Source organism: Sorex fumeus, unplaced genomic scaffold (genome assembly GCF_029834395.1).
Source record: "Sorex fumeus unplaced genomic scaffold, SorFum_2.1 ptg000055l, whole genome shotgun sequence".
Classification (NCBI taxonomy): domain Eukaryota; kingdom Metazoa; phylum Chordata; class Mammalia; order Eulipotyphla; family Soricidae; genus Sorex; species Sorex fumeus.
Window position 1 is genome coordinate 5140639 of NW_026606112.1, and position 72089 is coordinate 5212727.

A 72089-nucleotide genomic window follows, 5' to 3' on the forward strand; every position below is an offset into this window, starting at 1 on the left:
TTTGGGAGTAGCCCCTGAGCACTGCCAAACGTGGTCCCAAAGCAAAAATTTTAAAAAGCTGACACAATTTCAAGTGCTACATGAACAACCCCCTCTGGGGCGCCAGGTCTTGAACCCAGGTCAGCCACACTACTGTACTATCTCTCTACCCTTACTAGAACTTTATTTATTTTCAAGGGCCACGACCAGAAATGTTCAGGGGTTACTCCTGGTTCTGCACTCACACATTACCCCGGTGGTTCTCAACGGTTCACAGGGGATGCTGCGGATCACACCCGGGCTGCATGCAAGGCAAGTGTCCTACCTGTTGTACAACGGCTCTGGAATTTTAAAAGTATACAAAGAAAATAAGCGGGATACTTCAATCCTCAGCAGCCCATATAGCCCCCAAGCTCTGCCAGGAGTGATCCCTGAGCTATGTTATTGTGCTCCCCTCACAATTTTCTAGATTCCAAAACGAACCCAGGATATAGCTGAATGGTAGAGCACCTGCCTTGCCTTGCTGCAGGAGACCTGAATTCTGATCCTGCCCCCACCGCCCACATGATTATTTAATTATTTAATTTTTTTTTTTTTGCTTTTTGGGTCACAGCCAGCGATATTCAGGGGTTACTCCTGGTTCATGCACTCAGGAATTAGTCCTGGAGGTGCTCAGGGGACCATATGAGATGCTGGGAATCGAACCCAGGTCAGCTGTGTGCAAGGCAAATGCCCTTCCCACTGTGCTATCGCTCCAGCCCCTACACACATGATTATTTTAAAAGAAAAAAAGCAGGTCCAGGGGACACTGGGAAGCCACTGAGGGGCCCGGGCAGATGTTTGGCTGGTGCAGGGGAGGCTGAAGTGAGGAAGGCTGGGGAAGAGCATGAGGACAGAGGATTGGGGGCCTCTTGGCCCTTAATATCACTTGAATGGTGGTTTCTGTGGCCAGCTACAGGATGGGTGGGGCCCACAGGACTCTTCCAGAATACACAGCACGTCTGGGTTATGCAGCAGACACCTTCTACCTGGAGCGATAGCACAGTGTGTAGGGCGTTTGCCTGGCACACAGCCAACATGGCTGACCCGAGCTCGATTCCTCCGCCCCTCTCGGAGAGCCTGGCAAGCTACCGAGAGTATCTCGCCCGCACGGCAGGGCCTGGCAAGCTCCCCATGACGTATTTGATATGCCAAACACAGTAACAACAAGTCTCAAAATGGAGATGTTACTGGGCCCGCTCGAGCAAATCGATGAACAATGGGAGGACAGTGACAGTGATATATATATATATATATATATATATATATATATATATATATATATTACTTTTTGGATCACACCTGGCAATGCTCAGGGCTTACTCCTGGCTCTGCACTCAGGCATTACTCCTGGCAGTGCTCGGGGGACCATATGGGATGCTGGGAATCAAACCTGGGTTGGCCACATGCAAGGCAAACGTTCTACCCGCTGGGCTATAACCCCAGCTCCCCTAGACAAATATTCTCGTAGCAAGAATGGATAAAGGGGTGGCGTGGGAAACATTAGCCTGCAAACAGCCTCCCAGAGTCACTGCTTTGAACAAAGCTTGGAAATCTGAAACTTTGTCTTAAAAAAAGATGAGAGGTGGAAGAGAGAATAGAAAGGTTAAAGCTTTGGCTTAGCATGTGGCTGTGGCCATGACCCCGGTTAGAATCCCAGCATTGCTCAGGGTTCACTAGCCAGGTGTGGCCCTGGAGTCCTGCCAGTGTGAACAACAATGACAAGAGGACAAGTCTGAAGGGGCCATTACGGGGTTGCTGCCCAGCTCCAACCCTTCACGGTGATCATCTGCATGTGTGCATGTCTCCTGTGAGGCTGAGATCAGGGCTGTGTTTACAGTCAGTACCCAGCAAAGGACGTGATTCATACCAGGACTCAAATACGACTCCATCGATGAACATAGAAATGACTGCATACTTGTACGCAACCAACCTGGGTTTGATTCCCGGCATCCCATATGCTCCCCTGAGCACTGCTAGTAGTAATTCTAGAGCCAGGGGTATCCCCTGAGTATCACCAAGTGTGATCAAAAAGCCAAAAAAAAAAAAAAAAAAGAAAAAAAGAGAAAGAAATGAATGAATGTACAGTAGCTGTGAGTATTCTGGTTGTTAGGATGTAGCAATCACACATACCCCATTCAGATATCATCCTTCAAAATGCCTTCGAAAGTTAAGACATCCACATTTGTTTTGTCAAGCCATTTATTTAAAAAAACAAACAAACAAACAAACCCGAGTTTCTGATGTCATCAAAGAAAACTTTTCCTCAATAACATGATGACTGAGTAAGTGAATGAGACACTCCCAGCATATCATAAAGGAGATAGGTACACCTTCTATTTCATAGAAAGGCACCAAGAAAAAACAGACAACCGCGCACCAGATCCAAAGGGCTTCCATTAAACGTTAATGGAATGCTGCATGGAGCAGAACAGGACCGAGCTCTGCTCACCACCTCACTCCCTTGCAGACCACACACCTGCCATCTGCGGGTCTGTGGTTTCACTTGGCTCATCCAGGTTCAGTCTCCAGGAGCCGTGAGGCTGCAAAGCTCAGCAGTGGGGGAATGTTCAGCTGCCCCTCTCCGCTCACAGACCCTCAGCTCTGGGTCTGAGCTTGGGCGAGCCTTCTGCGTAGGACAGCTGCCATAATTTATCGCTGTTGATGGGGCCCACAATGAATTGCCATGTAATCTAATGACCCGAAGCATAAACTATCTCCAGAGGCCATGATGTCATTTGAAATCCCTTCATTTCAGAATGACAAAGCAGTCACCCAAAGTCTATTGATTATATTAGGATTCATTCCTAGGGCAGGACAGTTGATGGATTTGCACAAGTGTCTCACAATATATACTTCCTGTGCTACAGCATCCCAAAGAGGTAGTTTTTACTGCTCGAGAAATTCTGTGTTTGTCCATTTATCAATCTCTCCCTGCACTCCCCTGGCACCAGACAGGTGCACATGCTGATTGCAATGTTGGCAACAGAGAAGGCCATGGGGCAGGGGTGGGGGGGGCAATGGGATAGAGCTATACCTTCCCCTCAATTTCCTGTGAACCTACAATAGCCCAGAAACAATAAAACAAACAAAAAACCTATTTAAAATAACAACAAAACTGAGACTGAGAAGCTACCTGATTCGACCAAGGTCACTGAGCTGATTTGGTAGAAAACCAAGAATCAGACCCGAGTTGTTTTCAGTGCCAGAGATGGAATCCAGGGACAGAATTCCCTAACACTCGAACATATAAAATACATGTTCCACTGCTGAACTGCCACCCCAGACCCTCTAGAGTCCAGGGCCCGCATGCTGCAAGCTTTATGCACCATATATCATGCTACCTTGCATCCCTTCCTAGTAAGGAGAGGTCAGGAAATATTTAGTAAGCACCTGTAGCAAACTACTTCCTAGAATTCCGAATAGGAAGAAGCTAGGGTAGAGATCTCTAAGTTTACATTTAGGGTTTTTTAATTGCAGGGGTGTGGGCAGTGAGAGCCACACCTGCTAGTGCTCAGGGGCCCTTCCTAACTCTGCGTCTCAGGAGTGATCCCTGGCCCTGCTGGAGGGACCATGTGTGGTGCCATAGATTCAAACTGGAGTTTGCCATATGCAAGGCAGGTGCATTTATTCGAGGATTATCTCTCTGGTCCTGGGTTCTATGGGTGCTGTTTTTTAATCTCTTCCCCAACACAAACACACACACACACACACACACTGCTGCGACACCTCTGTTAATGCCAAGCTCTCTCTCCAGTATCAGCTGCCCCTCACCCTGCAGGTATAGTGGCTCATCACTGCTCCCTTTAGGGGGGCAGAATGCACTATCCGTCACTCTCCTGAACTCCGAGTATTTGTGCATGGCCCTGCTGCAAAATTTGCAGGTGCAGAGACTCATTAACTATCTTGTTAGATTGTGACTTCCAGTGATGGACATCATCTGAGTGGCCAGGGGATGTCCTGGAAACACACGTGCGGGGGCCAGTGTGTGGGCTCAGGACCTTTGGAGCAAGTGTTTGGTTCTCACGGTTTCCCCAGATTAGTCTGAGACTAGGAAACACTGAAAAAAAAAATAAATAAATCTAGCTAATAGCATGACATAACTGGAAGAATACAAAAAACACCATAGACTTAAATATGAGACCTGAAAATGTTTCTTTTTTTACAAAACTATTTCAATAGCGTTGCAAGTTTCATTGTTTGGAACTGTTTTAAAAAACCATTTAGGTCACAAAAATAATTTCTTTTTAAAATAGAAAATGATATAGATATATAAAGCATATCAAAAACAGCTTGGGATCTGCAGAGATAGTACAATGGTTAAGGCACTTGCCTTGCATGTTGCTGACCTGATTCAATTCCTGGTACCATATATGGTCTCCCAAGCCTTGCCTGGAGTGATCCTTGAATGCAGATCCAGGAATAAGCCCTGAGCATTGCTGAGTGTGGGCCAAAACCAAAACCAAACAAGAAAAGGAAAAATAGAAATATAATCATAAGCCTTATAGGCGGGTGCTCTTACACAATAATCTAGTAATCCAGATTTTCTATTTCAACTACTATATCTGCATAAAAGGAATTAGAAAGTCTATGCCTGTGACTCATCCTAATCAATTCACATACATTACATATTTAAACTTAGTTATTTTTTTAAATCTTCATTTTTGCATTTGGATGGTGCCCAGGCTCAACTTTTTCAGAGAAATGTTTGTTAGTTTAGCCATCATTTTATTTGTCTTTAGGATCAAACAATGAGCAATGTAGGTCTATTTTAAAAATATAAATACTTGTGGAAATCGTTTAAATCATTTGGTCCTTAAACATATTGCTTGAACGAATCAGGTTCAGCTAATGTGAACTTCATTACACCAGAAGACGGGATATTTCACTCTGCCTTTGGCTGCAGGTTGTATTTCTGTGGCTGGAAAAAGTGTTCTTCAATAGCACTGACTAGTTCATTGAGCTCTTTCTTCAGCTGCTCGGGATCACTAAAAAGTAAAGGGACGAAATTCCAGATCAGTGGTCTATTGCAAAGCATGTTTTCAATTCATCCTACATCAATCAAGAAGTATGCATCTGTTGACCTGGACAAAAATAACCCAACAAAACCCAAGAGACAACATCCCTAATTTTCCCCCAAGAACTTCCTGGAGTCTCCACTCTTTAAACAAAACCAGCCCTCTGCGCTTCTTCTAAGAATTTCAAAGCACCCCGACGTGTCTGGCCTAGCCTAGTGTGCGATCTGCAGCATTTATTCCTTCATTATTGAGAGAAAAGGCTCCGGACTCCAGTTGTTATTAAACCCGCTGCACTTTGATGAGCGACATCAATGGCATCCCTGTAAGTCTTTGATCTCCAGGATACAAAGGTTCCTGATCCTGTGTGTTCTCAAACCAGTGCGTAGTCTGTCTGGAAGACCTTTAGAGATGGAGATGGGGAGCCCCCTAGTGGGCGTCCCACCCCAGAAATGCAGCATCCCCTGGGGTTTATCTTCAGTTATTGATAAACAACTAAAGCAGTCAACTAGAACCATCCCAGGGAAGAAATGGAGTGCACCCATTCACATGCAAACGAGTGGACAGGCGGCACTGAGGGGTGGTGGCCGTGGGACTCGGAGAAGCTCCGGCAAAGCCAGGGCTGTAAACCGGCCTTCCCCAGAGGGGGGCGCTGCACCTGGAGGGCACTGGAGAGAGGCACAGTACTAGTATGGCGCTACTGGGGGTAGACTTTCTGTTTGCCTGCTTAAAGAAGGTAAATTTCCCAGAAGTGCTGAGCAATTTTGTTGTTGTTATGAAAAGACGCAGGCTGGCCAAGCAAGTGTGGAAAACTTTGAACCAAAATGTCAAATATAAAACACCGAATTCTTTTTTTTTATTTGTTTTTTGTTTGTTTGTTTTTGCTTTTTGGGTCACACCCGGCGGTGCTCAGGGGTTACTCCTGGCTCATGCACTCAGCAATTACTCCTGGCGGTGCTCAGGGGACCATATGGGATGCTGGGAATCAAACCTGGCTTGGCCATGTTGGCTGCGTGCAAGGCAAACGCTCTACCCGCTGTGCTATCGCTCCAGCCCCAGCCCCCTATTTGGTTTTTTATTTTTGGGTCACACCCAGCATTGAACAGGGGTTACTCCTGGTTCTGCACTCAGGAATTTCTCCTGGCGGTGCTCAGGGGACCATATGGGATGCTGGGAATCGAACCCGGGTCAGCTGCGTATAAGGCAAATGCCCTACCCACTGTGCTATCGCTCCAGCCCCAAGACACCAAATTCTTAAGTTCAGAACTCTCAAGGCTTCATTCCACCAACAGCAGCAAGCAAATTGAATTGTTGAATTGTGAAAGAAATGGCAGGCCTTGTAATTAGCTGAGATAGTTTTTTTTTTTAACATTGTAACGGTGAAACAGTGTAACTAAAGCCATCCATTTTATGATGGGCATTAATTCTTGCCCCCCTCCCTCCCCACTAACCCGCTGTGTGCCCCTAGGCCAAGAGGCTTAGCCTCCCCAAAGCCCAGATTCCTCATCTGTCAAATTGGGATAACTCTTTTACCTTCTCCAGAGAGTTACTGTTTAGATTAGGGCAAATTATATAAAGCAATTAGCACAGAACCTGGCCCACAAACCTGAATTAATGTAGCTATAATGATAATTATTTTTATACTCTTTGGTAACACATAAAGTAATTATGCTTCATTGCTCATATGAATCACAGGTCTTTGTTTTTTTTCCCCCTTCTCCACAAAACGTGACAAAGAAAATAACAGTTATCAGAAGGCACATCACTAGTAACTTTTTTTTTAACACACTTAAATCTAAACTCACATATATGTGTATGTGCATATAACTATTTAGAGATATTTTACATCTATTATTTATCACATACATATGTAAAATACACATATATTATATCTATATTTAAACCAGCTGATTTTTCTCTATTAAAACTCTCGCTCCTGGGTAAGATAATTATATATGTATTTAAATTTGAGACAGTAAGGGAGTGTCCTTGTTCTTAAGAGAGGAAAAATAAATCTGTGACTTACTTTCAAATAGTTCAGGGTGGGGACGGAATACCCCATCGTTAACAGATACAGAGAGAGGGAACACTTCTTACAAAATCTCTCAAGGGCTGTGTTTTGGTGGGGGTAGGTGACCCAGCTCCCTGAGGCCTGGGTTTAGGAGCAAAATTCCAGTGGATATGGCCAGACTGTTTCTTTGTGTCTGTGCCTGCTTTTCTGCTGCCGCAGCAAAGCAGAATAGAGGTGACAGGGATCACATAACCCCACAAACACTCCAGCCCACACTCGTGAGCTCTTGAGGGAAATGGCAAGCCAACCCTGGGTCTAGGTGAAGAACACGTGGGTAGTCCTCCCTCGCTTTATTGTTCAACCAATCTCTGGTTTGACATTTTCCAAAATCCACAGTTGGGCAACCCTAAAGACATCTATGTTTGGGTGGGAACGTGGCTCGGTGGAAGGGCACAGTATGTGCTTTGTAGGTATAATCTCTGGATTCTATCCCAGCACCACCAAAACAGAACCTCAAAACCTAGAAACATTTACCCCAACCAAAGTGATTTGATGAGCAGGGTTGTATGCAAGTGAAGTGCTAATACTATTTCTCTGGCCTGAAAAAGATTCTTTCTTTCTTTCTTTCTTTCTTTCTTTCTTTCTTTCTTTCTTTCTTTCTTTCCTTCCTTTCTTTCTCTCTCTCTCTCTTTCTTTTCCTTCCTTCCTTCCTTCCTTCCTTCCTTCCTTCCTTCCTTCCTTCCTTCCTTCCTTCCTTCCTTCCCTCCTTCCTTAACTATCCCTGAAATTAACAATGAAATTTTCCCACTGAAAGTTAAGAAACAATTATGAAATTAATTAGGATCTCTACATTCTTGCCCCTGGATGCTTTAAGCAACCATTCACATCACAATATTTCTTTAAGTTCTGAAACAATATTCCCAATTAAAGTATCTATATGATCTCATTCTCCCATTTGTTTTTTGGGCACACCCTGTGATGCTTCAGAGCCACACTTGGCAGTGTCAGGGGACCTCTGCAGTGCTGGGATTTGAACCAGGGTTACAGCTGTATGCTGGGCAAGTGCCTTAATCTCTGTACAATCTCTCCGTTTCTTCTGGATCTCTTTTTGGGAGGATGGTGCTGAATCCAGGGCTTCATTCACAAGTCATGTACTCTCTAGCTAAGCCTCACTCCCAGTTCTGCTAAACTAGGTATCTGGACAGATGATATATGTTACTCAGCGAATGTGTCACCACAGTACTAACTAGGGAGTTAGGGAACAAATGTTGGGCCCACGGTGTCCGTACCTGTTTCCAGGGGGTGCACACAGCTCCGAATAGTACTTGATTTTGGGCTCTGTTCCACTGGTCCGAATGGTAGCCACACCTCCATTGGCAAAGGTGAAGGTGATCATTTGGCTGCTCTTACTAGTTGGAAGGATCTAGGAAGGAATTTACACATGACACTTTTAAATAGTAGTAAGATATTTCCCCCAAACTAACATTTCCCCTGGATAAGAAAGATTAAAAAAAAATTCAAAAACCAGTATTTAATATAGAAAAGGAAAATTAAAAAATTAATTGGAGGCCACACCACCTAGTTTAGGGCTTCCTCCTGGCTCTGTGCTCAGGGATCACTCCTGGTTGGCTTGGGGGACAATATGCAGTGTGGGGATAAACTAGGGTCAGCTGAAAGCAAGGTAAGTGCTCTACTGTCTCATACTATAGCTCCAGTTCCATACTAGTTGTCTTTTAAAAACATACGTGTACTGACAAAAGTAAAAAAATATAATGAGATAAAGGTCAAAGAACATGTCTAACATCTCTTACTCTCTTTCCCTTACCAGTGGTCTTAGCCATAATCTTCTGTCATCTTGGAGCCTTCTTGGATTCCAAGAGTGGGGGGGGGGGGGGAGTACAGGATGCAAATGGGGGTCTTACAGCATCAGTGCTTTCAGAGCAGAGGTAAGCAAACACGGTTCTAAGAGTCAGACCTTAACATCGGTATCCACTGGAAACTTGCTAGAACTGTAAGCTTTTGGTCTCCACTCAGATCTACCTAGTCATAAATATTACAGCCAGGCATCAGTTCCTGGTGTTTGTGTCAGGCTTTCAATGATTCTGAAGCTTGGACAAGTCTGAGAACAGCTGCCGAGAAAAAGCTACAGCCTGAGTCAGAAAATGCAGATTACACCGCACTATCAGCACTGTGTGACCTTCGGGAGATCCTGCACTTCGGGGATTTTCTGATTTGCTTTTTGTTTTCAGGACACACTTGGTTATACTTAGGGCTTACTCCTGGCTCTGTGCTCAGTGATCATATCTGGCAGGGCTTGGGGGAACCTAATGGGATGCCAGGGATAGAACCGAGATGAGCCACAAGCAAGGCAAGTGCCTTAACCGCTGTACCACCTCTGCAGTCCCCAGATCCTGCCCTTTGGAGCACTGGTTTCCTTATGCACTCAATAATGCTACTGGCTCTGGTGAATATAGTGAGAACTCTTGGTGCTGGATCAGGACCGTGAGCTTCTCTACTCCTCTGCCATCAGCTTCAACAAAGGGCATGCTTAATATGTCAAAGTACAACTGAAGTCAAATAGAAAACTTCATTCCAAGTAGATGGTACTTACTGCCTTCTTATTAGGTTGGCTATCATCATAGCCAGTTGTAAGGTCCCGAATGCCAGAAATTTTAAATTTTCCACAAGTTTTCGGATAATTATTCTTCCCATCATAATTTCTAAGGTTTTCAAACAACTTTTTAATGATGCTTTGATCGTGACAGATAAAATATGAAGCTTTGGTTATATGGTAGCCATACCTATCAATACAAATACATGCATAATAAGGCACAAAGAATTCTGTCTTTTGAACACAGCACATCAATTGGCCGTTATATTCTAAGCAAGTGAAGCAAATAACCATAACTCGCTTCAAAGGAATCATTTAGTATGAAAAAAGAGGAACAAGGAGGGAAAGTGGGGACATTGGTGGTGGGAAATGTACACTGGTGAAGGGACGGATGTTGGTACATTGTATGACTGAAATCCAATCACGAACAACTTTGTAACTGTGTATCTCACTGTGATTCAATTAAAAAATTAATAATTTTTTTAAAAGGTAGATGTCTAGGGGGCAAAAAATTTAAAAAAAAAGAGGAACAATAACCTATCCTGGGAATTGCTAAAGTAAACTGCTATCTGGCCTTAAGTATATATTGATGAGCAGTCATTTATAAGTCTAAGTTATAAGTTGGTTTTCTTGGTTTGTTTTGGGGCCACACCTGGCAGTGGTGGGTGTGGGGGGAGCAGGGTCAGGGCTTGAGAACTCTGTGGCACGAAGACTGAATCTGGGCCTCCGGCGTGCAATGCGTTTGCTCCAATCTGCTATCAGCTCAGCCCACACATGGGAGCTTTCCTGGGCCATAGTAAATTCACACCACCCATCACCTTGTGTATTGTGCTTGGTTGTTTTGCACTACTAAAGCTGAGTTGAATAATTGATAAAAAATGACTGACTAGATGTTTCATGAACACATTTCTTTTTTTTTGACACTACATATTTAAATTCACACTTTTAACTAACCATTTCTGTGATTAGGTCTCATTCATTAAGGAGTACGGCAATCATAAATATTATTAAGTAGTTAAGCATGAAAAGGTGATTTCTATCTCTAATTTATTTATTTTGGGGCCACACTAATGGTGCTCAGGGCTTATTCCTGGCAGGACTTAGGGGGCCATAGGGCGTGCCAGGGATTGAAGCTGGGTGACCCATGAAAAACACAAGTTCCCTACCTGTTGTTGCACCATCTCTCCGACCCCCAAAAGGTGGTTTTTAACTTTGTGTTTTTAAGAAATAGGCTTTATAGCTGAAGTAGGGGTATTAGAGAGAATATCAGTATCACACATACAAGTACATAATAAACCATTAAAAATGGATTAGAAAAAAAGGGGTCATTTCAATGAAGTCCACGGGGAACTTACTCCACATAGATGGCCTTTAGCTGCTGAGACAAACTCAGGTTCTTGGTGGAAAGAAAGCTGGCCAGCTCTGCGCTAATGACAGCCGCGCTGACTCCATCCTTGTCCAGAACAAAAGGGCAGCACATATATCCTGCAGAACAAGCCATCCCCTTAGGCTGGGCGCTCACAGCACACACCAGAGGCTCCCTTGTGTCTGGGTGGGGCCGCCTCCCTCCCATCACCCATGTCTGGGCAGAGCAGATCTTCCAGCAGCAGATGTTGAATAATGTGTAAGATTCTTCCTCTCCACACATCATGCCCATTCTCCAGGAACAGCCCAAATCCCACTTAATAACCCAAATCTTTTTTTTTTTCATTTTTCGCTTTTTGGGTCATACCCAACAATGCTCAGGGGTTACTCCTGGCTCTGCACTCAGGAATAACTCCTGGTGGTGCTCGGGGGACCATATGGGACGTTGGGATGCAGGGGCCAGACTCAGCAATGCTCAGGGCTTACTCCTGGCTTGGTGCTCAGGGATCACTCTCGGGAGGCTCAGGGAACCATATGGGATGCTAGGGATGTAACCCGGGTTGTCTGCGTGCAAGGGAGAGTCTATCATTCTGGTTCCTATTGTTATTATTGTTTTAAATTTTAGTCACCTTGATTTATAGTTCTACATTAAGGGTGTGGATTCATACATACAACATTCTAACACCAGACTCACCACTACGGCACCCATTTCCTATCACACACACACACACACACACACACACACACACACACACACCACACACACACCCCATACCCCTCATCATCCTACACCACTCCCCTCCCACCCTACTGTTCCCATGCCACCCCCTCCTTCTCACTGCTCTGATGAGCTGTTCTATAGACTGGCTCTTAGATTTTGGTGCTTTGGAATCTTTGAAGATTCTTCTGCTGTTCCCTTGCTAGGACTCCTCATATCCCACCCATGAGAGATCACTCTGCCTGTCCCTCTCCTGGCTGACTCCAGTTCTATCCACATGGCTGCAAAATGCCTCCATGTCTAGCCAAATAGTATTCTACCATGTCTAGGTACAAGAGTCTCTTTATTCAGCCACTTGTTCTTGGACATTCGGGTTGTTTCTAGATTTTGAATACCGTGGGGGGATTCCCTTTCCTGCATTCATGACCTGGCTATCAAGGCACTGTAGCACTGTACCACTGTCCTCCCATTGTTCATCGATTTGCTCGAGTGGGCCCAGTAACGTCTCCATTGTGAGACTTTGTTGTTACTGTGTTTGGCATATCGTATACGTCACGGGAACCTTGCCAGGCTTTGCCATGTGGGCGAGATACTCTCGGTAGCTTGCCGGGATCTCTGAGAGGGGTGGAGGAATTGAACCCGGGTCACCTGGGTTGGCCGCGTGCAAGGCAAACACTATCCACTGTGCTATCGCTCTAGCCCAGCTATCAAGGCAGGTTTTTTTATTTCTGAAACGAATCTGAGAGACTGGTTTGGGGGGACTTGGGGCTCTCTTTGTGCCAAGGAAGCCAGCAAGCCACATGGGGCTGTTTCACTGCTGATCCTTTGGGTTTGTGTTTCATGGCCACTCCCTGCTCAGAAAGTGCTCCTCTGGTCACTCCCAAAGGTGTTTAGAGCACCATAGGGTGCTAGGGATGGAACCAGGGCCTCCAACACGCAAAGCGTGTGCTCTAGCGACTGTCATCGCTACTGCCGATTTCCCATCTCTAGAATCCAAGTTCAAATCCAAATGTCTCCTGTTAATCTGCATGCTGTAAATGAAGAGTCTGTACTCATCCCCACACCTTCTTACCAATTGCCTCTTCAAATGCAAATAAGACATTTTTCCCCTGGTCCATGAGTTGTTTCGCTCGGTTTCCCATCCACTTAAAGCCAGTTAATGTTTCCTAGAGGAGGAATCGGGAAGAGAAAGAAATTTCTTAGGCCTGGGAAAGAGCAACTGAAAAGATCAATCACCCTCCCCACCCCCACCTCACCCCCAACATACAACACACACACACACACACACACCCCTTACCTCCTTCCCACCTCCTCACCTTGAAGTGAAAAGATCAATGACCCTCCCCAGCCTGCCTCCACCCCCAACACACACACACACACACACACACACACACACACACACACACACACACACCCCTCACCTCGAAGTGAAAGCCCTCCTTTAAGGCAATGGCCCGCAAGATTTTGGAGGAGACAGTGCTGGACAACATGTATACGTCTTTGAGGGCGCTGTGATCTTGGTTCTTTGCCTTCCAAGAAGTGAAAAGCCACCAGCCTAAGAGGGCCCCCAGCTCATTGCCTGAGAAGACCCTCCACTCTCCACTGCAAGGAAAAGCCGCCGATGAGTCACAGTCCTCCCTTCCCTCTCCCCTCCCCTTCGGCTACTTCTCTGTACAAAAACATTTCATTTTATTCTTATTTTGGTTTGGGGGACACATCTGGCAGTGCTGAGCTTACTCCTGGCTTTTAGGGAATCACTCCTGTTGGGGCTTGAGGTGCCGTATGTGGTTCTGGGAACTGAACCTGGGTCGGGCCTTGCAAAGCAAGAGCCTTCCCCTCTGTGCCATCTGTGATGACCCATTCTCTTCTTTCCTCCCACACATCGTCCCTCCCTTCCATTTTTGGGCCACATCTAGCAGTGCTCGGGATATCCCCAACTTGGTGCTCAGGGCTTGCTTCCAGCAGTGCCCAGAGGACCATGTGGTGCTGAGGACAGACCCTGGGCCCCCAGTGTTTTGCACTCCGGCCCCAAGAGCCCCTCTCCTGCCCTACTGTAGCAATCCTCGTTTAAATAACTGCCACCTGGCAAAATTTAACAGCTCCCATCTCTAGCCAGTTTGCCTATACACACCTGATCTTTGAAGAACAAGTGCACCAGCGATAATATAATGCTTTTTTCACTCATCTACATCAAAACTTTGCTTTTGATATTTATTTATTTGCGTTTTGGGTCACACCCAGCAATGCACAAGGGTTTCTCCTGGCTCATGCACTCAGGAATTACTCCTGGCGGTGCTCGAGGTAACCATATGGGATGCTGGGAATCAAACCCGGGTCGGCCACGTGCAAGGCAAATGCCCTACCCATTGTGCTACTGCTCCAGCCCCAATGCTTTTTTTTTTTAAATAGGGCTCCACTTGGCAATGCCGGGGTGCAGGAGGGCCAGGACCTCACCCATGCTAGGCATGTGCTCTACCACTTGAGCTAGCTCCACGCCCCACTGGTTTTAAGGTAACAGAAACAGAAATGGCAAGGGCCCGTGTTCACAGCAGTTTTTATATATCTCAGTCTCCGATCGGTTCAGTCATTCTCAGTTCGAGAGGCGGGAGCTTCTTGTTGCTTGAGATCTGGTCTGGGGGTCAGGCAGAGAGCACTGAGGGCCAGAACATGTGCTCTGCCTGCTGGAGCTGAGGGCCTGATTCCCAGCCACACTGGTTCCCCAGATCACTGAACTGGGAAGAGCCCCCAGCACCACCGGATGTGGCCCCACACCAAATCAACAAGAGGTCAGGCTTGGCCTGATACAGTCAGGCCATGGACAAACAGGGAGGGTTGTCTAGTTCAAGTGGCTAGAAGTTTACATTTCACATTTCGTCATGCATCACTTTGTGTAACTTTCTAAAAACAGACAGGACCAAACCTACCTGACTGTAATCTAAAAACCACGGCCTCCAAAACGTCGCATGTGCTGTTGGACATGCAAAACTGCTTGGACATTGCATAGCTCCCACACCCATACCCGCCCCTCCCACCTCCATCCATCTCTCCTGACACCTCTGTAAACGCCGTGATCACACCAACCTCGGGCACTGTCCATACCTGCCACATATCCCTCTGGGGGCTGCTCAATCCCCACACAACTCTTCCTTGAAGATCCATCTCTTAATCTTTGGTGAACCCTTGGCATAGACCAAAGTGCAGAACCAGCACCAAGCAAAGTAGTTTGTCCTCATCAGGCACTGAGTCCTTACTTAATAAAATCAGTGCCAGAGCCAGGGGGAATAATAAATCTTCATCTCAGCTCCAAACCCAAGGGCTAGGGGACCCTGCAGAACTGCCAAGCACGCGGCTCTCAGCTCAGCATCTCGCTCTGTTAAAGTATGTGACAGGATGTTCAGGGCAAGAGGGACCATTTGCAGAATAAATAGGAACTGTTTTCAGCAGGTCCAGAAGTACCTCACTGCTGACTATCTCCTCTCCTTTGTATATTCTGTTTCTGAGGTGATCCCAGGTCCTGTTACCTGTCTTGTTTTTCTGCCACAGCAAGTCTATCAGCATCTGGGTCATTTGCTAAAACGATTTTGGCCCCAATTTTGTCAGCCAAAGCAAAAGACAAAGTCTGGAAAAAAAAAAAAGATTAGGAAGCATAAGAATGATTTCAATTAAGAATCATGTTTTAAAGCAATTTTTAAAAACATTCATTCAGTTCGGGGGCCAGATACTGGGTTAGGTGCTTTCCTTGAATGAAGCCAAAAGTGGGTTCAAATTGGTGCTGGGAAAGTTACATTGGTGAAGGGACGGGTATTAGAACATCGTATAAGTGAAACCAAATGATAAACAACTTTGTGAGAGAGATATATATAAATTTATATATTTATATATAATTTATAATATAATATATTTATATATTTATATTTAATTTTTATATATATAAATATATAAATAAATATATATAAATTTTTTTACACTATAAATTTTTATATATAAATATATATAAATAAATATATATATAAATTTTTTTACACTAGCGTGCGATAGGGACGAATGGAGATATTACTGGCACCTGCTCGAGCAAATCGATGAGCAACAGAATGACAAAATATATATATATATATACACACAAAATCCACAAAAACAAAATTGGGTTTGATCCCCAGCTCTGCATATGGTCCCCCAAGCACCATCATACCTGAGTGATCCCTGAGAACAGAGCCACGAGTAACAGGAATAAACCCTGAGCACTGCTGGTGTGGCCCAAATCCCATCCACCACCACCACCACCACCTGCATCTAAAGAATATTTTGTGGGGCGAGGGATCAATGCCAGGTCTTGTGCTTAGACGTCAATCTGCATTCAAGGGTCTTCAAAGGCTGTGTTTTACTCTGGTCTAAGCAGTTCACATACTATCCCCTAAGCCAGAGAGACCATGGCAACACCCAGACAGCACCCACAGCAGGTGGCGGGGGCTTCCCACTCCCGACAGTATATGTGTGGGCTACTTCCTGCCTTCGCATGGGGTCAGCCCCATGAATAGGCCAAAGCAAACAGCCTGTCTCAATATCATTGTTACTCTAACCCTTAGAAGGGGGTCAGGAACCATATTTCAAACAGCACTTCTTCATACCAGAAAGAGGGCAATTTAGAAATCAAGTCCTGTGCTAAATCTCTATACCAGAGCTTCACAAACCTTTTTGTCTGAATGCTCCCTTTTCAGAAACAAACGATGGAGCCTCTCTAAAAATCTATGTTCTTTAAGCAAACAAATAAAAAGCCCAATAGGAGTGGCCCCCTGGATAGTTTCACATACAGCTCTATACCATTACTGCTTGTGTTGCTGTGGTCATCTTGTGGCATTAAGGAGGCACCATTCACTAAATTAAGCTTTAAAATCATTTACTTGAGGGGCAGCAGAGAGTGAATAGTGAGCAGGGCACTTGCCTTACAGGTAGCTAGCCTCGGTTACATGGGTTAGATTCCCAGCATCCCTTATGGTCCCCAGAGCCCTGCTACAAGTCATCCCTGAGCACAGAGCTAGGTGCGGTCTTTAAAAAAAAAATCATTTCAGTTCTAGTTCTCACCTTCTGGTGCTAAGACACTTAATTTGAAATTTTAGAAACAGGGGACCCAGAATTGCCACAGTGAAAGGTTTGGGGACAGCAAAGTAACACAGAAAAATCCGTTTTACTGATCCTAATAGGGTTTTTTTTTTTTTGGGGGGGGTCAGAGCTGGAACGATAGCACAGCGGGTAGTGCATTTGCCTTGCATGCGGCCAGCCTGGCTGAGCAGGGTTCGATTCCTCCACCCCTCTCGGAGAGCCCAGCAAGCTACTAAGAGTATCTTGCCTGCACAGAAAGCCTGGCAAGCTCCCTGTGATGTATTCGATATGCCAAACACAGTTACAAGTCTCACAATGTTACTGGACATGCTCGAGCAAATCAATGAACAATGAAAGGACAGTGCTACAGTGCTTTTTGGGTCACACCCGGTGATACACAGGGGTTACTCTTGGCTCTGCACTCAGGAATTACTCCTGACTGTGCTCAAGGGACCATATGGGATGCTGGGAACTGAACCTGGGTTGGCCGCATGCAAGGCAAACGTGCTACCCGCTGTACAATATGGCTCCAGACACTTGACCCTAATAGTTTTGACTGTAAAAGGTTGATAATGAAAATAATAATAATAATAATAATAATAATAATAATAATGTTACCAAGACGCCTTTCCCTTCTTCAGGATTTGGGTATTTCACTGTGGGGAACTCCGGGTCTGGGTCTTTCTGTTCGGACACAGGCGTGGGAGGAGCAAAGTCGAAAGCTTGGAAGGCCGACTGCACAAAGGTGTGGCCCACACCGTGGACTGCCGTGTGCACGAACTTCAACTGGGTCTCCTTGTTCACAGGCCTGTAACCGGACATGAGGCAGAGTGAGAAAGAGTCAGATGGAAGGTCTGCAAAATAGGAAGGAATCCAGCTCCCAGTAGAAGTAGCCAACTGCAAAGAGAATGGACACAGTACCCAGGTCCAGGTAAGCAGAGAAGAAGAAACAACCAAAATTAATACAGGGGTGAGGATGTGTGTGTCCACTGGGCATCACCAGGGGCCCTGGAGTCCTGAACACTTGGGGCCCGATAAGCACCCCCCACCCCAATACTAAAAGGTGCTGCTGCTGTGGCCAGGAGATACCCCAGGCACCCCCTTGGGAAGAAAAAGAAAAAAGGAGAAATACAACGTACACGCTCTTGCCAAAACACACTCACTTCCTCCGGTCTAAAGTTCTTTTTTTGTTTTTTGTTTCTGCTTTTTGGGTAACACCTAATGATGCACAGGGTTTACTCCTGGCTCATGCACTCAGGAATTACTCCTGGCAGTGCTCGGGGGACCATATGCGATGCTGGGAATCAAACCTGGGTCAGCTGCGTGCAAGGCAAATGCCCTACCTGCTTGCTTATCTCTCTAGCCCCTCAGTCTAAAGTTTTAATCTATAGTTACATCGAGCAAATATGGTGAGTTGGAGGCTTTGTTTTAGGACACAACTTCCACATCTAAAGTGAGATGAAGGGGACTGGAGAGATAGCACAGCAGGCGTTTGCCTTGCACGCGGCCAACCCAGGTTCGATTCCCAGCATCCCATATGGTCCCCTGAGCACTGCCAGGAGTAACTTCTGAGTACAGAGCCCGGAGTAACACCTGTGCATCACCGGCATCGCCAGGTGTGACCCAAAAAAGCAAAAAAAAAGTAAATAAATAAAAAAGAAATAAAGTGAGATGAAGGGCCAGAGTGATAGTACAGCAAGTAGGTTGTAATCTGCCTGGCACATGGCCGACCCAGACCTGATCCCCTGCATCCCATTTGGTTCTCTGAGCACCATGAGGAGTGATTTTTGAGTGCAGAGCCAGGAATAACCCTTAAGCATTGCCAGATGTGGTATCCCCCAAATAAAGTGCAATGAACAAATTCAGCTCAGGTTCTAAGGGGTATGCAGAGGGGCCTGACAAATACCAGGATGCAGCACGCTAGCCCCATGCCTCCTCCTGACAAGCCTCCAACATGAGCTTCCAAATGACCCTTTAATTCAATATGCTGCCACGTCCTACACAGGCGGGCAGAAAAGCTCAGTAGCAAACCTTTGGATCAAAGTAACCTCATCACAAGACACAAGACAAAATCACAATGACCACAAAAATTTAGTAGCAGTTGAAAGAAGGAAGGAAGGGAGGAAGGGAAGGAGGGATGAAGGGTTATTTTTAATTAGGAAATTAGAAATGGAATCAAAATAAGAAGGAAAAATTATAAAGGGTAATATAAGAATTTTTAAAATGCTGTTAAAACCTCCCTCTCTCCCTTCCTTCCTTCCTTCCCCAGGAGAAAAATCTCAACTGCAAAAAGTTTAAGTCAAAGTGTCCAAAGAAACAACAGAAGAAAATAATCTTTAAGTAAGTGAAAAGCTGTGAATCACTTCAGCTGGCTCACAATGAAAAAATATTGACTAACAATTTGTAAGAAAAGTTACTGGGAAGGACTGGAATGACAGTACAGCACCTGACCCAGGATTGATTCCTGGCCTCCCATATGGTCCCCTGAGCCCTGCCTAGAGTAATTCCTGAGTGCAGAGCCAGGAGTAACACCTGAGCATTACTGGGTATGATCCAAAAAAGCTGAAAAGGAAAAGTTACTGGGGCTGGAGCAATAGTACAGCAGGTCGGGTGCTTGCCTTTCATGCTGGCGATCCAGGTTCAATCCCCAGCATCCCATATGGTACCCCACGCCCGCCAGGAGTAATCCCTGAGTGCAGAGCCAGGAGTGACTTTTGAGTATTGCCAGGTGTGGCCCCCAAACAAAAGAAAAGTTACTTACTCCTACTCTGCTGCCTCAAGAATCAGACGAAGCACAGATAGAATAAACATGGACAGAAATGGGCAGAACCCATGAACCGACCCCCCCCCCCCCCCCCGCCCCCCGGAGGATTTACCTGTGAAAGCAGTATTTTTTCAGGTCTTCAAAGTAGTCTTTGTTGATGGACGCCCAGGGGTCATGAAGCAGTGGGCTGCTGTCAATGCAGGAACTGTCCCAGGCCTGGGGCCATGGCTCCAGGTTCCCCTCAATCGCTTGAGAGATCCCTTTGTCGTGAGGAGAGATGATCTGAGCCCCATTCTCCCAGTAGACCTGGGGACGGCAGAGAGGAAGCATGAATGATCCCAGGCTCCCTCTGCCTTACTCTGTAAAGGACTCGGATTCCTGGGAAAGGACATACGCGTGGAGGGAAAAGCCAAAATACCTTATAACCGTTGTCCTGCTTGGGGTTATGCGAGGCGGTAATCATGATGCCAGCACAGAGCTTCAACTTGGAGACCGTGTATGGCTGTGATCAGAGGCAAGAAGGAGAGCGTCAAGCAGAACAGACGAAGAGTCACTGGACACATCTACTGCATGTGGCCTGCCTGTACAGCTCGGTTCCCTGTCCCTAAACAGGCCATACAAATATCATCGTGGATCATTCAACGTGGGGCGCCATACCTTCCCTGTTCACCCTTGATACCTCTGAAACTAGGTTGCTGCTCAAAATTCTGAGAATTTTGTGTTCTAATAAGGACAGGACAGTGAGGATGCGTGTGTGTGTGTGTGTGTGTGTGTGTGTGTGTGTGTGTGTGATGTGTGATGCTGGAGATCAAACTTACAGCCTCATACATATGCAAGGCTTGGCCCCATCACTCAGCACATCCCTGGCCCCACTGTCTTCTCATTCTGTCTTCTGCCTAGCAGAGCTAGAAAACTCTCCAAATAAAGAATAGTCTCAGGGCTGGAGCGATAGCACAGTGGGTAGGGTGTTTGCCTTGTATGTGGCCGCCCAAATTGCAGCATCCCATATGGTCCCTCGAGCACTGCCAGGAGTAATTCCTGAGTACATGAGCCAGGAGTAGCCAACCCCTGAGCATCGCCGGGTGTGACCCAAAAAGCAAAAAAAAACAAAGAATGGTCTCATTCTCCATAGCACATTCCTTCAAAATTTTGCTTGGGATAGGGCTTAAAAATCCAGTATCAGGTCTGGAGCAATAGTACGGTGAGTAGGGTGCTTGCCTTGCATGAGGCCGACACAGGTTCTATCCCCAGCATCCCATATGGTCCCCGGAGCCCCATCAGCAGTGATCCCTGAGCAGAGCTGACTGTGGGCTCCCCCGACAAAAAAGACCAGTGTCTTCCTTCCCATTGCTTAATCTACTCCTCTTCCTTTTCTCATTTGCTTTTTCAAAATTTAAAATGCTATTGTGAGGTATGTGCTCCACCAATGAGCCACATCCCCAGGACTCCATCATCTTGATTTGCATTTTTAAATAAATGATTTTTAAAAAGGGAGTTTTCTTAGGTCTGTTTGTTCACTGACCTCCCACTCTGTCCTCTCTCTCACTTCTGCGGAGCTCCCGGCTCTCCAGGCTTCTACCCCTATGAGGGCTATGTCTCCCCATGGCTGTCTAGGAGATTCTCCACACACAAGCAATCCTCAGTTCTACCCAATGTCCCCCTCACCCCCGCAACAGCCCACTGTGCTCACTGGTCCACCTAGGAGTTATTCACATTCTGCAGGTGCCTGGAGCAAAGAAAATGACAACACCATATGAAAAATGAAACACTCATTCATATTTGGCATGAGAATAATAGCCCTAATATTTTTGTACCAGAGAAAACCAAGGGTGTCTGAGATTGTGGCAAGTTTTCTGCTAAACAATGAAACTGAAACGACACTTGTATTTGAGGCGAAGTTTCTTCCAGGAGTCGCTGTATCACTCAAGTGCACTATACGCAGAATCAGAGGCTGCTAGAATTACATCCCTTGAGTTTGGGCCTAAGTTACTTCGCTTGCATTTATATACTCTCATTTCCATCTGATATAAGCAACTGTGTATGAATCATGCTTGTGTGTGTGTGTGTGTGTGTGTGTATGTGTGTGTTTTGGTTTGGTTTCGTTTGGGGACCATACCCAGTTGTACTCAAGGGTTACTCCTGGCTCTGCACTCTGGAATTACTGATGGCAGCGCTCAAGGGACCACTGAGATGGAACGGATTGAGCCTGGGTTGGCCACATGCAAGGCAAGCACCCTCCCCACTATACCATCTCTCCAGCCCCACTTTCTAAAAACTGATTCTTAACATCTGGCCTCACTCTTACATGTCTCCTAGTTATAAGAGCTGGGGACAGAGGTGGCAGGGAAGAGCTACAAACCAAATAAAACAAAGGAAAGAAATTTGGCTAATTACCGAAAATATTCCTTGAATACAAACAAAGAATATTGCCTTTCAAAAATTGAAACTGAGGGGCAGAGATATAGTATAATAGGTAGGGTGCTTGCCTTGCAGGCGGCCGACTCAGGTAGGACCCCTGGTACCCCATATGGTTCCCTGAGCCATGCTATCCATGACCACAGAACCAGGAGTTCTTCTATCATCCAATTCCAACAGCACTGATCACTGTAAAATTCCGCCAGCGCTTGGGGCCAGAGAGATTGTACAGCGGGCTGGGTGCTTGCCTAGCACACAGATTCCAGGTTCCAATCCCTGGAACCCCGTACCGTCCCCTGAGCCCTGCCAGGAGGATTCCTGAGCACAGGGCCAGGAATGAGCCCTGAGAAGCACCAGGCATGGCCAAAAACCTAAACTAAACCCAAACTCCAGGCAGGTCTTATCCCTGACCCCACAAAAGGGAACTATAAAGGCAAAGGTTACTCACCACAAAGGGGGTTGGAGTTATGTCAGAAAAGAGGTAGACAGGCACGCCCTGAGTGATGAATGTGGTTGCGGCGAGTCGGGCAAACCTGGAGAGGCAGGGGGTCAGGGGAGAGCAGAGCAGAGCCGTCAGGATCAGGGAGGAGGGAAGGAAGGAGCATCTCCCTGCTTCTTGATCTGGAGCGGAGAGACCAGAGCAAGGATATGGCCATTTTGACAGCTACTCACGTTGGCAGAACACTAAAGCCGGAGTTGCTCCACCGTCCCACGGGTTTGTTTAACAGAACCGGGTCTACAGTCGAGAGAGCCGACAACTCACCCCAGTACAACGGCCAACCGGCAGCCGAACCAGATCTGTGCCCACACTTGGGGGACACCCAGTCTGTAGACAGCTTGGGTTGTGATGGGGGTGGGGTGCTGTTAGCAACCCAATGATTAGAGTCAGAAACAGCTCAGCACCCCCAGTGAAAAATTACCCAGTGGGTGTGATGTCAAGGCACAGAGATGAGCTGGTCTAATGCCATCATGTCCAGCACACACACCACGGAGCCTGGCACTGACTGGGCACACTGATAAGCATGTACACATGTGTCTATCCTGTGCCTCTCGGCTCCATGCAGCCCGTCAAAGGCTTCACTGTTTGGGGTTGGAGGGATAGCACAGCAGGTAGGGGGCATTTGTCTTGCACACGGCAGACCCGGGTTCGATACCCAGCATTCCATATGGTCACCCGAGCAATTCCTTAGTGCATGAGCCAGGAGTAACTCCTGTACATTGCTGGGTGTGACCCAAACACCCCCTCCCCCCAAAAAAGACTTCACTGTTTGACCCTTGACAGTTTTTTTTTCTCAACTTCTGGAGCAACTGACTTGGGGCAGGACATGAACCATGGCATCAAATCTTTCTTCCTACCTGCGGTAAAAAACCCACAAAAAATGGCACAATTCCTGTTTAATGAGCATATTATACATGCTAGGATTAAACCACCAGATCGATATTCATTCTCTCCCTAAACATGTCTCCAGCATCAGATTCACTGAACACTCTGCTGTGAGTTGCTTGGGCAGAAGAGATCTCTACACTACAGTTTGACTGCTGAAATTCCAAGGATCGATAGGAACACAAGAATGATCGAGAGCCCTCCCATGCCCTTATGCAGGAGAAAGTAATCAAAAAAATTTAAAAATTCAGCAAAAGAATTCCAATAAAAAGGGGACAGGGTGATAGCACAGTGGGCAGGGCTCTTGAATTGCATGCAGCCAACCGTGGTTCCATCCTTGACATCCTAAGTGCTCTTCCAAGCCTACCAGGAGTAATTTCCTGAGCATAGAGCCAGGAGTCAGTCCTGAGCATCACATGGTGTGGTCCAAAAACAAAATACAAAGCAACAAAAACAATAAAAATCTGAAGTAAATCCAAACTCCATTCACTCCAAGGCACAGCTGTTACTCCTGACCTCATAAAATATCTCTCAAGTGTTCAGTACCTTAATTTAGTAAAGAGACACTAAGGCATGGAGAGGATTCTATGTATTCTCTGAATCTCTGATGTTCTGAATGCTGCTGATGTCCCCCCCCCACCATATATTTAAAATCAGAAGATTAAATAACCAATAAATACTCCCTTGGGTAAAATTCTGGAACCGTGACAATTAGCAGCTCTTAAAGAAGGTGCCATTTGTCCATCACCATGCTTTAGTTTGGATTGCTTTCACACCTCAGTTGCAGTTCCTACGTGTCATACATGTTGCAAGTGATCTAGAACAATCCTTGGTTCCTCTCCATTTTATCCTATAAAGTTCTGAGAGCTGAACCACAAACCCACGTAGAATCAATAACATCTGAAACTTTTGGGGGGGGCCAAGGGTGCCACACACAGTGATGCTCAGGGGACCACCTGGCTCTCCACTCAGGAATTACTCCTGGTGGAGTTCAGGGTACCATATCGGGTGCTGGGGATACTACTTGGGCTGGCCATGTGCAAGGCCAGTGCCCTACCTGCTATACTGTCTCCCCAGCCTCAAACATCTGAAACTGTCACTGTCACTGTCCTCCTGTTGTTCATCGATTTGCTCGAGCGGGCCCAGTAACATTGTGAGACTTGTTACTGTGTTTGGCATATCGAATACATCATAGGTAGCTTGCCGGGCTTTGCCATATGGGCGAGATACTCTCGGAAGCTTGCCGGGCTCTCCAAGAGGGGCAGAGGAATCGAACTTGTGTCGGCTGCATTCAAGGCAGATGCCCTACCTGCTGTGCTATTGCTCCACCCCAAACATCTGAAAGTTTAAGGAAATTTTTTTTGTCTCCAAGGCATAAAGTTATGTTAACTGACATAACACATAAAGTTAAATTTATCGGTAAGTAAACAACAGGGAAAATACCACAGCCAAAGGATATGTGGACTAGAAGCAGATGGTCAACCTGAAATGAATTCATTTGCCAGCAGGCCCAGTCACCCACATGAATGACCTGTGCCTGCTTGAGAGCAGCCCCCGGGGGCTGCTGAAAGAGCTGAGAGTCTTAACTGATAACCGACCAACTCATGTTCTGGCTTGCAATCTGTCACACTGCTGTAAGCACAGCTTCTGTGCATCTCTCTAGAGGGCTTCAGTCTCCTGCTTTACTGGCAAAACAATCCTCTTTTGTTGAGCCTCACAGCTGAAGGCCAAATGGCTCCCACCACCCTGAGTTCAATGGAGGGGTGACGCCACCTTTAGATCTTGCTCTGGCCCTCCTTCCCTCCTCACAGACTCACATTTGTCCCTGTCAGTCTAAGAAGCTCCTGATGGGCAAAGATCAGGACACTATGAATGTATCTAGCACTGAGAATAAGACTCTTCATGAATTATAAATATTTGCATATTATTCGGATCTAAAAAACTACAAATACTTACACCCTGGATTGATTTTTTAAAAAATTCATCAGAGAAGGGGAGGTGTGAGTAAAGAAAGTTGCTTAAAATGATTAAAGTAGAAGGCTGGTCCTTTTGGAAAACAGTATGGACGATTCTCAAAAAATTAGAAATTGAGCTCCCACTTGACCTAGCTATACCACTCCTGGGAATATATCCTGGAGAGGCAAAAAAGTACAGTCAAAATGAAATCTGTACTACTATGTTCATTGCTGCACTGTTCACAATAGCCAAAATCTGGGAAAAACCCGAGTGCCCGAGAACAGATGACTGGTTAACGAAACTTTGGTATATCTACACAATGGAGTACTATGTAGCTGTTAGAAAAGATGAAGTCATGAAAGTTACATACAAGTGGTACTACATGGAAAGTATCATTCTAAGTGAATGAGTCAGAAAGAGAGGGACAGACATAGACAGACGGCATTCATCTGGGAAACATAAAGTAACAAAATAGGAGACTAACATCCAAGAGTGGCCAAGATTAGTACCAGGAATTTTGCTCCATGGCTTGGAGGCAGCCACACATGCTAGGGGAAAAGGAAGCTCAGATAGAGAAGGGAGCACCAAATAAAGGATGTTTGGAGGACTCACTCGGGATGCGAGATGCATGCTGAAAGTAGACTATAGACCAAACATGATTGCCACTCAATTCCTCTTTTGTAAACTACAACACCCAAAACGAGAGAGAGAACAAAAGGGAATGCCCTGCCACAGAGGCGGAGTGGGATGGCAGGGGTTGGGGAGGTGGAGGGATACTGGGATCATTGGTGGTGGAGAATAGGCACTAGTGGAGGGATGGGTACTGGATCACTGTATAGCTGAAACTCAAGCACAAAAATTTGTAAGTCTACAACTGTACCTCATGGTGTTTCACTTATAAAAATTTTTTAAAAATTAATAATAAAAAAACTTAAAAAAATAAATAAAAGTAGAGGGCTGGAGTGGTAGCACAGCGGGTAGGGCCTTTGCCTTGCACACAGCTGACCTGGGTTCACTTCCCAGCATCCCATATGGTCCCCTGAGCACCGCCAGGTGTGACCCAAAAAGGAAAAAAAAAAAGATTGAAAGTAGAGACTGATGGGCCAAGAGATAGTATAGGGATGAATATTCTATGCATGCGGCCGACCCTAGTTAGATCCCTGGCACCTCAAGTGTTTTCGGAAGAAAGCCAGAAGTGACCCCTAAGTTAAGAGTAATTGCTGAGCACAGCTGACTGTGACCCCTAAACAATCAAACTACAGGTTTTTTTTTTGGTAAATAAAGTTTCATTAGAACATCACCATGCCCTTAGTTATATATAATTTAGGGATGTTTTTATGCTAACATGTGCAACCACCACTCAACATGCAGAGTATATGATGTTTACTATTTGCCCTTTAAAGGAAAGTTTCTGGCTGGAGCACATTCTTTGCATGTGGGAGGGAGGCCTGGGATTAAGCCCTAGCACTGCATGCTCCACTGAGCACTGTCAGAAGCAATCACAAAGCACAAAGCCAGGAGAGAGGAGAAAAATGTTTGTCAGTCTCTCTATGGTTAAATTATAACTCCTCCACTATTATAATCTCAGGGCAGAGAGACAAAGGCTGATTCCTTACAGGCTGTTTTGTGGATCAAATGAGAGTAAGTGCACAGTTCGTCGTCGGCATGCAGGTGAATAGTGCTACTCTGCCACCATCACCAGCATCATCTACGTACAGTTCCATAAGATAGAGAGAGTGCTCTTGGTCTGGGAAGAGAGTAAGGATGCAGCTTAAAATGAGCATTCATGGGCTTAGGAATCTGGGGCCTGAGTAGGGAGCAAAAAGAATGTGGGAAGGAGAAACGGCAGCCACTAAAAAACTTTTTTCCCACTTAGGTCTTAAATTTTAAATTGTCTAATTTCATTTTCTTTGGCCAAATATAAAACAAGGATTATACAAAGTTGCTAACCGAAGGTGTCCATCATTCTACAGGGACGTAATATGGCTGGCTAATGTATTTGGTCAAACTGTAAAGTCCTGGGATGTGGCTTGGTGGTAGAGCGCTTGCCTTTTATCTGTGAGGCCCTGGGTTCGAACCCGGCACCACAGAAAAAGACAGAACAACAACAACAGAATGTTGTAGAAATGGTCATTAGAAATAAAAGCAGAGATCTCATGTTTCCAGTCCTGCTGAATCTGTGTCTTGGGTATATGGCTGTACCCCTCACTCCCATCACTGGCATAACAGGATCCCTGGTGCCTGTTCACCATTACTTCTCGTTCTCTTCTTTCCCCCTTGACTGCTTTCCTTCCCTGTCCGTCTCCTCTCTAAACACGAGATCTAAGCGGCAACCACTGAGATTTTGTAATGCACCTGTCAAGTTGTCAGGATGGGGGGGGGGGGGGGGGGAGGAATAGAGAGAATCTGGAAACACTGGTGGAGGGAAGCTGACACTAAGGGGGAAAATCAATGTTGAATTACTGTGCACCTAAAATGCAGCTCTCAGTAATTTTGTAAATCATGACTCTTGAATAAAAATTAAAAAAAAAGAAAAACAACGAAAAGAAGAGCCCCACCAATGCCGAGGAAACGGTTCAAAGGGCTAGAGCACACACCTTGCATCCAGGGCCCTGAGCTCAGTCCGGATCCTACCCGTGCAGCCCTGATGGGCCCTTTGCACCCCAGCCCCGCAGATCAAATAAGTCAAGGAAAGTCTAGAACCCACTCCAGAGTGTTCCCCTGAATGCTCAAATACCTTCTGCTGTTGCCTCCGCTTGAGGGATGGGCCCGAGCATCAAAGCTGATCACGACACCTCTTTGCTTCAGGTCACTGAACTGCTTTTCCAGGTATCTGCAAAATCCCTAGAAGTTCCCCATCGACCGAAACAAAAACAAAAACAAAACAAAACATAAAACAAAAACACACACAGGCACACACACATAATACATTTGTTTTAACATGTAATATTCACAGGCTACAAAAACTGACTAAATTTTTTCTGTTCTACAAGTGAACATTCATTCAGTAGAGAGGGGAAGAACCCCCCTGTGCTAAAACACTGTGGTGAAGGAGAAGCAAGACTGATTGTCTGTCTAGATGCTTCAGGCTCTATGCTGGAGTATCTTTAGCTCTTCATTCCAGTTCAACTTTGCCAAGAACCCCCACGTGGCAGATGGGAAAATTAAGGCTCAGTGACTTGCCCCCTTGTGGAAACAGAAGTTTCAGGGTCTGGGTTTGTCCGTGGGCCCTGGTCAGAGATGGTTCAGTGTAGTGAAAAGTATATGAAGGGGCTGGAGTGACAGTACACGTGCTTTGCACTCAGCTATTCTGGATTCGATCCCCGACATCCCATATGGTCCCCTGAGCCCACCAGGAGTGTTTCCTGAGTGCAGAGCTAGGAGTAAGCACTGAGCACAGCAAGGGGTGCCCCCCCAAAAAAGGAGGGGGTACCATGTCTGGCATACTTCAAGCAAGCATGCCCGAGCACTGCAGCCCACATGTGCACCCACACCCTCACCCCTACCTTCACCACCACAACAAAAAGGGGTGGAGAGGTAAGCACACAGGAAGCTGGGGCTGGGGCCCAGGGGTGGAGCACCTGCACGGCACGGGTGAGGACCGAGTATGACCCTGGCACGGTCCCCCAGGCCCCGCTGGGAGCCAGCCCCAAGTACCACACTGGAAACGCCTCCCAGGTTCACAGGGCATGCCCGAAAACTAAGAAAGAAGCAAAGCACACAGAACCTATGGGTTTGGATGCCTCCCTGCTGCCCCGTGGCAAAGCAGACCTCGCTTAGTGGTGCAGGGCCTCAGTTTCCCTCCTGTGAAAGAGGAGTAGCAACAAGTACCCACCTCGAGGGCCATTATGAGGGTTACAGGAGTGCAAATGTGTCCACTGCTGAGCAGCCCTGCTCCGGGAAACTCTAATGTGTCTGCTCTTAGGAGTGTTTTTATTGTTCTTTTCCCTCAAAACTAAAGAAGTGATCTTTAAGGAAAAGATCTCCCTTAACATTATTTCAAATGTTACAGACAGGAAAGCATTTTCAGACATTTCTGCCAGCTTCACCCTTAGCAGGTCAAAAAAACCTATTTGGTAAGATTTTGATAATGAGCAAATCTAAACCCATTTGTCTGAAACTGCTGTCTGCCAGGCAGAGGCCTTGCAAAGGACGTCTATCCATCAGTCTACAGCCGGGTACAGTTTTTCACGCAAATGGGGCCATGCTCACCCAGACGTGAAGGAACATAAAATGCACCCATTTTGGCAGGTGCAGTGACGTCACCTCAGTATGAAATAAGGAAGATTAAAAACCAGTGAACTTTGAATTTAATAGGTTGAGATTAGTGGATGAAATAGGTTTTATGACAGTTCAAAGAGAATTCTGGTTGATTGGGTAATAATGATAATTAATGATTACTACTTCACTCTGGAAGCCTTATGATAGACATAATTTCATTACTTAAAAAAATGTAGCTTTATTTGTATTATTTTTTGTTTTGAGGCCACATCTGGTAGTGCTCAGGGGGGGCAGGAAGTTTCAGGGATCGAACCTGGGACCCCTGCATGCAAAGTTGTGCTGTAATCCTGTGGGCTCCCTCCTTAGCCTGGAACTCTTCATTTTGATAAGAGTTTACTTGATAGCAGCGGGCAAAGCAAGTGCTGCCCTATCCGCTGGACTGTCACTCCAGCCCCTCCATGCACTTTTCATTTCTGACCAAGCCCAGGCTCAAATAAGTACTTTGCAGATGAGCAGTGCCAACATAGAATGCTCTTTTCTTTTCCATGAAAAAGAAAAAAAACTGTTACGTGGGCATAGTTTCTCAGCCTTCCTCCCCTCCTGCTGATCTCAGGAAGTCCATGACTTAACAGGAACTTAAGTCCCTGCCAGGGGTTTCCATGGAAACGGTCCTTAGTAGGGGTTTGCCAGGGAATGCCAACTCTGTCTTTTATGCTACCAGGTTCCTATACAATAACTGTAATCATAATTAGTCATTTTCCTGACTTTTCTCCCAGAATTAAAGCAATCTTCATTTTTGTTTCATTTTTTTGTTGGGGGGGGGGGGATGAGTAACACCTGGCCGGACTCAGGGCTTACTCCTGGCTCTGTGCTCAGGGATCATTCTTGGCAGGGCTCAGGGGACCAGATGTCGTGCCAGGGATCAAACCTGGGGGTAAAGCCAGGTGCGAGGTCAGTGCCTAACCCCTGTTCTATCTCTTTAGCCCCAAATCATTGTGCATATTTGGCAAATCTAAGTAGTAGAAGAAACAGAATAATCTGTTGCATTTTATTTCTTCTGTAAACAGAACTTTTGATCCTCCGCGGCAACTCTTTTTTGTTTTTGTCAGATGCTTCATGTTTGAATCCTTAAAGTCTGGGCCAGTGTTGAGAACAAAATTCAGAAATGAAGGCAAGGAAACTTGGCAACAATTTTCACCTAGATTAGCAACTCAAATAAAATGGAATTGGCTCTTGGTTATTCTGAAAGTTCAAAGAGCTTATCTCTGCTTGTACAACCCTATCAAAAACAACAAGATGATAAAAGTCAGCTGAGTTGGTGGATTTGCACCGGAAGGAAAGCTCCATGAGGGGCCGTTCGTTTTAGTCCGTTTAGTCACTACTGTACCTCTGCTGCGGACCCACTGCCAAGGGCCGTGCTCGGAAACAAGTTCCACCAACTGCAAGAACCTTACAGGAGGGAGGAAAAGAATGACTGGTTCCCTCTGGCCAACCCGGGACAGGGTACTAATTAGAATTAATGAGTCTGCCCAGGACAAACGGAGCCTGTGGTTATATTAATGAAAAACAAAAGAGGCCCTTGAAATGAATCTTAGACCTTAGTGTCCACTTTAGCAAACCCAAACCTAAGCCTGAGATGTTTTAAGCTAGCGGGCTACCAGAGAGATAGTACAGAGGATGAGGGCCTTCCCTAGCACAAAGACAACAAGAGCAAACCCTGGGCAAGGCAGGGTATGGCTCAAAAAACAAAACAAAGAAATGAAAGTTACCATTATTGAGTTACAAAATACCTGTAATCATAATTAGTCACTTCCCAGAATTAAAGCAATATTTATTTATGTTTTTGCTTTGTTTGGGGAGAGGTGACATCTGGGTGGGTGCAGGGATCATTCTTGGCAGGGCTCTAGATCATTAATAATACTAACTACACACACACAAACCACTGGGCAACCATGCTGCACTCATTAAAAACAGCCAGGATGTGGAGTCAACCCAGGTGCCCCCAAACAGATGCGTGGAGAATGCAGGTGTGTGGTGTGCAGCCGCAAAGCATGACAAATCCATGCAATTCACTGCCATGTGGGTGGCACCGGAGGTTTTCGTGTTAAGTGAAGTGAGTCAGAAGGATAACTTCAGAAGGAACAAAGACCAGATGGCCTCACTTAACTGGACAAGGGAATGGAAGGGGGCGAACCCTCAGCCCTAGATCAGAGAAGTGAGGACAGCGAAGGAATGAGACCGAGAAGGGAAGATGAGAGATAAGAGTGGCAGGGTAGGGGCCTCAGGGACACTGGTGGGGTAGCGGTGAGGTGTTTGTATGTCTTTAACCCAGAGGGCCTTGAGTACTGAACCAGGAGTCCCAACCTACAATAACCAAGCCTACACATGTGTTTGTCGGGGGCACAGGCACAGGGTGGGAGGGAACCTAAGGACCCTGCTGAAGGGAAGTTGACACTGGTGGTGGGTGGGATGGTGTTGGAACATTTGGAATACTGCATGCCTAAAATTTTATCATGAACAACTTTGTAAATCAATGTAACTCAATTAAATAAAGCCTAAGAACAGACATTCACAGACAACTAGGTCTCCCCAAATAAGTCACCCGCTGACACCACAGCCAATCAGACTACTTCCCTGCCCCTATCTCTTCTTTCTAGGTCTCTCCCCTGGATTCTACCAGGGAAGCGCTTCTAAGCACTGGTGGCTTGAGACAGCCTGATTCCAATAACTTGCGATCACGATCAGGACCATCCTGTTGTTCGTCAATTGCCTCGAGCAGGCCCTGGTAACGTCTCCTTCATCCTAGCCCTGAGATTTTTTAAAAAGTGCCATATTCAAGGCTCTTTCAGGGTTAGGAGAATGAGACCCATCATTGTTACTGGTTTTTGTCATATTGGGTATGCCACGAGGAGTTTACCAGACTCTGCTGTGTGGGCAGGTTATATTCAGTAGCCTGCCAGTTTGTCCAAAGTAAGAATAAGATAATAAGATGTCGCGCGGCCACATGTGCGATTCCAATAAATCTGTGTCTAATAAAAGTCTTTTAAAACTATCACTATACCTTGGTTTACCCTTGAACACTGGCAACATGTTTTTCATATAGCTAAGAATCCTAAGGTTACCTGTGTGGTCTGTATGATGGTCAAGTCGTTCATCTGCGAAATTCCTGGTCCCATAGCAGCTCGCAGGCCGGCTGTCCCAAACTCCATCCGAGTCCCAAAACATTTCTGGAGTTCTTCCTTGTTATCGTCAGCAATGAGCTGTTTCACTAACTCCGAGGTTAAAGGATTCTGCAAAATAGAAACATCCAATGCTGTGAGGTAAATGAGAGAATGAAAAAGCAGAAATATTTTTCTTTAAAAGCCACAATAATTCTAACCTACATTGTGTATGTTTAATACATAAATACACACACACACACACATACACACACACACATCTGGGTTACCTGTTGACCAATCAGATTTTCAGGTGCCTTGAAGAAAGGGCTTAGGTCTCAAACTGACAACAACAAATGTTTCCCACTCCCTCCACCCAAGTTTAAAACAGGGTGCTGAGTGAGTAAGAAAACAGACAACTTCACAGTCACACTCGATACCCAGGATTCTTGCGGTCTCGGTATCAATCTGACAATTGGCCTTTGATAGCAATAAAAGACAAATTGCCTGGGTGGAAGGAACAGGGTCAGCATGATAAGGCAGCCAAGAGGACAGCAAAGGTCACAAGGAGCTGATGGGCATGAGCAGAGCTGGTGAAGACAGGTCTGCAGAGAGCACAGGGAACACCTCCCAGCCCGGGAGCAGATCGCTGCAAAGCTCTGGGCAGGCAAGCAGTTACCCATTTGCTGCCTGTCTCAAAACCAGAGAACAAGCAGAGAGAAGGCAAGAGGAGTGGTAGACAGGACAAAGTAAAAAACAGAGGAACTGCCCCTACCTCCTCCACTTCAGGGGGTGTGGCCCTAGCTTCCCCAATCAGACAGAGAACACTGCAGGCAACTGGGAGTTAATTTCCTCCCTGGGGAACTGTAGGAAGTTAGGACTTCAAAGAACTCTACCCACTGCCATTTACTAAGTTGTCAGAGAGGGAAACATTCTCCTGCCCTACCCAATTTGAAGTGTGGGAAGGCTGGGGGCAGGGAGGAGGGTTAGGCACCTAAGGCCCTTGCATACACCTATGTAACCGTGGAATTTCTCTTATGAGGGTAGAGGGTGGGGAGAGGACCACCAGCACCCTTATGGGAGGGATCCAATTTTTTTTTCATTCATTCAACAGACAGTTTCAGTATCTGCTGTGAGTGCACGATCATCCCAGGATGTTAGACAGGGTTTAGATAATCTCCCAACTGCGGGGCGGTTCAGGATGAAAATAGAGACCCCCTCCACCCCGCTCCCCCCCACCCCATTTGTTAAACATTTCAAAGCAGAACAGCGGAGCATTAAACCAAGCGCCAGGCACCTCTCTGGTCCTGTGAAATCAGCCCCGGCCAGGGGGCAGACGTTAAAAGCAGCAAACCTGCAGACCAGTTCTGGTTGGAGCTTTTGGACAAATCGCTTTTGAACAGAGATGAAGGAAGGAAGAAAGGAAGAGAGAAATGACTTACTCTTGGGCGCTAGCGCAGCCTCTCCGGGTAAAGCCCATTTCAGTTCAAACCCGGAACACCCGGCAGGAAGAGGAGAAACGAGTTCAGCAGCAGCAGGGAGCAGAGGGAAGAAGGTTCTGGGGGAAACAAGGCAGAGGGCGCGGCCGAGAGGGGGGACCGGTGGGCGGCGGGCGGCTGGACTCGGAGGGGGCGCTGGGCCCCGCGTCCCCTCCTGGCACCCGGAGAGGGGGAGACGCGAAGCGACACCAGGGTGGTCGTCCTCCAGGGGCTTCTCACATCGCAGCCCAAGAGAGAAACTGGCAGGCCAGGAGGAGGGCAGCTAGTTCTGGTCCCCGCGCACCCGGGAGGGGTGGGTGGGCACGCCGCCCCGCAAAGACCCCCCGGGCGTCAAAGGCACGGCCGGGAAGCAAGCGGGGGTCTTGGTGGCAGGGGGCGCGCCGGCAGCCAGAGTGCCAGGCGGATGCCCGGGCGTGGCGCAGCCCCCGCGGCCCGATCGCCGGTTCCGACCCGGGGGGCCACCTTCCCATGCACAACTCGCAAACCTGCAAAACCTGCAGCCTCTCCCGGGCGGCCTCCGGCACGCACGACCCCGGAGGCGCGGGAGCGCGCAGCGCGGGAAGGGGGCGCGGCGCCTCGGTCGCCCTCACCTTGTCCCATCGAAGCCACCGGGTGACCTCCTGGTCCAGCCGGGGGTCCGTGCAGAGCCCGTCGCCGCCCGGAGCTGTCCCGTCCGCCGCCATCCCCGCCCGCAGTCCGGGTCCCCCCCACACGCAGGCGAGTTCGCCCTTCCGCTGGGGCGGGCGGCGCGGCGGCGGGGGCGGGGCCAGGCCGAGGCAGAGCCAATCCGCGCGCGAGGAGCGCGCCCGCGCCCCGCCTCTGGACACGCCCCCGCCCTTCCTCCCGCCGCCGCCTACGGGACTGGGGCGGAGCGCGCGCGCTCTGGAGGTAGAGGCGGGGCTGCTGGGTCGGCCTTGACCTCTGCAAAGTCCCAGGTCACAAGGCCTGTCAGGGCTCTCCTAAAGTGCTCCGAACCCTGGGCCTGAAAGATGCAGGTGCATTTCTGCAGGTCTAGTCTTGACAGAGAAGGGGCTGAGGATGGGGATCAATTGGGGAAGGAACATGTGCCAGGCGGGTGTTTGTTTGGTTCTGGGTTCCATCCCTGGCACTCTCTGCCCCCTCCTTAAGCTCCCGGGGGAGCGAGGAGAGGTGCTCCTGGTCGCCAGCACCCCCACCACCATCATTACCAAGAAAACTTTTGGACAAGAAGAATGAAATGGGAAGATTGAGATGAGTTGGTTGATCCTAGGACAAAGTGTGAGTTGGGAGAGAGCAGCACAGGGGTAGGGCGCTGTTGGCGCTTGCAGTGAACAGCACTGGGTCTAGTGAGTTGGATCCCCGCGGAGAAGAAGTGGCTATGCCAGTTCACACCCCATCTGGATGAACTGACACTGCATCTGTCGTCCCTCTCTGAGCGTGAAATGAAGCCTCTAGGCAGGAACAGGAGAGTCTAGCTTTGTGATCTTGGCATCCCTCAGCTGCCAAGGAGCTGCCTACAGGGAGGATGCACAGGTCAGAGCAAGCTTCATCCTAGCAGCATGATGGGTAAGAGCCCAAGCTGAAAGAACTCCAAATGCCCATCAGCAATATGCGGTCAGATGCACTTGACAACAGCATTAGATACAGCTCGCTTTCCCAGCAGGCTAGGACGGAAGCTGAGGGAGAGCAGGGATGAGACCATGACACTTGATCTCGCTCCTTCTTGAACATCTGTGACCTTGTACAGGTGTGCAGACCTTCTGCCCAAGTAGGAGTGGGTTGAAGGTAGGAGATAATCCCATCACTTCCTTTATAAGGAGTGCAGGTGGCACTCCCCAATGATCCAACAGGTGAGGAAGCAGGGTGGGAAGGGAGTATGTTCACGCTTTTATATTGTTGTTGTTTGTTTTTATTTTGTTGGGCAATCACAGTGCTGGCAGTGCTCATGGATTGCTCTCTCTCTCTCTTTTTTTTCTCCTTCTTTTTGGGCTGGAACGATAGCACAGCGGGTAGGGCATTTGCCTTGCACGCGGCCGACCCGGGTTGGATTCCCCCATCTCTCTCGGAGAGCCCGGTAAGCTACCGAGAGTATCTCGCCTGCACAGCAAAGCCTGGCAAGCTCCCCCTGACGTATTCGATATGTCAAACACAGTAAGAACAAGTCTCACAATGTACTGGGCCCACTGGAGCAAATCGATGGACAATAGGAGGACAGTGCTACAGTGCTTGCTTTTTGGGTCACACCCGGTAATGCACAGGGGTTATTCCTGGATCATGCACTCAGGAATTACTGCTGGCGGTGCTCGGGGGACCACATGGGATGCTGGGAATTGAAACTAGGTCGGCTGTGTGCAAGGCAAATGCCTTACCCACTGTGCTATCGCTCCAACCCCTCCGGGATTACTCTTGGTTCCCATAAGGGATCTGGGAATCATACCCAGGTCAGCAGCATCTGAGGTAAACACCCTGCTTGCTGTACTACTACTCAGACCCCACATTACTGTTTTTAGTTCAGGGATTATTGTTTTATGGTGATATCCAATCAGAACTATTTTAGCCTCCTTGTGACATTCGGGGACAAGTTTGTCAACATTTCTGTGTAAAAATAAGGAAAGGGTGCTGTAGGATGTGGAAACGGAGGCACTTTAAACAAGGAAGTTACTAAATAACAAATTTCTCCTCCCTGGAGGAGAATCTGGAAAGCAGAGAGAGCTCAGTTACTGTGCCCCCACCCCATTACTCCCTTTGCGGGGCCCACTGAAGCAGCCTTCTGGGAGGTTCCTGTACTAAGATGCCAGTCCAGCAGTTCTCTTGGGTTCTGAAGTCATTCTACAGTGATTCCCATAGTTGGTGCCAAGGTAGATGAACCGCAAGCCATGCAGGAGGGATTCTTTTGGAAAAATTTCTGACTTCCTGTTTTGTTGTTTGATGAAAGAGAGAGACAGAAAATTCCAGAACCCTTCTCCTAAATGCACAGCTGGTCTATGACAGAGCCAGGATCCCAGGTCAGCCTCCTGATTTTCTAACCCAGTATTCAATCACTTCTGCTCAGCCCATTCCTGCCCATGGCCCCAGGAGTCCCCTGCATGCTCTCACCTGTTTTCAGCGATAATAGTAGCTCCAGATTTAAAATAATAATAATAATTATTGTCTCCAACATCAATAATGTTAGGTGATGCTCAAAATAATTTGATATGGGGGCTGGAGAGATAATATAGTGAGTAGGACCCTTACCGTGCATGCTGCTGGCCCAGGTTTGATTACTGGCACTACCCCAGACCCACAAGGAGTGATTCCTTTTTTTAAGAATTTTTTTAATTAATTAATTTTTGGGTGGAGGGTCATACCCAGCAGTGCTCAGGGGTTTCTCCTGGCTCTGCACTGAAGAATTACTCCTGGTGGTGTTCAGGGCAAGGTGGGGTGCAGGGGATCGAACATGGTCCTACCTGCCCAAGGACTGATTCCTGAGTTCAGAGCCAGGAGTCAGTCCTGAGCACTGCTGCCAGGTGTGGTCCCCAAACAAACTGAATAAAAAAATCAATTGAATTGTTTGTTTGTGATTCCCAAACAGTTTCACAGGTAGATGAACCAGGTCCTGGTTGTGAAACCCTTAGCAATTCTCCCAATTCCTTTGCATTCCAGTCCAGTAGTGATTATTTAACTTCTAGATTGGGAAAATTAAAATTTGAAATAGCTCCTCATATGAATCTTCATCTACCATGACTACAGCATATCAATGAGTCATTCAACATCTACCATGAGTGCAGCAAATCATTCGACCAATTTGTAGTTTCCGCCGGTATTTCCTCACAATTGATTCACTGAAGGAAGAGGGTCATTTGACCTCTGGTGCTTTCTGTAACTCTGGATTTTCCTGATCCCATGGGAGTGTAGGGGAAGTGGGGTGTTAGCCTGTTGCTCTGTCTGAGAATTCTGCATCATTCACCCTTCATGCTCTCTCCATCACTGTTTGGAAAGTGGAACATTCAGTTCTGCTCTTAAGCCAGTACCTTAGAACCTCATTTTCAGTTTGGGGAACCAGCACTGGGAAACGAGGTGCACCTGACAAGTTGGTTCCATGCAATAGTTTTCTTGTTCATCAACATATTTTCTATTTTTATTAATTTTTTATTTCATAAAATATTTTGCCATATTTGATTACATTTACTATTCCAATACCACCATACACCTTCCCACCACCCTATTTTGGGTGTTTCCATCCCGAACCCTAATCCCTGCCCCAAAGCAGAACCGAAATAATATAATATTTCCCTCTAAAGTTGGTTGCCTCGTACTATGAATCCCATCAAATGTGGTGTGGTACTCTTGGAGTATGGGTAGGGTGTGTCCTGTGAAGTGTGGCGAGGTTCAGGAAAATTGGATGGGGAGGGGGTCTCACCCATCCCCCCTCTGAGGCACCCCTAGTGAAACAGCCTGATGCAGCGTTCATCGGCATGGTTATGGCGAGAAGGATGTGTGATCTGGATGGTGGCTGATGATGAGATTATCTGGTGCCAGCCGGGGTGGCTTATGGGCGTGACTGCTAAGTTGCTGGAGACAGCGTTGGTGGGAGGAGGGAGGGATACTGTCAGAGAATCTTCATTCCCGGTCCTGTTGAACCCAGAGTTCTTAATCTCAAAGTCTTGCATGCCTGGGTTTTTCTGGAGATTCACTCGGGGGTGAGGCTCGGCCCAAGCATCAAGATATTTTCAAGAAGATTTGTATTATTTTTGTTGTTGTTTTGATTTTTGTACCTGAGTACACCCAGTAATGCTCAGGGCTTACTCTTGGATCTGTGCTCAGAGATCACTCCAGTGGGTCTCAGGGGACCATATCACTGCTAGGAATGGAAACTGGGTTGACTTTGTGCAAGGCAAGCACCCTACCTGCTGTACTCACTGTACTGCTCACTCCTTACTGTACCATTTCCTTTTTTTTTTCAGTAGGGAATACAGTAAGCAATTCTGAGGGTCTAAAGGTCAATTCTTGGGCCCAGAAGTACCAAAGGCAGAAGGTTCAGCAAAGCCACTTCCTAAAGTGCTGGGGTTGGGGAGGGGGTGTGAGAGGGGCCCCTGAAGAACCTGGTGGACTGGCTGGACCACCAGGCATAAACTGTGGTTTTGAGTCTAGGGCCAGACCCCTTTAAGGGAAAGTGTGGAAGAGTACAGAGTGTTTTTATTATTAAGATCCAAAGTTCATCCGTGCATACATACATCTGTCCACAAAAATGGAAGGGAACATTATGACAGAAAGCAAAGCAGTGAATCCTTTGGCATACAGAAATGATAATTAAAAAATTCACTGACAACCTTTAATCATTGAGAAGCTCAGCTATACAATTACTTTAGCCTTCCATTTGAATAGGAGCCTGTCTTGAGCAAATTATAATTGTCAAACCACATTTTAACAAGATTTCATCAAGTCAAACCATGACATAGTATTTTCAGAATGCGATAATTACCGATTTCAAGAACCATGGATTTTTTTCTTTGTGCTTCTTTGCAGAACAGTGTTTGGGCATTGTTGGAGGGCTTTTTGAAAAGTGCCAGAGGGAACAGTTAGTAGTAAAATCTTTTCAATTATTTAAGGCCCACAGTGCCTGGAGTTGGTTGAGAAATAATTGGTTTTCTTTCCATTGAAAGGAAGTTAAGAGCCCTAATTGTCTCTTAACCCACAGATGAGCCAAATACAATGGGATGTGGTGGAGGGGTGGAGGAGGATGCTTACTCTGGAGACTTGAACCTTCATTTTATATGCAACAATGAGAAGGCCTCACTTTTTAAAAAATATATAAATTTATTTACTGAATCACGTGAGAGCAGCCACTAAGCTTTCAGGTTTAAGTCTCGGTTATGCAATGATGAAACACCTGTCCCTTCACCAGTGCACATTTTCCACCACCAAAAACCCCAGCATACCTCCCACTCCACACCCTCCCCCTACCTGTGGGTCAGAAGATTGACACATTACTCTCTCTCTACTTTGATTACATTCAATATTTCGACACCAGACCCACCATTATTATTTGGGATTTCCCCCCAACACTCAGACCTGCTGAAAAGGCAACGTTAGACAATTTGTTTTCTATTGCTGATTATGAATAGCATATGATGTCACATGGCCATGCGATTTTGGAATTCTGAAATTTTAATAACTAAGTCTGGAGGGATTTCTGCCAAAAACTGCTGGGTTTCGAGTTTTGCTTGTATGTCTCTGGGATCATGGCCATTAAGCAGCTTGATCAGTAGCTAGAGAGACCATTCGTGGGCAGCGACTTGGGATCTCCTTGGGGACGGGGAGGACAAGGGCCAGCTCCACCCCTATCCTGTGAGGCCCCATGTGTCTTGAAGGCCTGACTTTTTCTTTTCTTTTTGGGTCACACCCAGTAATGCATAGGGGTTACTCCTGGCTCTTCACTCAGGAAGTACTCCTGGTGGTGCTCGGGGGACCATATGGGATGCTGGGAATTGAACCCAGGTCGGCTGTGTGCAAGGCAAACACCTTACCAGCTGTGCTATTGCTCTAGCCCCGAAGGCCTAACTTTTGAAACCCATACATGTCTCTTTATTCCAGCCATTCTCAGGGGCTGGGAGAAAACTCAGGAGGTAGAGCTTGGGTTTTAGAATAACCAGGAGGCCCTGAGTTTGATCTCTGGACCTCATGGTCCTCCCAGGCACCTCCAACAGTAGGTCTGCTGTTTTTTTGAGTTCTGCTGAGTGTGGCCCCGGTACCCCAAAGCTCATCATTGCAGGGGATGCCCCTTACTTGAAAACTAAGTCTCTTGCAAGCGGATTATTAGTTAGGTTTGCATTTTTCTCCTTTTTGGACAGAGGCTCCCAAGCAGATGGCAGATGACTCCCAGCACCAGCGTGGCTGTGCAGGTCTGGTGCTCAGCGCCTGGGCCCCCCTGCGTGGTACTCAGGCCTAGCAGTGCCGGGTAACCCCAGGGTCACAAATACTCAAGTATTCAAGGCAGCTACTCTCTGCTGAGCCTAAGTCCAGGGTTTTGCAGGACCAGGTATTTCTCTCTTGGTCACACTCCCCAGCAGAGCTTTGGGTTCAGGGACTACCAGTTGCTGTTTGGGGCTTCTCATCCCCACAGCCCCAGGAGCACTTCTCCGTGATGGCAGTGGGTGGCAGAGCCAGCCAGAAGGTGGCCATGTCTGCTGAAATTCATGTTCAAGGGCCTATGGGCAGGACAGGGATTTGGGCACTTGCCTTTTTATGTGGCCGACCCTAGTATGTGGCACTACTATGTTCTCCCAAGCCCCACCAAGAGTCAGCCATGAGCATAGAGCCAGGAGTTAGCCCTGAGCTTCTTGACTAGGTGTGGTCCCCAAAGAAATAAAACAATAACCTCACGTTCAGAGAAGGGACCACTATGACAATGATAGTTGGAAATAATCACTCTGGACAGAAACAGTGCTGAAAAACGGTAAAAGAGCTTGCATGATAAGCATTTAATACCTGTGTTACAAAAGACAATGCCTAAAAGGAAAAGAGAGAGAGAGAGAGAGAGAGAGAGAGAGAGAGAGAGAGAGAGAGAGAGAAAATATCTGCCATAGAAGCAGACTGGTGTGTGTGTGTGTGTGTGTGTGTGTGTGTGTGTGGTGCCAGAGGTCAAGCCCAGGGTCACATATTTTCCAGTATTCAAGGCAGGTACTCTCTGCTGAGCCACAGCCCCACCCTTGGGACCATGGCTTCTGTCCTAACACTCCACTCAGAAAAGCTGGACCGTGGGCCCAGCCCAAGGCTAGCAGGATGGACAGTAACTCCTGAAAGGGGGGATTGTACTGCAGGGAGGTAGGTGGAATTTACAGAGAGAGACTCTCACAAGGAGAACAAGCAAAAAATGGGGTTGGAGGAAAGCCAACAGTGCTCTGTCTGGGAAAGTTTACAGATCATACATTGTGGTAGTTTTTGTTTGTTTGCTTTTGTAATGCAATTCCCTATCTGCTGTACTATCACTCCAGTCCCAGTTCTTAACTTGTTTTTTTTCTTAAATTCAACACAATACTATAATAGCATTTGCTGGATTTTTAGTAGATTGTGCCTCCTTAATTAATGGTTTGTGGGTTATCTATGTTGCATAACTTTACTTGGGGGCAGTACACACTTGGTTTCTTTATTTCTTTTTATTTATTTATTTTGGTTTTGGGGCAATAGAGGTATTTGCCTTGCACGCGGCTGACCCAGGTTTGATTCCTCCTCCCCTCTCGGAGAGCCTGTCAGGCTACCAAGAGTATCTCGCCTGCAGGACAAAGCCTGGCAAGCTACCCATGACGTATTCAATATGCCAAAAGTAGCAACAACAAGTCTCACAATTTGTTGTGAGATGTTACTGATGCCCGCTCAAACAAATCGATGAACAACAGGAGGACAGTGCTATATACAGTGCTATTTTGGTTTTGAGGCCACACCAGCAGTGCCTGAGCCTATTCCTGGCTCTAAACTCAGGAATCCTCATGGAGGGCTTGGAGGGCTCTATGGGGGCCTGGGGATTGAACCTGGCTTGGTCATGTGCAAAGCAAGCACCTTACCCATGGTACTAACTCTCTGCTCCCATCTCCTTTCTATCATTGCTCACCTAAGAAATATGAGTAAGAAAACAAAAGTATGAGTTAGGACCAGAGAAATAGTACACATGTTAAGGCACTAACTTACCTAGCTGTGACCCTGGTTTGAATTTCAGTATTATATACGGTTCCTGAACATTACAAACACAGAGCCTGGTGAAGTGGAGGAGGAGAAAGAGGAGGAAGAAGAGGAGGAGGAAGAGGAGGAGGAGGAGGAGACTTTTTTTTTTTGATGAACAAGAAAACAAAATCTTCCTCAAGATTTTGGACTTGAACTGGGTATGCTCAGGTCTAAAAAACAAAACAACAAGAAAAGAGCACAAATATGAAACTGTGACTCAGCTACATATCTTAAGGACTCACCTTAAGAGTCAGCAGAGTGAAATTTCAGAATGCCTTGTCCCAAAGAAGGAAACTGTTTAGAGAAAGATTTGGGATGTGAGTAACCAGGGATTCCACGTGGAAGATAAAAACACCAAACTTGTTAATGAGTACCCCAAAAAAACACTCATAGACCTTAAAAACAAATGAGTGGCAGGAGGGAAGTGAGATAGGCAAACTTGGTCAAAGGGAACATGGACAGTTGTCAGAGAAACTTTAGGCTCTCTCAGAGTCGGGATGGGCTACCTCTCACCATCTCCTTGTACTTCTGGGAGCCGGAGCAACCACTGCCCATGAACCTCCTCTGCTGCCATGTAAGCTCATCTACCGACTTTGTTCTAAAGCCTCATAAATAAATCTCATAAAGGTCAATGAACTGCAAAAATTTCTCAGACACAACCCAGTTAAAAACGTAACTCCAGCTGAACTGCCCAGTTTTAAAAAATTCCAGATTTTCTGGCTTATACGGTTGCATTCTCAGCTGCATGACATCTTCAAACTTTATAACACTAACAATCCAGTGGTAGCATACCAGATTTGATGTAACATGGAAACCAGCCATTTAAAATATTTTTCATAATGTCATTTACATTAATTGATTACATTCAATATTTAACACCAATCTCACTACCATTGCACCTTCCCACCACCATTATTTTGAATTTTCCCACCACCGTTCAAGTCTGCCTACCACAGGCAAATTCTAAATAATTTATTTTCTATTGCTTATTATTCGATATGCCAAATCCAGTAAAAAAAATGGATCTCATTCCCCTGACCCTGAATATGGCAGAGTCAAGAAGGATGTGGAAGGAGAGGCTGATAAAATCCCAAGGCAGAAATAGGCTGCCAAAACGAAGAAAGACAAAAATGATTGTCTCTACTTTCAATGCACCTACCCTGGCATCTGATGCATCCATCGAGGACCTGATGGTACAACCGTGAAAGATCAAGTACGACATCATTGGTCTGACCGAAACAAGAAGACATCAATCACATCACACCGTTTTCGACACTGGAGAAGAACTGTTCCTTGGAACATGTGACAAAAGAGGCGTCGGTGGTGTCGGTATCCTTGTCAACACAAACTTAGCCATGAGCATCGATTCATTCGAATGCCTAACAACCCAAATAGGACGATTACACGTGAATAGATGTGGCTCACTGCCAGCAGTTTCTATCTTTGTTGTCTATGTATCAACATTCAGTTATGGTGAAAGAGAAATTGAGAAGTTCTACATGGAGCTGGAGAAGTTCTATAAAGAAGATCACACCTTCTAGAAGATCATTGTCAGTGATTTTAATGACAAGATAGGACCAAGAAGATCAGCCGATGAACTCCACATTGGGACCCATGGCCTAGAATGGAACGAACAGGGTGATAGGCTGTCTGAGTTCATCATGTCATCCAAGACCTTCCATGGTAACTCACAGTTCCAAAAGGCTGAATCTAAACGTTGGACATGGGAGTCTCCTGGTGGACAGTTCCACAATGAAATAGACCACATCATATTTAATCGGCAGTTTTGCCTAACTGATGTTGCTGTTGTCCCAAAATTCCAAACGGGATTGGACCACCGTCTCTTTCGTGCAAAATTCTACCTCACAGAACGGGGAGAAAAGAATGCAAAGTTTAAGAAGAGAACTCCCAGAACGACCACCAACTGGGAGCTCTTTGGCTCTGTTGCGGCAACATGGGAAGATGCCATCATTAACAACATTGATGAGGAATACGATCAAATGATTCAGCACCTCCATGATTGTGCGAGGAATGCCAAGAAAGAGATAACCACAAAAAACTGCCTTTAATCGAACACTCTTGAACTTATTCGCCAACGTGGCTTGGCACATGCCTCAGGCAACCACAAGCGAACATCCGAGCTGGCAAAACAATGCAGAGAAGCCATCAAGGATGACCTCAAAGACAGGAGAACAGCGGTGCTGGTAGATGCGGCAGAAGCTGGGAAAAGCATTTGTAATGCCCGCCTGTCCTTCACCAACTACAAGACCAAGATGACTGCCCTCCGACATCCTGATGGATCTATCACATCTTCCAGAAGGGCAATGGAGAAGATTATTCATAACTTCTACTCAGATCTCTTTAATAGCCACATCCACTTGCCCACATACCACATTCCGCACGATGGGTATATCATTCCCAATGTTCTCCCTTCCAAAATTCAACACGCCATCTCATCGGTAAAGAAACAAAGAGCAGCACCTGGTCCAGAAAAGATCAGACCTGAACACCTGAAGAACTTACCATCAGTACTCATCAATACGCTGGCTTGGCTCTTCACACGCTACCTGTCTGAATGCAAGGTTCCATCCCAATGGAAAACCAGCAAGACTGTACTACTATACAAGAAGGGAGACATCCATGACATTGGCAACTATCGCCCAATCTGCCTATTGTCTGTCATTTACAAACTGTTCACTCAAGTCATCCTGAATAGGATTAGCAGAACACTAGACGAAGGACAACCATATGAACAAGCCGGGTTTCGAAAAGGATTCAGTATCATCGACCATATCCACACGATTACTAAGCTCATTGAAGTTTCTCAGGAGTTCAAGATGCCACTCTGTCTAACGTTCATTGATTTAAAGAAGGCCTTTGATTCTGTTGAGATGGAAGCAGTCATAGAAGCCCTAGCCAATCAAGGCGTACAAACTCAATACATCAGGATCCTCCATGAGCTCTATTATGGATTCACTACCAGGATCTCACCATTCTACAAAGAAGTAATCATCCATGTCAAGAGAGGGGTTCGGTAGGTGATACCATTTCACGAAACTCTTCAGCGCCACCCTCGAGAACATCATGCGATGATTGGAATGGGAAGAAATGGGAGGGAAGATAGATGGTTGGCAACTACACCACCTCTGCTTTGCTGATGATGCCATTCTAATAACAACAAACATTAGCCAAGCAGCACAAATGCTGACCGACTTCGACTGTGAGTGTGGAAAGGTCGAACTACAGCTGAATCTTATGAACACAATGTTTTTGAGAAACAGCCTCGTTCCTGACACTCCATTTGCTCTCAACGGAACCACCATCTCCGAATGCAACAGTTATATATATGTAGGTCGAGAAATCAACATGATGAATGACCTGGCACCTGAGTTACACAGGAGAAAAAGAGCAGCTTGGAATGCCTTCAAGAGCGTTGAAGAAATAACTAAGAGGACAAAGAACCTCCAGCTACGAGCAAATCTCTTCGATTCCACTGTTCTTCCTGCATTAACATATGCCTCAGAGACCTGGGCCCTACGAAAACTGGATGAGAACACTAGTTGGGTCTCTCAAAGAGGAATCGAAAGAGTTATGCTTGGAATATCACGCTTCACTCAAATGAGAGAAAGAATCTGGAGTTCTGATCTCTGTCAATGCTCAAGAATCAGGGATGCTGTCTCATTTGCCAAGGCATCAAAAATCAGATGGGCTGGACATGTAATGAGGTTTACAGACAACTGCTGGACTAGAGCCATTACTGACTGGATTCCACAGGACATCAAAAGATCGCGTGGATGCCCACCTACAAGATGGTCAGACTTCTTCGTCAAGACCCTGAATGATCGTTTTGAGGCTCTGCATGTTCCTAGAATGAACAGATGCCATTGGGCTACGCTAGCACGCAACAGGGATAAATGGAGACGTTACTGGCACCTGCTCGAGTAAATTGATGAATAACGGGGGAATCAAGTGATCAAGTGATTGCTTATTATGAATATCATGAGAGGTCGTGAGGTCACGAAAGCAGCTGTGCACTCCCAGAATTTTTTTTTTCTTTTTGGGTCACACCCGGTGATGCACAGGGGTTACTCCTGGCTCTGCACTCAGGAGTTACTCCTGACGGTGCTCAGGGGACCATATGAAATGCTGGGAATCGAACCTGGGTCAGTCACGTGCAAGGCAAACGCCCTACCTGCTGTGCTATCTCTCCAGCCCCCACTCCCGAAATTCTAAATATGTAAATGACTGGGGTCCAGATACATGTCTGTAGGAAGCTAATTTATTTTGAAATTTATTTGTGAGTCTCTGGATCAAGGTCGATGGTGCACTTAAATATGGCCCATTCATGGCTGTGACAGCCAGGACCCTGAAAGGGTGGAGAGACTGGAAGGGATAAACTGCCTCTGTTGCCATGTGTCCTGGCTTCTTCAGACCCTGTTCCTTCGTACCTGGGTTTTTCTTCTGAAAGTTTGATGCCAGCCAATTTTGATTAACAAAAAAACATTAACACAGGAAGTTTAACTTGTAACAGATTTTAGTAATCCCCAGACAAGGACTTCATGATGATATACAACATTTTTACTTATTTTATTCTAAGGAAATACTCTTTGATCATTTCATTAGCCATTTATTGATAACAAGCAATATAGAATAAATTAATATGAACCTACTATGGGGGCTGGAGCGATAGCACAATTGGTAGGCATTTGCCTTGCACATGACCGACTCAGGCTTGATTCCTCTGCTCCCCTTGCAGAGCCTGGCAAGCTACCGAGAGTATCTAACCTGCAGCAGAGCCTGGCAAGCTTCCTGTGGCATATCCGATATGCCAAAAACAGTAACAAGTCTCACAATGGAGACGTTACTGGTGCCCACTCTAGCAAATTGATGAACAATGGGGATGACAGTGCTACTATGGGGGCAGTCTTGAGGGGTCACTTGATCACTTGATCACTTGACTTCCCGTTAATCATCGATTTGCTCAAGCGGGTGCCAGTAACGTCTCCATTTATCCCTGTCGCATGCTAGTGTAGCCCAGTGGCGTCTGTTCGTTCTAGGAACATGAAGAGCCTCAAACTGATCGTTCAGGATCTTGATGAAGAAGTCTGACCATCTGGTAGATGGGAGGCCACGCAGTCTTTTGATGTCCCTTGGAATCCAGTCGGTAATGGCTCTAGTCCAACGGTTGTCTGTAAACCTCATTACGTGTCCAGCCCATCTGATTTTTGATACGTTGGCAAATGAGACAGCGTCCCTGATTCTTGAGCGTCGATGGAGGTCGGAACTCCGGATTCTTTCTCTCATTTGAGTGAAACGGGATACTCCAAGCATAGCTCTTTCAATTCCTCTTTGGGAGACGGGAATAGCGTTCTCATCCTGTTTGCATAGGGTCCAGGTCTCCGAGGAGTATGTTAATGCAGGAAGAACAGTAGAATTGAAGAGATGTGCCCAGGGCAAGAGGTTCTTCGTCCTCTTACCTATTTCTTCGACTTTCTTGAAGGCGTTTCAAGCCGCTCTCTTCTTCCTGTGCAACTCAGGTCATTCATCATGTTGACTTCTCGACCTAGGTACACTTAACTGTTGCATTCGGAGATGGTCATTTCATTGAGAGTGAATGGAGCGTCATGAACGAGGCTGTTTCTTATAAACATTGTTTTTGTAAGATTCAGCTGTAGTCCGACCTTTCCACACTCACGGTCGAAGTTGGCCAGCATTTGAGCCGCTTGGCCAATGTTTGATGTTATTAGAATAATGTGATCAGCAAAGCGGAGGTGGTGTAGTTGCCGACCATCTATCTTCACTCCCATTCCTTCCCATTCCAGTCGTCGCATGATGTTCTCGAGGGTGGCACTGAAGAGTTTCGGTGAAATGGTATCACCCTGCCAAACCTTTCCCAATCTTGACGGGTGCTTGGGAAAATGGAGACAATGGTGGAGGGAAGGTGACAGTGGTCATGAGCAACTTTGTAAACCACAGTGTTTAAATAAAGTGTGTGTGTGTGTGTGTGTGTGTGTGTGTGTGTGTGTGTGCAAATCCATAGAAAAGCAAAGGGTGTGTGAAGATACCTCAATGAGCAGGAGTACAGGCTTTGCATACAGGCACCGGTGCTTCATCTCTGGCACTGCATGGTCCCTTGAGCATCAGCAGGTGTGAGCCCCTGGGCACAGAACTGGGGAGTAGCCCTCCAAAACTGCTGGGTGTGATCCCTAAACAAAAACAACCAAACAAAAATGACTGGTCAAAGAGAGTGCACCGGGGCTAGAGTGATAGTATAGTGGGAAGGGTGTTTACCTTGCACAAGGTCTACCTGGGTTCGATTCCCAGCATCCCATATGGTCCCCCAAGCACCTCCAGGATTAATTCCTGAGTGCAAAGCCAGGAGTAACCCCTGAGCATCGCTGGCTGTGACCCAAAAAGCAAGCAAGCAAACAAACAAACAAACAAAAAACAGTGCCCCTGGTCGGAGTGCATGTGCTGCAAGCAGGAGGCATGGATTTGAATACTCAGCTTTTAGAAATAGCCTCTGATGATTGTATGAGTTCAGGTTTGCTGGAGCTCACCCTGTACATAATTTACCTCTCTAGAGCCTGGTGGCTCCAGATTTCTGCCTTCAAATAGGAGACATGAAGTAAACAGCGATGCCACAAACAACAAATAAACTAGAGCTGATTTTCATTCTGCCATTCTCTAAGCCTACATAGAGTTTTTAACATGTATTTACTTTTTAAGCCATGAAACACAGTAGACACACAGTGTAATATTTCAAGGTATGTGACACATCTTAGGAAATTTGAATAAATATCTTTATAAAGGAAAAATGTCTTTACCCTGGAAACTGTAAGATAAATCAAGAAAAAAGTCAAGAAAATAAATCAATAAAATCAAGAACTATACTTATTAGAGATAATCACAGATAATGATAGATGATAGTTTAGTTTTGTCATATAGAGAGGAAAAGAGCTAAAATATAACCTTTCCAGGGTGAGAGAGAGAGAGAGAGAGAGAGAGAGAGAGAGAGTGTGCAGGGATAAGACGCTTACCTTGCATCTGACCCCATTTTGATTCCCTGTACTGCATATGGTTCCCTAAACACTGTCAGGAGTGATTGCTGATCACAGAACCAGGAATAAGCCCCAAGCACTCCTCAGGTGTGACCCAACCCTCTGTGTCCCCACCCCACCCCATTCTACCCTTTCCAGTGGTCTGATATGCTGGATTTCCAGATAAACCATGTACTTAATCTCTTTTAAATTTCTCTCTCTTTTACTTCTCTAGAGACAGGAGAGTAAAAGCAGCTTAAAGTTCTGACACTCAACTGAATCTGCATATTTTTTTCCTTAGTACAATGTAATTGTCTGTATATAATCTATAATGTTTTCTCTTCGATTGTTCTTGGGTGTTTTTCCTTTATCCCCTGTCTGGCAGAATGCAGAGGAAGAACTAAGTTCTGTTAATGTACTTGCTATTTGAAGGTGTACTGCCTGAACTCTGGAAAGCATCCAGATCAGTCTTATTTGTTCAGATTTCAGGATAGATGCCCACACGTGTGGCAGTTGTGCAAGTTACACCTAATCCACTTTGCACCATCCCGGTTTAGGAGGAGGCTCCTCTGAGTGGAGGAGTTGGCACCCAGGTCTGGCTCAGGATACTGGGAGAGGAGACAGATGACTGGTTAAAGAAACTCTGGTACATCTACACAGTGGAATACTATGCAGCTGTTAGGAAAAATGAAGTCATGGAATTTGCTTATAAATGGATGGACATGGAGAGTTTCATGCTGAGTGAAATGGGTCAGAGGGAGAGGGGCAGATATAGAGTGACTGCACTCATTTGTGGGATATTACAAAAATAGTATGAGACTAATATCCAAGACTAGGTAAAACAGGGGCCCGGAGGACTGATCAATGGTTGGAAGCTTGCCACAAGTGTGTGTGTAAAGGGAAGTTAGGGAAGTTAGGATAGAGAAGGGACCAGTACGAAATGGGGACCAATAGAAATGATCACTCTGGACAAACACTGAGTGTTGGAAGTAGGTAAAAGGACATACATAACCTTTCAGTATCTGTATTGCAAACCACAATGCCATAAGGGGAGAGAACGAGAAAGAGGGACAGAGAGAGAGAGAGAGAGAGAGAGAGAGAGAGAGAGAGCCTGCCATTGAAGCAGACAGGCTAGGGAGGGTGACCGGAAGGAAACTGAGGACATAGGTAGTGGGAAATATACACTGGTAAAGGGACAGGTATTAGAACATTATGTAACTGAAACCCAATCATGGAAAAAAAATCTTTGGTTTTGAGGAGGTGGTTATTTTTTTTTATTTTGTTGTTGAGATACTTTTTTTTCAAAATTTTATTTTACTAAAGTACAGTAAATTACAAAGCTAAAAAAAAAAGGGACACTGGGTGATGTGATCTAGCAAATATCAACATTCCAAGATCTTGTTTACCAACAGGCTTAAGGCTTATATCAAGGTTCACCAAGATATCATCATAAAAATGACTATGAACAATATAATTCATCTGTAGATGCTTATGTTTCAATTTCATGTAATTTCACATGCTACAGAATATTTTTTTTCTTTCTTTTTTTCCCCCCAACCATTTGGAATGTAAAATTTATCTCTCACTTGTGGGCCACACAGTAGTAAGCAGGAGATCAAATTTATGTCTAATGATTAGTCATTCCTGGGACAGGAGAGATCAGACAGTGGGCAGAGCACTTGCCTTGCATGTGGTTGACCTGGGTTCAATCCCCCAGCACCCCGTATGTCCCCTGAACCCCACCAGAGTGATTCTGTGTAAAGTCAGGAGTCAGCCCTAAGCACCATGTGATGTGCAGCACACTATTACCTGTCTCCCCCTTCCTCCCAATAATTGGTCAATCCTGCCTTCGAGGAACAGTTGCACATGTGTAGTGAAGGTTCATGCTGGAAGATTGCAGCAGGGCTACCTGTAATAAGAGCAGATGAAAAGATCATTACAGGGCCTGAGAGTTAGTACAGTAGGTAGGGTGCTTACCTTGCACGTGAACAACTGAGGTTCAATCTCCAGCATCCCATATGGTCCCCCCAGCACTGCCAAGAGTAATTCCTGAGCACCACCAGGTGCGGCCCCCAAACAAACCAGAGAAAATTCATTACAGCCGCAGAGACAACAAGCAATCATTTGTTATATATTCAAAGCATGGAACACTTACAGCTCTCCAGATACATGAACTAAAACTGCACGTATCATAATGGATGTATGGATTCAAGATATTCAAAGAGCAAGATGCAGACAACTGGATACCCCGTGACCCATTATTCTGTGAAGAGTAAATAGAAGGTGAGGATGAAGAGTGGGAAGGCAGTCAAAATGAAAAGAGAGGCAAGGACATTTTAAGGCATTATTCAGGAAGGTGGGTCCTCTAGGGACAAAGAGAGATGGAGGTACATTGGAAGATTTTTTGAATTACTAGAATTTCTAATTTTTAGATTTTAATGCTGGGAATGCAATTTCTAGCATTAAAATCTAAAAAGCAAAAAATGCTTTTAGCTGAATATGTAAATAATATACCTTTGTGACTATCACTTAATCACTTAATCACTTAACTTCCCGTTAGTCGTCGATTTGCTCGAGCGGGCACCAGTAACGTCTCCATTTGTCCCTGTCGCGTGCTAGTGTAGCCCAATGGCATCTCTTCGCTCCGGGAACATGGAGGGCCTCAAACCGATCGTTCATGACCTTGACAAAGAAGTCTGACCATCTGGTAGGTGGGCGGCCACGCGGTCTCTTGACATCCCATGGAATCCAATCAGTAACAGCTCTAGTCCAACGGTCGTCTTTAAATCTCATTACGTGACCAGCCCATCTGATTTTCGACACCTTGGCAAATGAGACAGCGTCCCTGATCCTTGATCGTCGACGGATGTCAGAACTCCGGATTCGTTCTCTCATTTGAGTGAAACGTGATATTCCAAGCATAGCTCTTTCTATTCTTCTTTGGGAGACCTGAATGGTGTTCTCATCTTGTTTGCGTAGGGCCCAGGTCTCTGAGGCATATGTTAATGCAGGAAGAACAGTGGAATCAAAGAGATGTGCCCGGAGCCGGAGGTTCTTCGTCCTCTTAGCTATTTCTTTGACGTTCTTGAAGGCGTTCCAAGCCGCTCTCTTCCTCCTGCGCAGCTCGGGTGCCAGGTCATTTGTCATGTTGACCTCTCGACCTAGGTACACATAGCTGTTGCATTCGGAGATGGTCGTTCCATTGAGAGCGAATGGGGCGTCAGGAACAAGGCTGTTTCTCATAAACATTGTCTTCGTAAGATTCAGCTGTAGTCCTACCTTTCCACACTCACAGTCAAAGTCGGCCAGCATTTGTGCCGCTTGGCTGATGTTTGGTGTTATTAAAACAATGTCATCAGCAAAGCGGAGGTGGTGTAGTTGCCGACCATCTATCTTCACTCCCATTCCTTCCCATTCCAGTCGTCGCATGATGTTCTCGAGGGTGGCACTGAAGAGTTTCGGTGAAATGGTATCACCCTGCCGCACCCCTCTCTTGACATCAACGATCACTTCTTTGTAGAATGGTGAGATCCTGGTAGTGAATCCGCAATACAGCACACGGAGGATCCTGATATATTGGGCTTGAATGCGCTGATTGGCTAGGGCTTCAATGACCGCTTCCGTCTCAACAGAATCAAAGGCCTTCTTTAAATCAATGAACGTTAAGCAGAGCGGCATCTTGAACTCCCGAGAAACCTCAATGAGTTTGGTTATCGTGTGGATATGGTCGATGGTGCTGAATCCTTTGCGGAACCCTGCTTGCTCACATGGTTGTCCTTCATCTAGTGTTCTGCCAATCCTATTCAGGATGACTCGAGTGAACAACTTGTAGATGACAGACAATAGGCAGATCGGGCGATAGTTGCCAATGTCATGGATGTCTCCCTTCTTGAACAGTAGTACGGTCCTGCTGGTTTTCCATTGAGATGGAACCTTGCATTCAGACAGGTAGCGAGTGAAGAGCCGAGCCAGTGTATTGATGAGTACTGACGGCAGGTTCTTCAGGTGTTCAGGTCTGACCTTGTCTGGGCCGGGTGCTGTTTGCTTCTTTACTGACGAAATGGCGTGTCGGATTTCGGAAGGGAGAACGTTGGGAACGACATACCCATCCTGTGGAATTTGGTATGTCGGCAAGTGGACATGGCTATCGAAGAGATTTGAGTAGAAGTCATGGATAATCTTCTCCATTGCCGTTCTGGAGGATGTGATGGATCCATCAGGACGTCGGAGGGCAGTCATCTTGGTCTTATAGTTGGCGAAGGACAGGCGGGCCTTACGAAAACTTTTCCCGGCTTCTGCCGCATCTACCAGTACTTCTGCTCTTCTCTCTTTGAGGTCTTCCTTGATCGCATCTCTGCACTGCTTTGCAAGCTCGGACGTTAGCTTGCGGTTGCCTGAGGCATGCGCCAAACCACGCTGGCGAATTAGCTCAAGAGTTTTCGAAGATAGGCGACTTTTTGTGGCTATCTCTCTCTTGGCGTTCCTCGCACATTCATGGAGGTGCTGAACCAGTCGATCGTATTCCTCGTCAATGTTGTCAACAATGGCATCTTCCCATGTTGCCGCAATAGTACCAAAGAGTTCCCAGTTGGTGGTCGTTCTGGGAGTTCTCTTTTTGAACTTTGCAGCCCTTTCTCCCCGCTCTGTGAAGTAGAATTTTGCACGAAGGAGACGGTGGTCCGATCCCGTTCGAAATTTTGGGACAACAGCGACATCAGTCAGGCAAAACCGTCGATTGAATATGATGTGGTCTATTTCGTTGTGGAATCGTCCACCGGGAGACTCCCATGTCCATCGTTTAGATTCTGCCTTCTGGAACTGTGAGTTACCATGAATGGTCTTGGTCGACATGATGAACTCAGACAGTCTCTCACCCTGTTCGTTCCATTCTAGGCCATGGGTTCCGATGTGAAGTTCTTCAGCTGATCTTCTCGGTCCTATCTTGGCATTAAAATCACCCACAATGATCTTGTAGAAGGTGTGGTCTTCTTTATAGAACTTCTCTAGCTCCATGTAGAACTTCTCGATTTCTCTTTCATCATAATGAGATGTTGGTGCGTAGACAACGAAGATAGAAACTGCAGGCAGTGAGCCACATCTATTCAAATGTAAACGTCCGATTCGGGTTGTTAGGCATTCAAATGAATCAATGCTCTTGGCCAAGTTTGTGTTGACAAGGACACCGACGCCTCCAACACCTCTTTTATCGCATGTTCCGAGGAACAATTCTTCTCCAGTGTCGAAAACGGCATGGTGTGATTCGTGTCTTCTTGTCTCGGTCAGACCAATGATGTCGTACTTGACACTACACACTACTTTGTGACTATACAGTCTACAAAAATGTATTTGATTTTTATTTACAATTTTATATTATATTTACAATTTTATATTATATAAATATATATGGGCTAGAGCAATAGCACAGCGGGTAGGGCATTTGCCTTGCCTGTAGCCAACATGGCTGACCCGAGTTCGATTCCTCTGCTCCTCTCGGAGAGCCGGGCAAGCTACTGGGAGTATCTCGCCTGCACGGCAGAGCCTGGCAAGCTACCCATGATGTATTTGATATGCCAAACACAGTAACAACAAGTCTCATGATGGAGATGTTACTGGGCCCCGCTCGAGCAAATCGATGAACAACGGGAGGACCGTGACCGTGACCGTGATATATTATGTTTACAATTTTATATGGATCACACCTGAGAGTGCTCCCGTTAGTGCTCAGAGACCATCAGAACCTTAGGGTAGGGGTGGGAGGGGGTGGGGGGGGGACTTTGTTGTGTGTAGCAGGGTCACACAGTGCTGGGAATCAAACCCAAGGCATCACACTTGCAAGGCTTGCGCTTTACACCTGAGCGATATCCCTCACTCCATAGATGTTCTATTTTAAAAAAAGCATTGCTGCAGAAAAATTGAAGTCCACATAGTGTCTTATTTCCCAGATCTGTTTGCGTATTGGGGGAGCAGCCAGTGAGTCTTGAATTTGTGGGAATGAGCGCCCTCTTATGTCCAGTGTTGGTAATGATTTTGAACCGGAAGTGTGGACTTAGCTTTTAAAGGCCGGAAATGGGGCTTAGGGATAAAGGGCTATGACAATGTCGGCCTTACAAAGGCCTGAAAGGTGGCATCAGAGAGACAGTACCGTGGGTAAGGTGCATGCTTTACATGTGGCCAACCTGAATTTTGTCCCTCTACTTCGTGACTCTCTAAGTAATGCCTAGAGTGACCCCTGAGTACAGAGCCAGCACAGCCTGGGGTTGCCCCATCCCTTTCCTCGCTCCCCCAACCCCACCAAAATACCCTGTCACTGTCACTGTCACTGTCCTCCCATTGTTCATCGATTTGCTCGAGCGGGCCCAGTAACGTCTCCATTTTGTTGTTACTGTGTTTGGCATATTGAATATGTCACGGGTAGCTTGTCAGACTTTGCCGTGCGGGCGAGATACTCTCGGTAGCTTGCCGGGCTCTCCGAGAGGGGCAGAGGAATCGAACCAGGCTGGGCCGGGCTGGCTGCGCCCAAGGCAAACGCCCTACCACTGGGCTATCGCTCCAGCCCACCAAAATTCTCTAAAAAAAAAAAAAAAAAAATCCTAGAAATTCAGAATAATGTGACCAAGAGACATTTTGTGGCATTTTTTAATGTTTGTTTTTAAGCAATCCTATTTTATTTGAAATCACTAGGCAAGCATTTTAAAACATGTCGATTATATGGCTTATGCTTGGTTTTACAAATTCTCATTTCCTTCACATCCAAACACTCCTTTCTTAGAAAATTAGGCCATAGTTTCAGAACTGCTAACCATGAAATCACCTGGGGTTGTGCAGGGGGGTAGGGGGGAGCACCAAAATCTGGAAAGTAATTTATTTGTTTATCTATTTGTAGGGTGTTTGCCTTGCACACAGCCAACATGGCCGACCCGAGTTCGATTCCTCTGCCCCTCTCGGAGAGCCCGGCAAGCTACCGAGAGTATTTGATATGCCAGACACAGTAACAACAAAGTCTCCAATGAAGACATTACTGGGCCCACTCGAGCAAATCGCTGATCAACGGGAGGGCCTGGAGCAATCTATTTTTGTCATTGGCAACAGCTTATAGAATTTGACAAGGATTTAAGAATTCTGCTTCTGCCCACAGAGAAGATTTATTCAGTTCTGTTTTTAAAGGAATATAAAACTATTTTTTTTCCCCCTTTATTTTATTTTATTTTTTTTAAAGTTGTAGATTTACAATTTTTTGTGCTTTGGTTTCAATTATACAATGATCAGATACCCATCCCTCCACCAGTGCCCATTTTCCACCACCATGGATAATATCCCTCCCACCCCCATCCCCCCATCCCCCCGTCTCTGTGGCAGGGCAATCCCCTGTGTTCTCTCTCTCCTTTTGGGTGTTGTGGTCTGCAAAAGAGGCATTGAGTGGCAAACATGTTCAGTCCATAGTCTACTTTCGACATGCATCTCCCCTCCTGGGAGGATCCTCCAAACATCCTTTATTTGGTGCTCCCTTCTCTATCTGAATAGCCCTTTCCTCTAGGATACCCGGCTGGCCTCTAAGTTATGGAGAAATCCTCCTGGTGCTGATCTCAGCTATTCTTGGGTATTAATCTCATACTTTGTTACTTTATATCCCCCAGATGAATGCAATCTTTCTATGTCTATCCCTCTCTTTCTGACTCATTTCGCTTAGCATGATACTTTCCATATTGTACCACTTGTATGTAAATTTCATGACTTCATCTTTTCTAAGAGCTACATAGTACTCCATTGTGTAGATGTACCAAAGTTTCTTTAACCAGTCATCTGTTCTTGGGCATTCAGGTTTCTTCCAGTTTCTGGCTATTGTAAAGAGGGCTGCAATGAACAAACAAGTGCAGATGTCACTTCGACTATACATTTTTGCCTCTCTGGGATATATTCCCAGGAGTGGTATTGCTGGGTCAAATGGGAGCTCAATTTCTAAGGGAATATAAAACTATTTATTTACCACTGTTCACCAGTATTTACAATAAAGAAACAGATACAAGTGGTTAACATTTTGATTACTATGAAGTTATCCTTTTTCTGGACTTCTGCTGAACCAAGTACTGAAAAGACGAAGCCTACATATAAAAAACGAGTTAGAGCAAAGAAAAACTCAGGTAGAAGTTTAGATTATGTTTGTTCACCCATTTATTCCAGAAAGCCCCATGTTACCAACATCAAAACCGGTAGGTTTCCAGGAATAAAGATTTAGAAGTTCCATGATTTCAACCTTTTGTAAAGAAATGGTTTATTGTTGGAACATAGCTCTAAACAATTTAGGTTTAACACTGGTATGTCCATTCTCCTCTGCTACAAAGAGTTTAGGTTTATCGGGTGAAACCCATCACAGTGCTCTTGAAGTAACTCCATTCCTCTGTGCTTATTGGAATGTAGCTCTAAACATCTTAGGATAACATTGGCATGTCCTGTTTCCCTTGCCACAGGGAGCTTAGGTTTATCACAGTGCTCCTGAAGCACTTCCATTCCACTGTGTTCATCTGTAAACTCTTCTCTGTGCTCTCTTCCCCAACCAGTCTATCACATTTTGCCCCTGTTAACTTGTAAGGTCAGATTCCTCAGACATCTATAATTTTATATTTGTGAATGAAATATTGCTTTTCTCCTTCTCATATGTCCTTTTGCATAGTTTACTTTAAAGCAATGTCCTTTTTGTATAGACACAGGAAGACAGTTAATACTATGCTTTTGTAATTTGGGAGTTAACTGACTTCGAATAATATGCCCTCCCGGGCATCTTGACTTAAGCCTCAGTTGCCCTTAGTTCCTAGCACCCCAAAGTAGGGTCCCGATGAGGGACTGAATGGACCCAGGGAAAGCTGTGAGCTACCCTGGCATTGAAATGGGCCAGGCCAAAGCACTACTATAAGTTAAGAGCTTGATCATGGATAAATGCTGTCACAATCCAAAAAGTAACAATGAGATTAGGACCCTGATAGGGATAGGAAAGACTAATTTGGCCTGAGCACTGTAGTCTGAGATCAAGATGTCCCCGAGAGAGCAATTCTATAAGCTTAATGTATCTCTTACTATGTCCATACAAAATGATTAATATTACGAATGCTTATATGTTTGTTGGACTAAGGAAAAGAAAAATACACCCATATTTGCCTTTAGGTCAGTCATCTTGTTGGATAAGAATCTGTCCTGGAAGTAGCTTCCCCTGAGGAAAGGAAGGACCTTACCTCCACTGATTGTATGGTGACACCTATGTGTAACTGTTATCCCAACCCCTCATGAGGAAGATTTAATTAGGCAGGAAGAGTGGGCACGGGGAGGTAGAAGCAGGAGGAGAATCAGAACTGATTGGAGATGAAATTGGAATAAACTGCAGTTGAGACCAACCATCCTGGCCCTTGTTTCTTCCTTTGCCTGCCCATCACCATTGACCTCCCCAGGGTGGGGGAAGTGGCCTGAGATTACTGAACACGGAAGGCGAGAGAGATAAAGGGCAATGGCCCGTTTGTAAATACAGTTTATAAAAAAATTATGTGTTCACTAAGTCTTACTTGGTTAATTTAAACACCAGGGATTTAGTTTGCTCGTTTGGGTAGAGCTGAAATTTTCCTTTCAGAGAATTTTCAAATAAGTTCAGATTTATATGACTACAGAAAGAGATGATCAATTTTAGATATAGCTGCTTTTACATTGTCCAATCACAAAACAAATTACTTGGAAGGTTAAGATTTCAGAAAATATTTAGGCTGTCCAAAACAATGACATCCTAGAAACCTGGGTTAATTCATGGTTATAACAGGTTGCAATGTTCGGTGAGTGTTTATAAAAGAACAAAAACCATTTACGTAAGTATTTTACATATATAGATATAAAAAATAAAAAACAAGATAAGCAAATGGCCCTTAGACTTATAAGAATCAAACATAAATTTAAAATGAATAATGACTATGATGGACTGGAGGGATAGCACAGCAGGTAGGGCATTTGCCTTGCATGCGGCCCACCCCGGTTGATTTCTCCATCCCTCTCGAAGAGCCGGGCTAGCTACCAAGAGTATCCCGCCTGCACAGCAGAACCTGGCAAGCTCCCCGTGGCGTATTTGATATGCCAAAAACAGTAACAACAAGTCTCACAATGGAGACGTTACTGGTGCCTGCTCAGCAAATCCATGAACCACGGGAGGACAGAGCTACAGTGCAGTGCAATGACTACGAGAATTTCCCCCCAATAATCAGTAAAGATATTCTCTAATGCAGAGAAAATAGTATACCATGTCATTGATGTTCTTTCTGATAAAGAAAGCAAGTGCAGAGAGCTTTATTTGTTCAAAGTAACTGGTGCTATTAGATGCAACGCAAAACAAAACAAAACACACACACAGACCTCCAGATCCCCTACAAACTTCTTTTTTAAATTTTATTTTATTTTTATAAAGTTTTTCACAATAATTTATTACATTCAATATTCCAACACCAATTCCATCATGATTACAGCTTCCCACCACCATTATTTTGAATTTTACCACCACCACCCAAGCCTGCCCAAAAGCAGGTTATAAATAATTTATTTTGTTTTGCTTGTTATGACTACTCTGCTAAAAATGATCCCAAAAGTTTCCTTAGAGGAAAGTCTGTGAAGATTGTTGTATCTTACCCTGGAGCCATTAAGCCCTTGTATAAGAGCTTACTAACATGTTGTTATAGGATGAAACTTGTGTGTTAATATATATATATGTATATATATCATATATAGAGAGATCTGTTGTCTTCTACTTTATACCCCATCAAATGTGGTATGTTACTCTTGGTACATCAGTGGTGTGGAATATGAGATGTCATTCCAGGAATTCTAAAATTCTAAATAGGGTGATGCAACTGGAGTTTTTAACTGGATGGTGACTTTGGGGTCCAGAGACATCTTTGCAGTGTGTTGCTTTCTTCTGAGATTTATTTGTGAGTCTCTGGATCATGATCGTTAATGAGCTTATATGGTGCCCAGAGGCAGTTTGTGACTGCCAGCCTCCTGGAAGAACAGGAGATAGGAGGTTGCCCATTCTCAACTCCATGAAAGACTGGAGAATTTTGGTCACAAAACTCACATACCTGAGTTTTTCAGCAGATTCATTCTCATGCATGAGGCTTATCCTGAGCCTGTGGAGATAAGCCGTGAGTATGGTGGCAATTGGATTCTGGAGGTTTTCAGCTGCTGGGGCTGTTTGGATGGGTGGTGGGCCCCCCAAAGTACTTTAAAATGAACATAACAAACTTGATTTTCATTAAAATGTAGTTATTTCTTCACACTAGTAAATCAAAACCAAAACCTTGTGTGTGTGTGTGTGTGTGTGTGTGTATGTGTAGCAGCATGTAAAGTTACTGAGCTTCATCCCCTTGACAAGAATGCCAAGTTAGTTTCTCTTCATCAAAAGCAATTATAAACTGAGTATTCTTCATATTTGCCTCTTTTTCCAGCACCAAGTGGGCTTCATCTGAGTCTATCCCCTTCATGTGGGGCTTTGATCCTCCACTGCTGTCGTGGCACCATGATCTATCCAGGATCCAGACCTCTGGCAAAGCCTCTTGGCATTTGGGGTGTTTGTGTGTGTGTGTGTGTGTGAGTGACTGCCAGGGCTTCCAGAAGTGCTGGGAGATGTGGGAAGGTAGCCCATCTCCAACTCTGTGAAAGCCCGGAGATTTCAATCACAGAACCCACATAGCTGAGTTTTTCAACAGATTGATTTCTGAATGAGGCTTGTCCCGAGCAGTAGAGGCTGGCTGGGAGTTTGGCAATAATTGTGGAGTGTGGAGGTTTCCCGGGCTGCCAGGGATCTATCTGGGCAGGTGCTGGGCTCACCCATCCTGCTCCAGGGTACCCGGGACGATTTAGTCTTGTGCAGGCTTGAAGAATCTCTGCAACTTGCTGATCTCTTTCAAGATTTATTTATGAGTCTCTGGATCATGGCCAGTAAAAGAACTTTCATGGTGTCGACGTGGTTTGTGGGAACTCTTCGAGTTTTGAACGAAGGCGAGTCGCAGGTTGTTTTTGACCATCCTGGACTAGGCCTTCTGGTCGGGCCAGAGAAGCTGGGAGGCAGTGTTGTCTAGTGGAAAAAGCTCCCAGACGAGATCAAGAGCTCTGCTTCTTCACCACTTGGTGGCAGATGTTAGGCAAATATCTAAAGACATACGTGGGAGATGAGTAGCAGAGTTGCATTGTTGAGGGACTGTAAAGGATTGCACAGTCTTAGAACAAAATAGACCTTCAATTTTATGGGGGTACCGTGACAGCTTTATTTTATTTTTAAGACTCTTAAAATGTTTTAATTAATTAATTTATTCTTAAGACTGTGTTTATTGAGTTACTGAATTTACAATACTATTAATTATACATATCTTGCATACATTATTCCAACAACATAGCCATCACTAGAGAGCCCGCATTCCTCTGCCAGTGACCCAAGGACCCTTCCCAACTCCCCTTCCATGGGACCAGAGCAATAGTACAGTGGTTAAGGTGCTTCCCCTGCCAACCTGATTCAACCCCAGTATCCCATATGTCCCCTGAATACAGAGTCAGGAGTGTGCCCTCACCCCACCCCAAATAAAAAACCCAACTTCCCTCCTATGTAGACAAAAATCTCCATCGCCATTACTATTAAGTGTGTGTTTTATTAGCTGTGTATTTTTTTTTTTATTATTAGCTCTCTCCTGGACTCTATTTTGTATATTATTAGCTTTTTTTTTCTTATTAGTGTCTTTTCTGCTTATATGATTTTTTGTTTGTTTGGGGCCACACTCCACAGTTCTCAGGAGCCATATGCTTGGCGATGCACATGCATCATAAGTGGTGCCAGGATTTGAACCAACGTAATGCTTCAACTGCATGCTATGAAAGTACATTAACCTTGGTACTGTTTTTACCCTTTGGGTCACACCCGGCAATGCACAGGGGTTACTCCTGGCTCTGCACTCAGGAATTGCCCCTGGTGGTGCTCTAGGGACCATATGGGATGCTGGGAATCGAACCCGGGTTGGCTGCATGCAAGGCAAATGCCCTACCCGCTGTACTATCTCTCCAGCCCCAACCTTGGTACTCTTGCCCATAAGTTTTTTTCCCTAATTGCTAGTTATAGCCCTTAATCCTTGATTTTTTGCACTGTTTCTGGCAAAGCATCGATACCATTCAATATGTCTCTTTTTCTCATTTGTCCTTCCCTTCTAGAAAGAACTTTTTTAGTTTTTTTTTTTTTTTAAATAGCCTTAAACTTCTTTGTGCTTGCAGATTGAGTCTTGAAACAGAATACCCTTGGTCTTCAGAGGGTTTTCAGGTCCAAATGAGCGACATCCTTTTTCTATAATGTGCCATTGCTTTGCGCAAGAAAAAATGATTGAATTGGAAAGAATTTTCAGGAGTATTTTAAAAAGCTGACAATGGGCTGAGGATAAATCGTGATGCAATATATTTACTTGGATTTGTACTTTATATTCTATATCAAAGTAAGCTTCAGATGAAACAGTTAAATATTTAATACCAAATTATTAAAGAAAAAATCTTTGGGAAAAAGTGACATACCAAATTTAATACAGTTATGAAGAGAAAAACATCTTTGTTCTCTCTTAATGATAGCTCTGGTGAGAGATGCAAGGCAGAGGCTCAGATATGTGAAGTCAAACTAGAACTGTGTGCATGAAATGTGTTAAATGAATATTGGGGGCCGGAGAAATAGTACTGGGGTAAGGTGCTTTCCTTGCACGTGCTGACTTAATCCCTAGCACCCCATATGGTTCCCTGAGCCCTGCCAGGAAGTGATCCCCCAGCACAGAGCCAAAGAGTAAGCCCTGAGCAACACTGGGTTAGGCCTGACCTCTTCCCCATTCCTCCAACAAACAAAATAAAATAAATATTGATAGAAACCAACAGGATAAAGGAAGCACATGTAACAGCTGACAGCCCTTTACTTTTCAACCACAGCAAAGTCACAAATGCAAATATCATTGGTTAGGCTTGGCAATTAAATGTGGTCCAGAACAAGAGACTACATTGTTTTTTAGAAAAAGAGTCTGAATCAACAGGCAGGGAGAGGGGAGGTTGCAGGGGAGTAGTATAAAATTGAACAGCAAGAAAATCAACACGAATAACGATGCCTAACGATTCCAGGATTATACAGTCTCCCTAGGAAATAAGAGTTACTTTCCCTTACAGAAGGTTACATCTTTTTTCGGAAGGTCCCATTCCAATTTGTAGCTGGCTCTTTGAAAACTATTTGTCCCCTTTTACCCCTCATTCTATTTTGGAAATCTACCCTAAGGAAATAGAATAAACAACATCAGTTGTAGAAGTACAAATATAGCTGCTCCATTTATAATACAGAATAAATAAATAGAAAGAGGATTTCTTCCCACTAAAAAGAAGGGGACACACACGTTTGTTTGTATTGTGTGTATTTGTGTATGTGTTTGTGTGTTTGTGTGTGTGTGTGTGTGCATATCTACTCAAATTCACGTATATATGATGCGTGAACAGTGACATATTCTCTAGGCAGACAACACTGACGTGGCATGTGTAAACACAAGATTGGTTTAGGAAAATGCTTTAAAGTTTTAAAAAGAAGGGAACAAGAAAGTATTTATATTTGGATTCCAGATGTAACCATCCTACAAAAATTGTTGATTTAGCTGAGTTTATGTATCAGGATTTCCCCTTCCTGTGCAAAGCAGAGATTATAAATCCTTGGGAATGAAGAGCCGAGACCTGTTGGAAAGACAGCTTGAGAAGAAATTCTGATCATCAAAGCAAGCGCTGGCACTTAAGACATGAATGAATATTGACTAGGGTTTCTTTTTTTTTTTTCTTCGTAGAGTTTTCCTTATTTCTGATTTATTAAAAAAAAGGCAGGAAGTTGTCCCCAACACTTGTACCAATAACGACTTGGATTAGATTTTCTTTATGATTTCAAACTATGATAAAACAGTCTTTGATGACCAAAAGTGAAATCCAGATTCGTGAATTTAATGCTCATTAACTGCTTAGTTACATCCCTTTATTTATCTGGACATAAGCCACACAATTTTCATAGATCTGCTGTTGGGTGAAGAAGGTTGGGTTGGAGGGGAGTAGATTCCTTTCTAGGTTTATGCTTGTCTTCTTCCTGTGCTGCATCGAAGTTCCAACCTTTCTGAGACTCCCTTGTCAACTGGCTTCTTGATAAATTCAGCTCAAGGGAGGTAGGAAGGGAAGATTGGGGCAAGGAGAAGTAAGGCCAGAGTAGTTGTCTCTGGTCAGAGCCTCTTCATCCCTCTGCCCTCTCCCCCTTACCACTGTGGCGAATCCTGTGACAGTTGTATCCCCTTTATGGTGTCACCTCTTGTCCAAAGGCTCTTTTTTCCTCTTGACATCCCCCACTGGAAAGCTCCAGTTCTGGGGCTCTGATAGCACTGCCTTCACCTATGACCTATGACCTACACTATCACTCCTTCCTAGGGTGGTAGCAGCTTCCTGCATCTTTACTCTGCACCTGGTCTCACTGTCTTCTGTTTGGCTTCTTGATTGGTTTTATAAATTTATTTTTATTGAATTGTCCTTGTTTGAAAGATCCAGTGTACTTTCTGTCCTTCTGATGTGCCTAATATTCACAGTGGAAACTCCACATGGTGGCTGAATTCTCAAGTGGGCAGACTCAGTGATTGCCTGAACCACAGAACTCGTCTGCTGCCATGGGGAACTTTCTTTTACTCCCCCCCCGCCCCATTTGTACTGAGGCGCCATGATTTACAGTACTGTTAATGATAGTTTCAAGCAGAAAATGCTCCAACACTACACCCACTGCAGAGTGCCCACATTCCTCTACCAATGTACCCCTTTCACACCCACTCCCCTAGGTATGCTCAGTTCTGTAAACCAGTTTTCCAATTCTGTTTCTTTGACCATTTGTTGTTTCCTTACTGTGTATCTTTATATTCCACATCTGAGAGAGATTCTGTTTCTGTCCTTTCCTTCCAACAGACTTCACTCAGCATGATGCCATCGAGCCGTGAATGGAATGGTTCCATCCACGTAGCCATGAATGGAATGGTTCCATCTTTTCCTACAGTTGCATAGTATTCCATTGTGTATATAAACCACAACTTCTTGATCCACTCACCCATTATTGGACATTTGGATTATTTCCAGATTCTGGATATTGTGTTAATCATGGCGATGAATAGATGTATGCATCTATATTTTCCAAGAATGTTTTTGTGTTTGGGTGACAGATGCCAAGAGCTGAGAGTAGCTCCCAACACCACTGGGTGTGGTTTCACAACCCTCAAATTAATTTTTAGATAAAGATCATTTGGACATATTGTCATGAGTTGAACAAAAAAACATCTTGTCTCCCCAAGAAAAATCTTTCCTTTTCATTAAAATCCTTGATAATCTTGGCTAAAGTTCACATGACTAACATGTGACCAAAAAATCCTTCATCCATGACCTTCAATGCCACTGTCCATGTAGAAAATGTGAACAAGCTTAATGATTAGTGATGGTTGTTAAAAATTAAGGCTTTAAGAAATCTATTTGTGGGATTCTTAAGGCTGCACATATCTAAAAGTGGTTCTGAATAAATTCCTTTTTATAATATTTCCCTGCTAGTAAAGAAAGCAACTAATTAAAGTAGGAAAATGGAGTAAACCATATTTGTCTACTTTCCTTACAGGCAAATTCTTGATCCTTGAATTAAAAAAAATGTATCCTTAAAATTTTTTTGATTTAAAATATAGAATGGGCTCAGAAGTAGAGTGTGTGCTTCAAATGTGTGAGGTCCTTTTTTTGTTTTTTATTTATTTTTAAGTTTTTTTGATGCAAGATAGTTTTTATTAAAACTCATTTAGAGAGATATGAGATGAGAGAAGGGGAGAAGTGTGTGTTCAAGAGAGAACATAGTTGGGGTCAGAGATCTAGAACAGTGGATAAAGCACTTGCCTTACACATGGATGACCTGTGTTTGATCCCAGCATCCCATATGGTCCCTGGAGCACTGCCAGGAGTAATTCCTGAGTTCAGAGCTAGTAATTCCTGAGATCACTGTGTGTGACACTCCCCTACCCCCCAGCCAGAGAGAGAAAGAGAGAGAGAGAGAAAGAGAGAGAGAGAGAGAGTGAGAGAGAGAGAGAGAGAGAGAGAGAGAGAGAGAGAGAGAGAGAGAGAGAACACAGGCAATAGACAAAGAAATGTAGAGACAAGCAAGCGAGATGTGTGTTTAAGGGAGAGCATGGCTTGAAGAGCAAGCCTGGCCCCTCAGTTTAATCCCCAGCATCACCCCCCAAATACATGAAAACTTCAATTTCATTATACTTTATAATAAAATGACATGTGCTAGTCACATAGTGTAAACACTTATAACCTTCCAATAAATTTCTCGTTTACCAGTAAATTTGTATCCTGTCACTGTGTTAGAAGGACAATTCTCATACCTGGTAAGCTCTAGCTCTTGACTTGAATTAGATAAGCCAGCTGAGTTTTAAAAGCTGGGCTTGGGGCGAGGAGATGGCTCAAAGGGTTAGCATACATGCTTTGCCTGTGAGAGGTCTGGATTTGATCCCAGCACCTCATTGACCCCTAAGCAGAACGCAAGGAGCACTGCTGGGTGTGGACCCCAAACAACCCCAAAAGTCAAGTTTATTTATTTATTCATTTATTTATTTATTTATTTATTTTGTTTTTTTGCTTTTTGGGTCACACCTGGCAATGCACAGGGGTTACTCCTGGCTCTGTGCTCAAGAATTACCCCTGGCGGTGCTCAGGGGACCATATGGGATGCTGGGAATCAAACCCGGGTCCACCACGTGCAAGGCAAACACCCCACCCGCTGTGCTATTGCTCCGACCCCCAAGTCAAGTTTATTTTTTAAGTTAATATTTTTGTGTTCTAGGGACATCTGGAAACAAATCCCAACTGCTTTTGAGTGTACAAAGAAGTTGTAATATGCACAAAGAAATAGAACTCGGCTAAGAGAAATGATGAAATCTTGCAGTTTTCTGTGACCTGGGTGGAACTAGAGAGTGCCATGCAGAGTGAGGTGAAGCAGAGAGAGAACAAGTATAAAATGACCGCTTACCTGTGGAACATAACAAAATAAAGGCAGACAGGTGGCAAGGCAAAGAACCCTGAGATTGTGCCTACTGAATATGTCTGCCAAGCAGTGGGGCACGAAGGCCTGGGGACAGCGGTAGAAGGATGATTGGCAAATGGTCACGGTCACGGTCCTCCCGTTGTTCATCGATTTGTTCGAGCGGGTCCAGTAACGTCTCCATCATGAGACTTGTTGTTACTGTGTTTGGCATATCGAATACGTCACGGGTAGCTTGCCAGGCTCTGCCGAGAGGGCGAGATACTCCCAGTAGCTTGCCAGGCTCTCCGAGAGGGACAGAGTGGCTGTTTTAGCCACATGTCTAAAACATGAATGTTAATAGTACTGTAAATAGCAAACACTGTAAGCACTACCGTAAATACTACTGTAATACTGCCACACCTGGCAGTACTCAGGGCTTTCCCCTGGCAGTGCCGGGGGACTGAATGTGGTGCCAGGGATCCAGTTAAAATTGGCTAAATGCAAGGCCAGCATCTTGCCAACTGTACTATATCTCGGGCCCTGTAAATGTTTGTTTGTTTTTTACTTTTGTTTTTCTTTTTGGGTCACACCTGCACAGTGGTTACTCCTGGCTCTGCACTCAGGAGTTACTCCTGAGGGTGCTCAGGGAACCATATGGGATGCTGGGAATTGAACCCAGGTCAGCTGCATGCAAGGCAAACGCCCTACCCACTGTGCTATCTCTCCAGTCCCCGTTTTTTACTTTTTTTAACTGAATCATTGTGAGACAGGCCCTTACAAAGCTGTTCATAATTAGGTTTCAGTCAGTGTTTCAACACCCATTCCTCCACCAGTGTGCATTTCCCAGCACAAGTATTCCCATGAAATGGATTTTTAATGTAAATATAAGTCATTCACTTTTTTTTAAAAAAGAAAATCACATGTATTTGTTCAGTTAATATAGATGTTCGAACGAATGGGAGAACCCAAGACCCCCATTGTCCAGACACATAAGTGAGCTTCTCCACAGGGCACAGAACAACCGGCCTTTATCACTTCCCAGCTGGGGTGGCGCTGAGTGATGACGCAGCACTTGGGTCTGCTGGCTGGTCCTGTAGACCGAGCAGGGAGGTAACAGAGACTGTTAAGGCTCAAAAGTCCTCGTTCAGTTTCTTGCACAGAGTGGAGGGAGGAGAGAAGCAGCCAGAACTGGCACAAGCTCTTCTCTATGGTGGGTCCTCTAACTGATGTGGGCCAAACAATTATGCATGCCAATTAAAGTGTTTTAATGTAGTATTAATGTTAATGTCTTAGGTGTGCCATGCTACTTCCTCAAGTTTATAAGAGTCTTTCCTAGGTAAAGAGTCAGATTGTGATGGAGGGGGAAGTCCTGGATAAATGATTCTACTTTAGAAAGGATGTTAAGGAAATATTTTGTCTTAAAACTAAAATTAGGGCTGGAGAGATAGCACAGCGGGTGGGGCATTTGCCTTGCACGCGGCCAACCCGGGTTCAATTCCCAGCATCCAATATGGTTCCCCGAACACCACTAGGAGTAATTCCTGAATGGGGAGCCAGGAGTAACCCCTGTGCCTTGCCGGGTGTGACCCAAAAAGAAAAAAAAAACTAAAATTAAAAGTGCGCTAGAAAAGGAGATAGGCAAGAAAAATAGATATTAGCAAATTATTCTGAATAACCAGCTATGTTGCTGAATTCTAGATGTTACATTTATTATTGCACAGAAAAGGAAGTTATCACTGAAATGAAAAGATGATGTACCAAATAAGAGAAATGTATTTGCATATCCCTATGTATATCTGATAAAGGTCACTATGCTAAAGAACTCATAGGAAACAACCTCACTGAGAAACGGTCAGAGATGCTGAATAGATGTTTATCCCAAAGAGGACATCCAGATTGCCCAGGGGTGAGGAAATGAAATGTTGCTCATCATCTCTAATCATCAGGGAAGGGGAAACCCAGATCACAAGCAGGAACCACTTGTAGAGTAGACATCATCAAAAAGACATGAAGTGATCGGTGTTTGGGTCTTGTGGAGGCTGGAGCAGGTGAAGAGAGGGGACTTACCCCTGCCCTCTGTTGTCTAAGATGTAGATTGCGATGGTCACTCTGGAAAATAGCAAGGAGGCTCCTCAAGGAATTAAAAGTAGAAATATCATCTCATCCTGTGATTCCACTTTCGTGCACTCAGCTACAGAAAGTGCCAACACTCGCTTGAGAAGATATTTATGTATTTATATTCCCGAGTTCATTGCAATCTTGCTTATAATAATTAAACTATGGAAGTAACTTAAGAGTTTACCAGTGTATCAATGGGTCAAGAGTGGTATAAAACCAACATTCCTCAAGTTTTAAAAATATTTACTTCTGGGGGAAAATGGTGGTACACCTGTACAGTGGAATATTATTCAGTGACAAGAACAAAATGATGCCATTTGCAGTGACCTGAATGTACCTTGAGGTCATTGTTTTAATTGAGAGAAACCACACTGAGAAAGACAAATGCCATTTTAATACCATTTGTTCTCTCTTCTCTCTCACGGCTACCTCTAGCCTGGAGGGGCTGGGGTAGGGAGGGGAGTTGGTGGTACCAGGGGTTGGACAGGACCTGCTGCCTGCAGTTCATGTGCTCAGTCCAGTCCTATACACAGAATCTTAAAAATAAATAAAAAATCTAAAACCGAAAAAAAAAAAAGCCAACAAGCTGATGAACAGAGAATAGATTGCTGGTTTCCAGAATAAGAAGAGAGGATTGGGATGGATGAGAAGGCAGGTGACAGAAAGGTACAAACTTCCAGTTAACTATTTCATGGCTATAGAATGGACAGTGACTTAATAATACTAATAGTAGCTAATAATTCTGAATTGCATATGTGAAAGCAGCTCAAAGGGTTACTCTGGTACTTGAGGGGAGAGAGTTGCTTCCTGGAGGTGTTGTAGGGGTGGGTGGTGGGCAATGTGGTGCCAGAGACATAACCCAAACTACTCTCATTCAAAACTTGCACAACTCTAACCCTGGGAACTATATCCTCATCCCAAGAAAGAAAAAAAAAATTTTTTTGTTTTGTTCTTTTGCTTTTTGGGTCACACCTGGCAATGCACAGGGGTTACCTCCTGACTTTGCACTCAGGAATTACTCCTGGTGGTGCTCGGGGGACCATGTGGGATGCTGGGAATCGAACCTGGGTCAGCTGCGTGCAAGGCAAACGCCCTACCCGCTGTCCTATTGCTCCAGCCCCGAAAGAAAATGTTTAACTATGTATGGTGACAGAGGCTAACTAGAGTCCTTTGGTGATAATTTCAAAATGCACAGAAATATCATTCATTAGGCACTTGAAACAAAATGTTAATTATCTGTCAATTATATTGTACTCAAACATGATTGTTGAATTTTGACCCCATAGGTGTAGTCATCTTAACAGATAACAAGAGACAAAGCAAATTTTAAAAAGGCACACACCAATACATCTGAGAATTTAAGCCTGACCCTAAGATTTACGCATCCTTTGGGATTTCTTAACCTCAGTGTTATTTAATATTTGCAGCAGAATAACGTTTTGATCACTAGGGCTATCTTGTGAAGTGTAGAATATTAAACAGGTTCCAATTCTCTCCCAACTAAATGCTAGTAGCTTCCTTCCACCCGCTCAACCATGACACCTAAAAACCATCCACAGACATGAAAAAGTATCTCAGGGAGTGGGGAAGTGGGGAAAAAAAAACACCTCTGTTGAGATATAGCAAAGTGTTTTTATTTTCTCCCATAAAGTAAGTTCAGTGTAGGTTTAACAATGAATCACATATGTGGGGTCCAGTGTGGGTTGGACCCCAAGAGAAAGGAGGGTGGGGGCCCAGTTTTTAAAACATTCCTGTGAGAAATTATCTTTGCATACACTCCTAAGAGTCTCAATTATTTCTGTAGGGAACACGAAGAAATATATCTGCAAAAGACACCACCTGCCTTGAGCATTCTAAGCCAAGGCTTGGATGTTCTTGCCAATTGACCTCTGCTGACTGGAAGCAGGAACCAGCAGAGCCTGTTCTGGTTGCCTCCTC

General features: G+C 45.3%; 1 protein-coding gene across 1 annotated transcript; it reads right to left on the minus strand.

The window, feature by feature from the left end:
* Positions 1–4725: 4725 nt before the first annotated feature.
* Positions 4726–34933, minus strand: PGM2 (phosphoglucomutase 2). The gene is made up of 14 exons (XM_056125584.1): positions 34823–34933; positions 32698–32865; positions 28092–28198; positions 22463–22547; positions 20018–20101; positions 19712–19905; positions 17454–17643; positions 15260–15357; positions 13160–13340; positions 12811–12904; positions 11011–11140; positions 9656–9845; positions 8334–8467; positions 4726–5006 (listed from the first exon to the last, which is right to left on the minus strand). The coding sequence occupies exons 1-14, from the start codon at positions 34913–34915 to the stop codon at positions 4904–4906; spliced, it is 1851 nt and encodes a 616-aa protein (XP_055981559.1). The 5' UTR covers positions 34916–34933; the 3' UTR covers positions 4726–4903.
* Between the last annotated feature and the right edge of the window lie 37156 nt (positions 34934–72089).

What these genes read in the sequence shown, in the direction of transcription:
- PGM2 (XM_056125584.1), bottom strand. Translation starts at nt 34,915, where the DNA reads ATGGCGGCGGACGGGACAGCTCCGGGCGGCGACGGGCTCTGCACGGAC. An exon ending in TAACTCCAACCCCCTTTGTG is followed by an intron (nt 20,102 to 22,462) that starts GTGAGTAACCTT and finishes CTCTGATCACAG; the next exon opens with CCATACACGGTCTCCAAGTT. An exon ending in AAAAAATACTGCTTTCACAG is followed by an intron (nt 17,644 to 19,711) that starts GTAAATCCTCCG and finishes GTCCGGTTACAG; the next exon opens with GCCTGTGAACAAGGAGACCC.